General features: G+C 37.1%; 2 protein-coding genes and 1 pseudogene across 2 annotated transcripts; 2 read left to right on the top strand and 1 right to left on the bottom strand.

Moving 5' to 3' along the window:
* The first annotated feature begins 30,533 nt into the window (after positions 1-30,533).
* On the top strand, positions 30,534-37,338 carry LOC120068801 (transcription termination factor MTERF5, chloroplastic-like). Its single transcript, XM_039020434.1, has 2 exons — positions 30,534-31,775; positions 36,791-37,338. The coding sequence occupies exon 1, from the start codon at positions 30,663-30,665 to the stop codon at positions 31,764-31,766; it is 1,104 nt and encodes a 367-aa protein (XP_038876362.1). The 5' UTR covers positions 30,534-30,662; the 3' UTR covers positions 31,767-31,775; positions 36,791-37,338.
* LOC120068802 lies at positions 34,376-35,376 on the top strand. Its single transcript, XM_039020435.1, has 2 exons — positions 34,376-34,574; positions 34,664-35,376. The coding sequence occupies exons 1-2, from the start codon at positions 34,376-34,378 to the stop codon at positions 35,374-35,376; spliced, it is 912 nt and encodes a 303-aa protein (XP_038876363.1).
* Positions 35,569-40,505, bottom strand: LOC120068800 (annotated as a pseudogene).
* Positions 40,506-57,798: the final 17,293 nt, after the last annotated feature.

Here is a 57,798-nt window from a genome sequence, read left to right as displayed (position 1 = left end):
TGGTTAAAGCCTTTTAGGACGGAGCTACATCAAACATTCGTTAACTAACGGTCATTCCATACTATAAGTTCCCGATAGTTGCACTCCCCTCACATAGATATATTTGTTGTCCATTTGATATAACACTGATAGTATCTAATCCTTCACAGGTTGTTCGTTAATCTCCGGCTGGGTCAAAAAAACGTTTTACCCTCAGATACATACTTGTTTCCTTTAAGTTCCACTGATCCTTCTATGAACAATTAGTTTAAGGTCCAACCTATGACATCGATCCCTCTCGAGCCACGCGAGAGGGTGGGGCCCCTTGTTCAAGCCTGGATTCATTATACAAGGGAACAACTTATCTACTATCCCTATAACGGATAGGAGTGAATTCCGTCTTGCACCCTATGTTTTCCAACTTCAACCCGATCTTACCCCTGAAATGGGGCTCTATTTGGGCCAGCGATGATGAGCTGTCTCACCTATGCAGATCTAAGGATAATCCAAAGTGAACGGAAGGTTATCGGGTTAGCTCAAGATTAAGATTAAGTTTACCATAGGTTATCAATATAACGAAAAGTCAGTTTTATACATAATACGACATTTAGAATGTAAACGAAGTGTATTCATTGGTTCAGTCTTATGCAACTCTTGCATGGATGTCCTCACTTATATATCTCTATATGAAATATCAGGAAATTACAGTCGATTTGTACTAACTTAACAAAGTGGATCCGCAATCAATAGTGTCCCAGATAAGGCGCTCCAACCCTTAGTTCATATGACTATAGCCATTTTTTCAGCTAATATATGTTGAACTTGATCCACATTTTTCACTAATATGTAACGTTAACTACATTAAAATAGCTCAGGACCTTAGTTAATCGGATTCAAGATTACAATTTCAATCATACTCTTTATCGAAAACAAAACGAATATAGTTTATTAATTACAAATTACGAGTTTTGGACATTAAAATCAACAAAACTCCCACTTTGGACTAAATCCGAGTTGAAGTCACATTCACCAATTATTGAATTTAGTGAGACAACATTCATGAGTACAATAACATATGAATACAATAAACTAGGGAAATATACGCCAAAAGTTCTCATTGTCCTGTTTACAAACTTTCTGTCAGACCCTAGACTCTGTAGGTGACTTTCAAACACTATTATCGTAAGGGCCTTTTGATAAAGGATCGCATGTTTTGCTCAGAAGTATCTGTTACTACAACATCCCATGATTGTACATCTCCGGATCAGTGGTATTTGCGCTCAAATATTGCTTGCCCGCTTGTGGCTTCTTGGTAGTTCTCTTGAATTCTAATCTCAGATCGTTGGAGCCCATGATCTATAGGTCCATTAGGTTCCCCTACTAGCTCATATGGAATAAACTTAGAACAGTATGATAGAATAATTTGAATTGTTCGAATTAGGTGAAGAGAGAGAAACCGACAAGTATATGTGATATAGTGGTTAGGTTTTTCAGTTTAGAGATACAGCTTTAATATTTAAAAGTGATTTAAATATCAAGAATATGAATACGTTCATATTCGAAAGCTCGGAAATGATGGAAATGGTCAAAGATATAAAAAGTCAAAGAGTTGACTTTTGACTTTGAAAAGTCAAACTTTGACCGACCTTATATTCAAATGTGATTTGAATTTCAAAAAAATGAATGTGGATTCATGCTAGGGAGGTCAAAATTAGTTAACATGGAAAAATCATAAAAAGTCAAAATGTTGACTTTTTGGTCAAAGTTTGACTTTGACCAAATGACTATTTTACTCTTTGACTTAAGTTAGTGGGAAAATCCAAACTTTTGTTGGATAATTCCACTAACAAAATAGTGGGCTAGGTGTTGGCTTATAGTGGAGACATTAAGCCCACTTAGATAATGGATTCTAGGTGTTGGGTTTTTATGGATTTGGTTCATGTAATTGTTGCATGGTTTTTTTTCTATAAAATGTGCTTTTGAATTTAAATTAAAGACTTTTGACAATTTTCCAATTTTGGTTTTCAAAATTGGGCTGGAAAAACAAACCCAAACCCTACCCAAATTCCATCTTATTTTCCATCTCTTTTCTCTCTCTCAGTTTTCTTCATCCACCGGGTCCCACAACTCGGTTCTGAGTCTAGAGGATAGTAGGTCAACTCTAGTGGTTGTCCGAAAGAGTTCGAGTCGAGATTCAACGAGGAAAAACGTTGTTTCCTATCCACTTTTATTTACTATTTTTTCCTTCAATTTGCATGCTTTTTTCCTTTAAATTAAGAGCAATTAGAGTGTAACTAGATCCTAATTCCGCTGCATATGTCTCGTGTTCCATCAGAAACATCATTCTCCACCAAACAAGTTTCAAGCACAAGTAAATCACATTTACCTTTATCCGCCTTGGCCTTAGCCTTGGCTGCTTTCTTCTCCTTCAGATATCGAGGACAGATCCTCTTCCAGTGTCCATCTTAGTTGCAATGGAAACATTTTCCTTTAGCAACTTGTGGACGCCTCCTCGGGGCGACAGGCAGTAGGTTAGCAGGTGCCTTCCCTTTTCCCTTACCACCCTTCTTTTTCTTCCCCTTTGCAGAGTTAGAAGTGGAAGGTGCAGACTTCGTTCCTGAGGTCGAATCTCTATGGAACGTCCTGGAGGATGAAGCAACATTTGCCTCACCCTTCTGCCTCTCCTTACTTTTCAGTAAAGATTGGTATGTCTGCAACTCATTGAGGAGAGTTGTAAGGTTATACTTCACTTTGTTAAGAATCACATTGCTAACAAAGTGTAGGAAGCTCTCCGGCAAAGAATGCAGGATTATGCTAACTTGGCTGCCCTCAGCGATGGTAGACCCATTCAACTCCGCCACATTGAAGTGAACCATCATGTTTAGCATAGGTTCACGAATAGAGGTGCCTTCTTGCATTTTGGAGTTGAATATGTATTTAAGAGCCTCATACATAAGTTGTTTAGACAGTTATCCAAACATCCCCTACAGGGACTGCATGATCTCACGCACTGAGACCATAGGCTCATGTTTCTTGGCCAAGACTTCATAAAGACTTGCCAAGATGTAGGCTCGGGCCTTCTCATTCGCCCTTGCTCATCGCTCGTATGCCTCGCGAACATTTCGAGCGGCATTTGGAGCTGGAATAGGAGGATAAGCCTCTGTAAGAGCAAACATGAGATCCTTGATGATTAGGATCGTCGTGATCATGTGTTTCCATGTTGAAAAATTATCACCAGTTAGTTTTTCGGTGCTTAACAACGATAAGGTAGCTATTTCCATTTGAAAAAGTTGTTGAAAATATGAATAAAACTTTATTAGATTTTTCTAAAGCACTTTTAAACCAATCAGTTTCGCAAAACAGTTTCAAGTACCCTAAGTGATAGACTTCTATTTTGCAATGATGCCCTAGTGAGTCAGGACAAACGCCACCGGTGGGGTGATCAGTTTCCCCTTCGCTGGGAAGAGACATTCTCAACCATTAGGCAGAACCAACTCTTGGAATTGAACCTAACAGCCACCATTTTTCGGTCCAAAATCGTTAACCTTTAACTATTCCGCATAAGTGTAACCCCTCGCTTTCGGTGCCAGAGTCCCACCCTAATGCGCTTACCGTAGGGAAAAGATAGATTAGGACAAGAACTAAGTTACCTTATCCTCTTAAAGGAGATCAAATAAAAAAAACGCCGCAAAACTGCCTCCTTTGGGACACTCCCAGGGTGCCTCGAGGCGATGTGCAGTAACTTTATTCAACCTAACGAGGGAGACCGAGGGATATGCTGTCGCATTTCCCGCTCCCACTTACTATGAACATTCTCTCCATCCACCTTGATATTGACCTACCCAAACACCATCCATTGGGGGACACACCAAAGGTGCCACGAGGTCGAGGATAGATCTCACGGTGTGTACTTTAGGAGAAAAGTGAAAGGTTTAAGTGAAGCATCTTATGCCCCAAGTACCTTCCACTGAATGTTCTACCTAGGGATTCATTAACCTAGACAATCTGGCTACTGATTTTAGTCTAAGTCATCTTTTTAAACTCTGCTCATAAACAACATTTGTCTATGAAATATGAACAAGTTCAAGTAGTCACATTTAAACACTTTAATGGATTGTCCTTAACTTGAATGCATGCATCAAATCTATCTAATTCACCTTTTTAGGTAAGTTTTCAGGTAGGGGTATTACGTTTCCGTCAACTTAAATACCCCAGCCTAGACAGAACCTGCCTTAGACAAAAGGTCCCTTATAGATAGATTTGTTACACTTTAACCTTTTATTACCCAATTTAATCCTATTAAACTGATTAAAAGATCAAAGCCTTAGGGTTGCTAATCATATTAGAACCGTGATCTTAGGTCTATGTGATCCAAGTTTTAAACATTTTAAAACCTTTAATTAAGCCTAAGTGAGCATGCATATCTTTCTTATTTCTTTTAGTTCTAATTTCTCTTTAACTTTTAAAAAGAAACAACTAAAAAAAATTGTGCACAACGAGGCATTTATAACATTTATAAATTAACCTATGTGTTATGCTTCATGCAATGTCCGATCATTACTATATAACTTTTATATAATTCGTAACAACCAAGCAAACATGCTATCATTCACCCTTATACTATAACAATTATAATATAAAGATGATGCATGTCAATGCTTTTTATGCATGCATAAATATAACTCTTATATTATATGATGCATGAGCATGCTCTTACATAATTAAATCATGCATCTCTAAATTATAACAATTACAATAAAGAGATGATGCATGACCATTGCATAACCTAAGGTGGGATTTACTATATGTGCATACCATATGACATATAAAACATACATCGCATGTAATAAACAAAGGATTAATGGACCGGGATGAGCCTTTTAACCAAAAACCGGAATGAAAAGCCCTACCTATTACATTTTTCATCGAGCAAACCGGTTCACAGGTGAACCGGGTCTTGAACTGCCAGGAGGTCTTCATCGTGTAGCAAACTCTAATAGGTAGACGATCGTTCAACGTGCACTAAACGATAGAAACATAAGCAAACGATCGTGTAGACGACGGCGAGGCTGTGAAGCCTGATCGTCCATGCGATCGTGTAGCGCGATGATAGGTAAACGATTTACCTTTAGTTACTAGGTGATCGTTTAGTTAGTTACTAAACGATGAAGCTTGCTGACCTAAACGATCGTCTAGTGCACGCATTAAATGATACACGAGCGTCTCATCGTCTAACCAATGAGTGTAACTTGGTAAACCTTGCAATGCTAAGTGATCGTTTAGTCAGTTACTAAGCAATGAAGCTTGCTGACCTAAACGATCATCTAGCACGGGCTCGCATTAAACGATACTCAGCGATCGCGTACTCGATCGTCAACCCGATGTGACCAACTCTTGATCGCATTCCCCATCATTTAACCGATGCATTCATCTGTGATCACGTACTTCTTTATCTTTATAATGCGATGGACAACGATCGCGTAAAACCTCTTCTGCACGATGCGATCAACCCTAGATCGTCTCCTTCCTCGAAGAGTCGCAACCTTTGCCCAGAACTTCGACGAACGACTCAAACTTCAAATAAATTTTGAATACAGACTCGATAACGATTATTATTGTCGAAAAACGCAGGGGCCTTTACGACAACCGCAAATGTAAAAGAATTTAAACAAACTGAGGCTAATCATCCCAAAAACATCCATTAATCTGGCACATCCACAATAGATTTAACAATTAAAATAGCGTAGAAATGCACCCACCATGAATGTATATGTTATTTCGTTGCAACAGATGAAATTGGAGTATCAGAACCTAGCTCCGATACCAATTGAAGGATCTCATACCGAGAGTTCCATGAGCGTGTTCAGATCGCTCCAATTTCACAGTGACCGAAATACAAAACATATACATTCAACACATACAGTTATGCATATAATTCTAATTATCGGCATGCCCAGAACACAATAAATAACAGGGAAAGGGTTTATACCAGTTCAAGACTCTCTTCGAAGTTCTGAACCCATTGCAACGGAAACCCTCCAACAGATCTACCAACACCCGGCGGGTATGTCGACTGCAACAGCAAGATCAGTACGAACACAAACACTATAGCGAGGACGACACCACCACTAATGAAACCCAGGTATCCTCGAAGTGACATCCCAAAGAGTGGGCTTTGGTGAGTTTGGTAGAGGACGGAGGACAACGCGTTGTGTAGACGATAAGCAAGTGGGAGATAATACTGTGCTATCGTATAGCGGAAGTGCTTATCAGATAGAAGAGCTACACGATCGTGTAAGAAAGGCTGAACGATCATTTAGGAAAAACGTATATGATCGTTTAGAGAACTCGTGAGGTCAACGATCGTTTAGACAGAAGAACTACTATCGTATAGGCTCTCGCGATCGTTTCACGAATTATTTTTGGGCGCTCGAAAATAATGAGTGCATGATTTGAAAAATGAAAACACTTTTCATTTTTATCTCGCCGATTACCATAACCAACGCTGCCCACTACCCATGTCCGAACATGGAAGAATTGGTTAATTATCATATAATTCATCAATTAATTAATAAATAAATATAATCATATTGTATTTATATCATATAGTTTGATATCACATATCTTACTATAGTATTTCTCCTCTACTTGATATAAATCATATTTATTCTAATTTCCTCTAAAATAATGTATCTCTACATTTAAGGCCAATTATATCATAATAATAACCAGTTCAATTATATCATATATAATTGAACTTTCTCTTGTCAATTTAAACATTTCAAATTAACCAACACTAGTTTCGACTTTATCCAAGCTACCCATGGACCTAAATGGATCTTGTGCTCGAAGCTCCAATGGTACGTGAATAGTAAACTAAACTCTTTAGCCATGAGTCCCCAATGATTATCAAAACACCAAACTCAACATTAACTGTCAGTGATTCCACTAAGACCAACAGTTGAACTCTTCTTACCACAGATATTATTTCTGTGTCCATCGGAATATAACCAATCATGAGTATGATGACCCTTTCACAGATGCTCGTAAATACAGCTGGGCCAATTTACCTTTTTTGCCCTATAGTTACATCTCACTCCTTAAGTACCACTAATTCCTCTAATGAACAATTACAACATAGTCCAACTAGTGTGTGAACACTTTTCGGGCCAAAAGAAGGCGTGTGGTGCCACATCGTTCAAGCCCTAGAATCAGCCCTTAAGGGGAGCCATCTATCTTACTTACCCCTGCTCGGGGAAGGAGTGAATTCCATCTTGTGTAGCTGAGTTCCTAGCTCCCAAATCAGATGAATCCCCAAAATGGTAGGTTTGAATCGGCGACCTGGCCACTGGCACCCATACAAGTCAAAGGACTGCTCTCATTGGCAAGAGTTCCCAACTCACTCAGGATTGAGGTCATGTTACCTATGGTCATCCTAATGAAGTGAAGTCTCTGTTATGAACGGTTTTATATAACGAGACGTTAACACTTCGTGGTCAGGTCTTATATAAACTCTTTGTATAGGACGCCCCTGCTTGCATGTCCCCAACACGAATGATCAGGATTAGACCATCTATGACAAGTCACAACACTTGTGACCATTCCACAAGTGGGTCACGTCTGTAGCGTTACCAGGATAAGGTTTCCCTCCTTTATCCATTTATACAGACCATTTTGGTTATCACTCAAGACATGATCCATTTGTATGTCACTGATAATGGGTAGAAATGCACGTTATCATAGTACTGAGTTATTAAACAATGTTGGATTGCGTTGATAAAATATGTTAAAATTGCATCTATTAAGCATAAACTTCACAATATTGTAGTCGCATGCGTCCAACGCATTAGGGCAGTTGATCTCTATATTTTTGTGCAAAATAATGCGTTAACACAATGCAAAGAATGCAATCATAGGAATACACCGGTTGAGCGCAACTTCACCACAAGACTTTGTGTTGATTGTGCTCGCAAATATCCACCCAAGAAGAATCACCGCAACATGGTGGGCGCATCCGGACGAAAGGACAATTAAGATCGATGGGACAAAAAGCTGACAGCAGTCGGATCCAAATTAAGTTGACAACCGATAACTGTCACAAAGTACATCCAGCTTTATCGGTGACAACTATCCGGCGCATCAGTCAAGAATTAAAGTTGTCTCATCTGTACAACTAGGAGAGAGAAGCCGCCTTTCACCTTTGGTGCTCTATAAATACCAAGTGAATTCTTCAGAGAAGGGGTTAAGCAGTCGATTACTTCATCACTTTACAAGTTCACACCTTTGTTCATAGTTTTTTTTCCATTTCATTTCACGGGGGAGCTAGAGAAAAGTGGTGACGCCGGAGATCATCCAAGGCAGCTCGAGAAAGGACCTTGAGGCATAAGAGCAAAGAGCGGGTTGACTCTCGCGAAAGAGAGAATATCTTTAGAGCACGAGTAGAACAGTGTAATACCTGGTGGCAAGAAATTGCTCCAGACTCTTTACTATACTTGCATTGTTATTTTGTACTTCATCTTTTATCTATTCAATGGAAGTTATATTTCTACATCTGCTCACTCTCTTAATACACATGAGTAGCTAAACTAATTGAATGGGTTGAGAGGAACTAAGCTAACATAATCTAGGAAGTTCATTGCTTGTAATTATCTTGTTTTATGTTGTGCGAAACATCCCTTTAGTGTTGCTCGAGAGAGAATCTAAAGAAAGAACCTAATGTCTCAAGAGAGCTAGGTTAGAATCTGACTTGAAAGAGCAAGATTAGGCCTGTATAAATAAGAAATAGGGACTTAGAGATAAGCTCTGTTTGTCAACTTGCATCGTATGCATCCTAGGAATAGGAATGATATTATGTGGTCGTATATTTGTGTGAATGTCATGTTGTCATCGCATAAATAGAAATAGAGGTTTATGTGTAAACTCTGTAGACTTATCGCATATTTGTCGCATGTGTTCTAGCCTTAGAAGCCGTGGCATTCACGTCGAGAGGTGGTTTACTATTGTATGCATGTTGCATGATCGCAAGGCATGAACGCAACCTAAGGAGTGTTAGCCGAAACCCTTCTCAACCCGTTCACCGCATATTCATCGTATTTCCCGTTGCCAACTCTTTTCAAACTCTGCCACATTTATTATTATTTTCATTAACGCAACAACAAACCAACCACCTTATTTATTTTACCAGTTACCGCAAAGTTATCATAAGAAAATTATCAACGCACACTATTTTCACAAGTCCCTGTGATCGACCCTGGACTTACCAGAAAACTCAAAGGAATTTACACTTGGATTCCGCTGAGGAAACTTGAGTGCACAACGCTATCCATCAAACATATCATCCATATTCCACACTTAATAAAATAACGCATCAGTCACCACATACATGCTTGAGTCACATACAGATAACCTGTTTATTGGTTTGTGGTAAAGCAAATAAAACAATTAACCGAGCAAAATACAAGATGTGAAGTAAATATCATATATTAACAACACAAGTGTTTGTACATATTGTTTACAAACTACAGGACACGAGACTTTAAGGCATTAACCCCAATACAATGAGCATGGGCGGGAAGGAGTTAATAAAACTTTCTTTGGGAAGAAATCTCATGAAAATTTTGTTGTTGTCCAAATCTATGTTGATGACATTGTGATGCGTTCTATACATGCGATGAAATAATAATGCTTATAAGATTTAACGCTTAGTTTTCTTTAGTCAAACCCAAGTGCAAATTTGACCAAAGTTACTGGTGAGTCCAGGGTCAAACATAGGGATTTCTTGTAAGTATGCGATGAAACTAAAAATATGATCTTAGCGCGAGTTTAAAGTGTTCAAATGAGTGATTGAATAAGAAAACTTAAACCTAATTATACGATGGGGATTATGTCTAAAATGAAGTAGTGTGAGTTGGATAACAGTTATGCGATAGAAGGGTTGGGAAGAATTTTTACTAATATTTTCTAAACAACTAGATGAAATATGCGATCAAGCTATACACTCAATGTTACGACCAACACTTCTCAGTGTTATTTGCCACATTATCTTATCTCTATGATGCATGCGATAGGTGTAATATGCGGAGAATGTACTTATTTCTAAGGAACATTTTCTCTTGTTTTATGAGGTCTTATTCTAAATTATCTCAAACTTAGATTAGCTTTACTTAGAACAATTTCTTAATTGATTCAAACAAAAAATTTAAGCATGCATAAAACAAGTTGGACGCATGATTCCTCCAGTTATATAGTTAGCTACAATCTTCTTAATCCATGAAGCGATTTAGCTATGCATGATATTGGTGAAAAAGATAGACAAGATGTATAATAAACATGTATTCATACTGCAATTCTGAATTTGTCAATACAAGAAACACATTACAAATATACAAACAAAGAGAAAAGGTCAGAGAGTCAAGTCGTGGTTCGCAATGTCTTGCTTCCTCTGGCTTGTTTTACAGCTGTTTCCTTAGATATTCGAACAATATTATCCTCTACTTTCTCTAGAGTTTTAAGCTCTCACAAGGAGTTTCTATGGAAGAATGATAGGAGTTTCAAGCAGAATCCCATCTCAAGGGTGTTCTTCTTGTCTCCCAGAATGTATCCCCTGATATATGTCACGATGTCTATTAAAAGAACTGCGAACTAAAATACTCTTCTCCGCATGGCATTTGCATGGGTATTTATAGGTGTTTGCGAGCACTTTTTTTTCTTAAGCTCATGACTGCGTTGATGGGGCGCATTAAATTCCATATCATGTCGCTTCGACTACAACGTGTCAGTGGTTCGTTGAATCTTCAAAAAAAGTTTTCCTGTCGACCACCAATGCAACTTGTGATGTGACACCCACCGCCCATTGATAACTTGTAGAAATACAAGTTATTTATACTGCTTTATTTAGATATTGCGGTTAAAAGAGAGGAAAGTTACATCAATTGTATGGAAATTGGCTAAGAAATACAATAATTATAAATTGTCATCAATACACTCACTGACACCATTGCGATGGTAGAAAAGAATATTTCAAGTTTGTTTTGAAGGAAATCCAGTCACCGTATGCATTCATGGCTCAAGAGAAAAAAGATTAACGCATCTACGTCGCATTTGCCCATCATTCAGGAATGAATAGACGATCAACGCAATGGCGGCGCATGCGACAATCGATCCAGAGTTGAACCTCAACCGCATGTGGTAATAAAAACAATACCGCATGCGAGCACACGACCGAAAGATGCAAATGAGCAACGCAATCATGGAGGATTTTGACACGTGTACAACTAACCGTTGTGAATTTTCGACGGATTGATTACATAACAGAAGGAATATTTATTCCACCATTTTCAGAATTTCCATAACAATAAAGTGGGGACCACAAGTTAAAGAGTCAAAGCTTGCATCTATAAATACCCTCATAGAATTCACTAAAAAATATACTTGATACAGGGGATAATTGATACGAGGCTATTGAGAGAGAGGTCGATCTGAGTGCTGATCGAAGAAGATCTGGGAAGAAAAGAGACAAGGCCGAGAGGTGAGTCTTAGGGCAGAATCATTCCAAATCCCCACCGTGAAGCTCTGTACCTAGATCAACTCTACCGGTTGAGCAAGCCTAAGAGGGAAGCTCATCCTTCTGTTCACTCCATCTACGCCAGCAAGCAATCTCTCAATCTAGATCGGTGTCAAGACATTGGCACTCTTCTGTATCTGTTTCTAACCCTTATTCATCAATTGTACTTCATCTTCTTAGTCTAAATCATTCACAACCATGTATCAGACGCTTGATTTTATAATTAATTGTCATGACCATTCTCATTTCCACATTTCTATCTATTTTCGTTCCTCCATTAATCGCTTTCTCCACGATGTTTTTTTATCCCTTGGTGATTAATATGAATTAAACAAGTAACTTAATCTGTGCTAAAGAAATAAAGATGTTTAGCTAAAGCATGTTAGACGGCATCTTCACCTGTGAGAGCAGAAGTGAAGATGCCATTCTGATCTGTCAAGAGAAGGTTAGAAGAATGTGTTAACTAAAGCAAGAAGTACTTCCAGAGATGGAAGCAACCTTGCGTTCACTACGTTCGTCCCTGTTTCACCACAGAGATGTGGGAAACGCGGCCGATCACCAAGAGGTGCACACCAAGGGAAAGCAGAACCGAACTTATATCTTTAACGCAATTAAGGAACTTGCGATGTTTATATTCATTATCCTTTCTATTTCTACTTCGCACATAAGCCTTGCCACCGCATAACACGATTCTTTGTATATTATTCATAGTCAGTCTCAACCTCGGTATCTTGTATCATGTAACCTATATCTTGTATCATCATAGCTTAGATTTATTTTATCGCACTTTACTTTTATCGCAATTTACTTTATTATCGTATTTTTATCGCTTATCTTTACTTTACTGCACAATTTACTTTATCGCATGTACAAACCACAACTTTTATTAAATTGAAAAACCCCTAGTCACATATAACACAATTAACCTAAAACAATCCCTGTGTTCGACCTTCGATCACACCGAGAAACTTGCGGTAGAATTATACTTGGTTCCAACGCAATGAAACTTGTGACAACGCATAGTATACTACAAGATTCTCATAAATAACGCATATCTAGAAGTAATATCGCATAAATAAAGTGTGTCTGAATAAGCATAACACAGCATCCACATTCCATTCCCATTCCAAGTCATTGAGCTTATAGTAACATAAGCTTGTATGACCCATCATTCATCACCATCCATATGCCTATTTAGAATCACCACATCTTAAGCGTTGTATGACATAAGAAGATAAATTTTATTCATTCATATTCGTATTTTTCCACATGCTTAAAGAATCAATTTATATGTCAACACCCATGTCATGTCATGCTTCAACACTTGCAGCTTATGAGATCGTCTTTCATTTTTTCTCAGGCCACTTCTTGCTTTAAACGCATTAATGGGCATGCGATCATGCGATCATCAGACTGCTGGAGGATATACTGCACAAAAGTAGCGAAATTAGTCTGGAATTTAAATATGTTATGCGTTAGAGGTACGTGATTGCATGCTTTAATTTTTGTATAAATTTATTGGTAAAATTATCTAAATTGCATGCCTTTGCCTTATTATTTTAAATGAAAGAGATATAATAACTTGTATTTTTACAAATTATCACATTGTTTTCAAAGGAATGTCACAGGAGATGGTTGAGCACTTTGTGAAACAAATGCAACAAGAATTTGAGATTAGTATGGTAGAGGAACTGTCCTTTTTTCTGGGATTTCAAATTGATGAAATATAAGAAAAGAGAGACCAACACACAGTTTACGTGGAAACCCTAGAATAGGGAGAAAAACCACGATACATATCTTTTTCTTATTATTTTAATTGATACATTGAATACAAGAGAACAGGGTGAATAAATAGACAGTAAAGAGCCCTAGGGTAGAAGACAATTACAATAATACCCCTAGGGAAAAAACCCTACTTTCAACACTCCCCCTCAAGTTGGGGTATAAATATCAATAAGACCCAACTTGTTGATACAGTAGTCAAAGTTTGGTCTAAGTAACCCTTTGGTGAGAACATCTACCACTTGTTGACTTAAGGGAATATAGGGGATGCAAACGCTCCTATTATCTAGTCTTTCTTTAATGAAGTGTCTGTCAATCTCTACATGTTTGGTTTTGTCATGCTGGACTGGATTGTTTGCAATACTTATTGCTACTTATTATCACAAAACAGTTTCATTAGAAGCTCACTATCTTGGTAGATCAGACAGCACATTCTTCAACCAGATTTCTTCACATATCCCTAAGCTCATTGCCCTATATTCAGCTTCAGGGCTACTCCGGGCCACCACTCCCTATTTCTTACTTCGTCAGGTGACAAGGTTACCCCAAACAAAGGTGCAATACCTAGAGGTTGACTTTCTATCAACAACAGAGCTTGCCCAATCAGAATAGGTATAAGCTTCAATAGTCCTTTTTTCAGACTTCCTGAACATCAAACCCTTACCAGGAGTCCCCTTCAAGTACCGAAGAATATGCTCAACCGCAGTCATATGCTTCTCATAGGGAGCTTGCATAAACTGGCTTACCAGACTTATTGTATATGAAATATCTGGTCCCGTATGGGACTAGTAGATCAGCCATCCAACCAACCTCTGATACCTTTCCTTGTTAACAGGAACTTCGTTGTTTATACCACCAAGTTTTACATTATACTCCACGGGTGTGTCAGCAGGTTTACACCCAATCATGCCTGTTTCTTTGAGTAAGTCCAATGTATATTTCCATTGCGATACTGAAATACCTTCTCTTGATCGAGCTACTTCCATTCCAAGAAAGTATCTCAGTTTGCCAAGGTCTTTAATCTCAAATTCTCTGGCCATTCTTGTTTTGAGCTTTGTAATCTCACCCTCATCATCGCCAGACAAAACAATATCATCAACATACACTATGAGGACTGCAATCTTCCTAGAGTCGGACCTTTTCGTAAATAGTGTATGATCTGAGTGCCCTTGTTTACATCCCTGTGCTTTAACAAATGTGGTGAACCTATCAAACCAAGCCCTTGGAGACTGTTTCAGTCCATATAATGACTGTCTCAGTCTGTAACCCTGTGCTTGAATTGACTCTTGAATCCAGAAGGAGGGCTCATATAGACTTCTTCTTCAAGTTCTCCATTCAGGAATGCATTTTTAACATCTAACTGGTGAAGTGGCCAATCTTTGTTTACTGCAATCTACAACAAAACTCGAATAGTGTTGAGTTTGACCACGGGAGAGAAAGTTTCAGAGTAATTAACTCTATAAGTCTGGGTGAAACCTTTAGCAACCAGTCTGGCCTTATATCGGTCAATTGTCCCATCTGATTTGTATTTTACGGTGAACACCCATTTGCATCCAACAGTCTTATGCCCTTCAGGTAAAGGCACCTGTTTCCATGTTCCATTTTTCTCAAGAGCCCTCATTTCTTCCATAACAGTCGTTTTCCATTCAGAACTCTCCATTGCTTCACGAATACTACTTGGAACCATGATAGTGTCTAAGCTGGTAGTGAAGGCACTAAATTCGGGAGACAGATTGCTATATGTTATGTAGTTGTGCATAGAGTACCTCGCGCATGAACGAGTACCTTTCCTCAGTGCTATTGGAAGATCGAGAGAGGCATCATGATTTTCCAACTCTCTAGGTTTCTCAGCATTATCGGTCATCTGTATATCAAGGATTTCAGTAGTATCTTCCACTTCCTTATCAAAAACTGGCATTTTTCCTTTACTATTATCATTCTTAGCTGTCTCCTCATCTGTCACACTTTCAATATTGTCACCTTCTTCATCCTTATCTTCCCTGCACTTATCAGTCTCCATACATATATCAATATCATTAGTTTTAGGGATACACGTACCTAGACCAGATACAGAGTTTGATTCATGGACCAGAGTCGGCTGTTCAATAGGTGGCATCCCTTCCTTTCTAAGATTCTTCCTATAGTAGGTTATCCATGGAATCTGGTTGGTAGGGAGGACATGACATGCTTTTTCAGAACTAGGAGAAAGAATCGGAGTGGATTCCCCTAAAGGGATATCATAGGAGGACCAATTAGGCTCTTCACTCAAGCTCTCCCCCTAAAGATGACTAACGGGGAAGAAGGGCTGATCTTCAATGAAAGTAATGTCCATGGAAACAAGATACTTATGAGAGGATGGATGATAGCATTTATACCCACATTGGTGGAGAGGGTACCCAACAAAAACACATTTCTGAGCATGAGGTGTGAATTTTGTGCAATTTGGGCCATGGGAGTGGACAAACGCGACACAGCCAAAGACACGGAGGGGTACATCAGAAATCAGCCGAGTAGCCGAATAGGATTCTTTGAAAAGGTCCAATGGATTATGAAAGTCAAGGACACGAAAGGGCATGCGATTAATGAGGTGAGCCGCAGTAAGAATGGCATCACCCCATAGATAGGATGGAAGAGTGGCAGACAACATTAAGAACCGGGCAACTTCCACCAGATGACGATTTTTACGCTCTGGTGGACAATCCCCTTAGACACAAGAAAGTCACGAAAAAAGGTGTTAAAGAACTCTCATCCATTATCATTCCTCAAAATTCCAATCTTTCCATGGAATTGTGTTTCAACCCTAGTATAAAACTGTTGAAAGATGAAAGACACCTCCGACTTATCAGCAAGTAAGAACACCCAAGTGAGACGTGTGTGGTCGTCGATGAAGGTGATGAACCAACGTTTACCAGTGGAGGTAATAGTAGGTGAGGATCCCCAGACGTCACTATGGAGAATCCCGATCAGAACTTCTATTGGGTGAGGTGGCTCCCACTGACGGCGGCTCTCCGTCGACTACAACTGGGTGGCAGAAAGTTATCACATTGTTTTCAAAGGAATGTCATAGGAGATGGTCGAGCACTTTGTGAAACAAATGCAACAAGAATTTGAGATTAGTATGGTAGAGGAACTGTCCTACTTTCTGAGATTTCAAATTGATGAAATATAAGAAAAAAGAGACCAACACACAGTTTACGTGGAAACCCTAGAACAGGGAGAAAAACCACGATATAGATCTTTTTCTTATTATTTTCATTGATACACTGAATACAAGAGAACAGGGTGAATAAATAGACAGTAGCGAGCCCTAGGGTAGAAGACAATTACAATAATACTCCTAGGAAAAAAACTTACTTTCAACAAATATAATTGTTATTTTGTAATATTATATCTGTCTCTTATACACATCTAGATGTGTATAAGAGACAGAGGTTGACGAGAGCCTTTACAAAAGCATCATAGGGAGCTTATTTTATCTAACAATCAGTAAACTAGACATTGCTTTTGTTGTTGGTGTTTGTGCCAGATATCAATCTTGTCCTAAAAACAGTCATTTTCTTAGCGCAACTACATAAATGACACAAGAAAATATGGTTTATTATACTCATTTGACACTAGTAGCTATCTGGTTGACTACTGTGATACTGGTTGGGTTGGAAGCTCAGAGGACAGAAAGACTTCTTTTCACAAAAGAATTAATTCATGTTTACATATCTCATATGCAACAATGAATCAAATAATGCATAAAGACTCTATTATCGAAACTAGTTAGAAAATTGACTCACAGACTATTTTCACCCACTAGTTCCAGTGTTGATTTTCACTTTCTTCCAAGAGTCTTACTTTGAGGATCTCTATCTCCAAGTTCTACACTTTCAAGCCTCCTTTTTGTAGGTTCTTTCATATCCTTTGGGTCTGACCTCGTCAAGAAAATCTACGAAAACATAATGAGATTAAGTACACTGCTTTATCTCAAGTTTTATGACTTTGACATAATTTCTTTTTATCAACCTCCTTCAATTCTTGTCATCCATTATGACAATTTTAACTTCAAATAAGTCTAACATTGAATCATCTCATAACTCTCCCATTACTTTTAGGTTTATAAGTTTTCATCTTGTCATCTAATATAACAATATAGATTTCAAGTAAGCCTTTGTAAAGGCTGAGTTATCTCATAACTCTTCCACTACAATGAAGACTTAACTGGTTGGCAATTAGAATTTGACGTTCAAATGAAAATAAATAGTTAGTAACACTTGTTAACTATTAAATGGATTTACTTAGAACTAGTTCATCAACCCAACTTAACCTTTTTACTGGTCCACAACCTTTTGTTTTTACATTCTTAATAAAATCAGTATTTGTCACAAAACACATTATTTCATTTTTGGAGTGTACAAAAAGTCATTTTATAAACTCCTCAAAGACTACCTACATTTAGGTGTACTTTTCAACATTTAATTCGCCAAGGGCTTGTTTTGATACAAATGTCTCAACTTACCTAAATACTGAAATATCGTAAACTAGTTTTACAACACTTTCATAATCTAAATTTTTTTCTCAAACATTTTTGGAGGAAATAATATTCAAAATTGCAATCTCTATTCCACATCCTTAGTGAGTCTGGCATTAGTGTAACTTTAAAAAATTAGGATTTGTTTAACAAAGTACTTAACATGTACTCAGTTTAACAAGTTCATATTTCTCTTATTGCAGCACAATTTCATTTAAATTGTACCTAATGCTTGAAGTTGAGATCTAGTCTCATCTCTATCAATTAGGCATAGTACAATAAATTTTTTGTACTAATCATTATGATCTGACCATAATATCACAATAGCCTTGCCCAATTGACTCGAGCTTTATTCTAGTTTCTTTTGAATATTTCAATGAAAATAAGACTTAAGTTGCAATACATTAAAATTGTGACATCCCAAGTTTTTTTTATGAAATTTAAATTTAGTTATTTCGTAATATTTGAGAATTATTTGAATTTCAGATGATTCGATTATTTTGTAAAGATTTTAAGGAGAATTTGGGATATACTTCAATTTTAATTTAATTTAAAAAATTGAATTAAATTGGGTGATTTAGATTTTGGAAAAGATAGTTGATTTAAATTAATTTTATATGGATAATTGATTTAAATTAATTTTTTTCAAAAGATTTGAGAATTTGGAATTTGATGAGGAAAAGGGAAAATCTGTACGGATGACCCAAAAATTGGGCCTAAAATGTCAAATGACCCATTTTTAAAAAATAATGTCAATTGACCCTCTGCTAACATCATCACCATACCAAATTACATAAATTGCCCTTATTCTTCGTCTTCTTACCTTTTTCCTAAGAACCACCAAAACTAAACTATTCTTCATTCAAATTTTCCAAGGCTAACGGCTTCATATCGCTCATAAATGAAAAAACTATTTTCAGCTTGCAAACGATTCTACTGCCACCGACAAATCGAATCTGATCGGTAAATCTTTCAATATGTGCCTGAAAATGTCTTACACTAATCGGTAATGGGGCTTTGTGGGTCGTTCTGGGTTTAGAAATACACTTATATGGTTTTTTTTGTTTGTATTTTTGGTCTTCGATGTGTTCTGTGGTTGAAGACGAGTAGAAAGAGTTTGTGAGCGAGATAAGTGAGAGTGAAATCAGTAGAGCGACACCGGAGAGAGCGAATGTGAGCGAGATAAGTGAACCTATGGTTTTTTTGTTTGTTTTTCTGGTTTTCGATGTATTATGTGGTTGAAGACGAGTAAAAAGAGAGAATGTGAAGGAGATAAGTGAGAGTGACACCGGAGAGAGCGACACCGAAGAGAGCGATACTGGAGAGAGCGATACTGGAGAGAGTGATACTGGAGAGAGCGACATCGGAGAGAGCGATACTGGAGAGAGTGAAACAGAATGTTGTTTTACATTTTTTTTTCTGAAGGAGTTTACTGATTGAATTTTTATTTCATACAGGAGTGATTTAAGATGGCTACACATTTCAGAATAGTCGAAGCTAACCGATTTCCAGGTCAAGTAACCAGCTTGGCCCACATTGCTAATGCAAACAAGATTGTCAAAGAGAAACTCACGCCAACGTAGTTGGACATGTTCAAGAGAACAGCTTGTGGACAATTTGTAGACGTTGACATGGTGTTTAACAACTCAATTGTCCTTCACATGTTGCTTAGAGAAGTGAAGAGGACAAGATCAGACTCAATGTCATTCTCTGTCTGTGGGAAGGTTGTCACTTTTTCGAAGGATGACTTTTTGTTGATGACTGGTTTGTGGCAATCCCCAACATGAGTTGATCGGAACCAGCAATCCTCATATGAACTTGCTATCAAGTATTTTGGTAATCGAGTGACGAAAGACACTTTACACCTCCGCCAACTTGAAGAAAAATACAAGGACTTAGAGTTTGAAAATGATGATGATGCTGTGAAGATCAGCGACCTCAAATGTTTGAAGGACGTTCAAAACTTGGAGTACTAAAATAGTCTTGATTAGGGTACCATTATTTGGGAGAGGACATTGGATGCTCTAAAGATGGTGTTGAATGATAAGAGCAGTCTATACAAGACGAGGGTGAAAGCAAATAAAAACTACGTTGTGAAGTACTCCTTACATGGATTTCTACAAACGTTCCAGGTAAATTTGATTAACATAATAATCGTGTTTTTTGATCTAACATTACTATTGTTCTTAATATATTTTAAATTTTATTTAGGTATGGACGTACGAGATTCTAGCTTCATCGATAGCTGGGAAATTGTGGAGCGAACGAGCAAGGTGGCTTTGCCCCGCATATTACGATGGTCATGCTCCCACTCAGTGTCCTTCAAAGTACTCGAGAGAGAGATATTCAAGTCTAACAATGTACGTTTACTCTATGCATAATATGTTTATCTGGTTGTTAAATTGACACTAACCAGTTTACTGGGTTGTTAATGCAGATAAAGGTTAAAGAAGGCACTGTCATGTCAGATGCTGAAAGGGAGTTTCGAGATACCCAGTGGAACGACGACCTATATTTGAGCTAGGTGTGGATGATGATAGTTCTGAAAGTGGCAATAGGTCGACGAGTGAGGGGGGTAGTCCTAAGTGAAAGTGACGGTGATGATCGTCGTAGAGATGACAATGATAAGGTTGTCAAGGTGGAGGAAGAGGATGAACCCGAGCATTCTGAGCATGAGGAAACTGAATATGAAAGGGTGGAAGGAGGGACATACACATCTAGTGATGATATGTTCCATGATATGATAGGGGACGTATGCGAGGAGGATGAGTTGAACCAAGTTGATGTCTATCTTGTGGACTCCGATACAGAGCGACCTGTGGATGAGGAGTGTCCTGAGTGTGTTGCCCGCCGCAAGGAGGGAGCCAATCCCGACGAGTCTATTTATTCATACCTGCAGTTCATTGACAGTTCACTATCGAGGTTGGATGGTCGTATATCGGGTTTAGATAGTCATGTATCCAGTATGGAGGAAAACATGACTGACATGAAAAGGCAATTGTCAGCCATCCTGTCATTGTTGCAGTCTATGTGCAAGGTTTGCATCATTTTATGTCTTTGTGTGTTTAGTTTTTACGTGTTCGTGAAAATACACTAAAAAATACATGTTCTATACATATAAAAAATATGGAGTGTTTGCCCATACTTGACATGATAATTGCATTCTATATTCACTCATCTTCTCCTGAGTGAATATAGATGGATCAACACCAGTCACTAGGTGTTCTAGTAGTTTGATTGCGAAGATGCCATAATCAAGCGACCCGTGTTGTATGTCGACGTTCATAGGTCGTGAGATTTTCCAACGGGCTGTGGATAGGTTCGGCTTCGATCGATCCACGTCACAATAGTGAAGTAAGGATGGTACTATGACCGTCAATGGCTCTATATCTGAAATGTTTACTAGGTTCACGAATATTGTTAATGCTTTGAAGGGATTAGGAAAATCTTATACCACCTCAGAAAATGTGAGAAAAATTCTTAGATCATTGCCTAAGAGTTGGGAAGCTAAGGTGACGGCGATCCAAGAAGCAAAAGACCTCTCAAAACTTCCACTAGAGGAGCTCGTTGGATCTCTCATGACACATGAGATAATCATGAAGGCCAATGTGGAAGAAGATGTCAAAAAGAAGAAGAGCCTAGCATTAAAGTCCACTTAAGTTCAAGAGGACTCTGAAACTGAAGCTGAACTAAATGATGAGGAGTTTGCTTACTTGACCAAGAAGTTCAAAAAGCATTTTAGGAAAAGGAACTTCTCAAAGAATGTCAACAATCAAAAAGGAAAAGAAGAAAAGAGCAACAGAGATACAATCATCTATTATGAATGCAAAAAGCCAGACACGTGAAGTGGGACTGTCCTCAAAGAAAAGCCATTTCAAAGAAGAGAAAGAAGGCCATGAAAGCTACTTGGGACGAAAGCGATGAAAGCGAATCTGAAAGCGAGGAAGAAGTAACAAATCTGTGCGTTATGGCTTTTGGAGACGACGACGACGACGATGATAAGGTAAGTCCTGAAAACCTTACTTTTGATGAGCTCATTGATGCATATAATGAAGTTAAAATTGAATTTGAAAAACTAGGTTGCAAATATATGTCTCTTAGGAAGAAAAATGCTAAATTAGCTCTTGAAAATAATAATTTATTAATTGAGCTAGATAATCTAAAAGAGAAAAATGAGACATTAGGAAAAGATCTAGATTTATTTAAATCAAATTTGCATGCTTTAAAAGAAGAGTATAAATTATTAGAAAATAAAAAAGAAGATATTTCAGCTACTCTTTTAAAGTTTACAAATGGGAAAAAGAATTTAGATATCATGATGGGTAAGCAACAATGCATATTGGATAAAAGTGGCTTAGGTTATAAACCTCACCAAAAGAAATTTACAAACTACTTTGTTAAAGAAGGATCTATTATTTTTCATGCATGTGGAAAACATGGTCATAAAGCTTATGCATGCAATTTAAGAAAAATCAATATTATGAATGAAAAGAGATGGATTCCTAAATTTTTGTTAGCTAACCCCCAAGGACCCAAACAAATTTGGGTACCTAAGGTTACATCTTGAGAATTAATTCTCTCACGTATGTTTGGAATCCATAAAGAATAAGTGGTACTTGGACAGTGGATGTTCAAAACAGATTATCGGGTTCTCCGATACTGCATTTTAAGTTTGACATAAACCATTTCCGTAATCGATCGGTTTTATTGTCCACTATTGCATATGCTAGTGGGTATAATTGATTGTTCCCATCCATAGAAACCGCAACCAACATGGTGCCTTTGTATTTTCCTTTCAAGTGTAACCCATCAACAATAATACAAGGCCGAAAGCTTGCAAAACCTCTAATACAAGGCCTTAATGCCATAAACATATACTGGAAATGCATCTCATCTTCAAGTTCGGTCTCAAAGATTGTACCCGGATTCTCTATTTTTAACGCTTCTCCATAAGCATGTAGTATGGAGTATGAGTATTCTAGAGTACCTCTAGTGAGATCATACGCGGCTTCCCTTACACGCCACGCTTTATCATAACTTATGTTCACGTCATAATCTCTCCTCATATCCTCAACGATATGACAAGGTTTATAAATACGCCTATGCCCGTGAACTTATCTTTGATGAGTTGACCAACAACCGTAGCAGTTGCTTGTCTATGGTCATGATTCAAAATTCCTATGGAACATGTGTGCGAACTGCAGTACTTTGTGATCTTGAATATATCAGACCCTTTCATTTTGACTGCACGAAGGCTCCACTTACATGTCTCCCCAATGCATTTGACAGTGAACAGAGATTTGGTTGATTTTCTAACCTTAAATTCAAAATTTTTGTTGATGGATAGAATAGATAATCTCATTTTCAAGTCCTTTTTGCTAAAAAAAAGTTGACCAACTTCAACGTCCTCTGTCCCAGATGAAGAGGTGCCAGGCATAATCAACTTTTTCCTATGACTTGAAGACACAGATGGTGGAACCACTGAAGCTGTTGTAGAACGACGCACATCTCCATGATCACGATCCATTTCATTCAATCCTGTTGGTTGCTCATTCACATCCACATCCACTGAAGGACCACAATCCATATAATCTAATGTTGACGGTACAGTATTGGTAGACAATGGAATTTCATCCTCTTCCCGACGAAACTAATATGATTCCTTATATTGTCTGTCCACAGTCGTATCATCATAACTCACATTTCCAAACCCCATTCCAACCCTTTCATCTTGTTTAGACTTCAACGTTACAGCTATCGGAAGTCTACTAAGCTCTTCTCGCAAAAGAAGGAAGTGAACATCATCATCATCCATTATGCATTGTGGAGAGGCTTCAAATTCAAGAATATATTTAACTTTCAGGATAAGATCAAACTCTGAAGAACTGACTTTTGTAGTCCTATAAATGCGAGATTTAAGTTCTTCATAATTCACTGTAGGGGGCACAACGATTCCTTTCAACTGTCCCCCAATATACGAACTTTCATTCTCATCCCAATCACCTCCAAATCGAATAAATAGACATTTTTCTGTCATCCTACAAAGCAAGAAAACATTTGTCATTAAGCTGTACAAGCAATTGAAGTGTACTCTCGCTCTCTCTCAAAATCTCGCTTTCTCAATCTTGCTCTCTCTCAAAATCTCGCTCTCGCTCTCTCAATCTCGCTCTCGCTCTCTAAATCTCACTTTCGCTCAAAATCTCACTCTCTCAATCTCGCTCTCTCTCAAAATCTCGCTCTCTCTCGTAATCCCACTCTCTCTCATAATTTCGCTCTCTCTCTTTTACTCTTCCTCTTTCTTACTCTCTCCCAATATAAAATTTCGTAATGCTACCTTTCCAAAAATAACACATAAAAAATAATTAAACAGACTCAAAATAATTCACCTTTCTGAAAAAGTTGTTCCTTTCTGAGAAAGCCTTGTCTTGGAAATCTCTGTTCAACAAAACACCGTAAAAAACCAGAGAAGTAATCACCTTTGAAATGGAGTTTAGAGTTTAAAGAAAGCACAATTGTATTGTGTTTAGGTATTATTGATTTGATTTGAGGCTTCCGTCGTGACATTTTGTCAAATCAACTGACAAGCAATCACATCAAACCAAGGAATTTCAAGCGAGAGCGAGATTTATCTCATGAGGCCGGTGTAAGGGCAATTTACGTAATTTTTATGACGATGATGTCAGCAGAGGTCAATTGACATTATTTTTTAAAAATGAGTCCTTTGACATTTTGGGCCCAATTTTTGGGTCATCCGTACAAATTTTGCTGAGGAAAAGTGAAAATTACGCCCAGCGGCTTGTTGTTAAGGGTTTAAGTAAGACTGGATTGGATGAAAATATTGATAAAATAAGAATTCTCTTCTCTCTCGTTCATGGAGTACCTCTGTTTTCTTTTTCACGTGTGGGAGTAGGTCCCAAACCCTAGCGCCGCCATTCTTTCTTCTGCCGTCGCGACTCACGCTATCCATCATCTTTCAACTGCACATCTCAGGAGTCGCCGCTTGTCTCAGTCGCGCGTCCACCGGACGTTCGTCGAGGAGCCAAGCCGTGCGCGTCACTCATCCCAGCACGTGCCGCCCTCGTTCTAGCCATCGATTTGGGCCTAGCCTCGACGCCAGCTTCGTGTCCCGCCGTAGCCGATCGTTGCCGTCTTTCCTCCGGTCTTGCCACTCCTCTCCAGATGTAGCTGATGTTGATCTGATGAGGTCGTCGTCTTCAAGCCTAGCCAACGTCGTCGTTTCTCCCTTCCAGACGCCGCCGGTCACCGCTTATCGCCGACCAGCTCCGTTCAGTGCCAGCTGTCTAGCCGTCGCCGCCCAGCCTGTTCATCGTCAGAATCCGCCGTGAATCGTGGGAAATTCTTATTTTGGGGTTAAGATTGGAGTCTTTTAGGATTTTTTTTTTTTTTGTCTTGATTACCCATTTGATTTTGGGTTGAAATTTTTGATACCCATTATAGATTCGAGCATTGGAAGAATTTTAAGGTCGAATTGTGTTGTCCGACATTATAAAGGATGGATTTTGGCACAATTTTTGGGTGAGTAGTTGGTTTGGTCTTTTTTTGGATTGAGGGTAATTATTGAAAATTAAGTTATGATTAAGTTGGAGACCTTTTGAATAAATTGGTTAATTGGAGTTAGACTCAAAAGATTAATTTAAATATTGGATTTATTATTTTAAGTGTTGCTTCAAGGTTTTGCTTGGCAAGAAGAAGCTAAACTTGCTTGAGTTGATTTGAATTTAATTTTGAGGTAAGTAATTTTACTACTCGAATCGCTTTCATGTTTGACGATAAAATTAAAGATATTTTTGTTGGTTCTGAGACTTAGGTGAGCATGCGATAGATATGTTGAAACCATGTTATATGTATGAGCATGATTTAGAATTTTGTGTTATATATTTAAGAGGACAATTGAGCATAGACTTGAATTCTGAAGCAAGTGACACTACGATATACATGTTTACCTATGATTTATTGTGTAAGTATGAAAGTATGCCATGTAAATTATTATGAAATTATGACTAATTTGTTATGTATATGATCTAGTGCATGACAGTGATGTATTAGGGTAGATTCATTAAAACTAGATTAATCATGTGTGTTGAGGCTAATTAGGATGACATTGATTATGAGTTTTTATGGGACTCGTGAACATGTGGATGTTATATATAATATGAATTTATATGCAAATTTCTCTTTTTCTTTCCATACTATTTGACTGCAACAATGTGGTCCATGTCCAAGGGCACTAGTGCATGAAAGAGATGTATTAGGGCTGATATGTATGAAAGATGCATACTTAGAGGGGACTGCGGTGTATGAAAGAAGTGCACGCTTCATGGGTTATGTGTATACATAACCATGTGTACGACAGAGGTGCACATCCTGACACAACCAAAGAGGCTTGATGTATACGAAAGAGGCGTATGCTCAGAGGGTTATGTGTATATGAAAGAAGTGTATACATAACTATGTGTACGAAAGAGGTGCACATCTCTATATTCGTAGAGAAGACTTAGGGTGTGTGAAAGTGTTTCATTCCCGGAGGGTTCAATGTATATGAAAGAGATATACATCGAACCTAATATGTGTGAAAGTGGTGCACGTCTAGGGGAAAGGTAAAAGAGTGAGTCAAGTAAGAGAAATCTTCAGGTCTCACTAGTACAGAGTTACAGTTCATATTACATTTATTTGACATAAATGTTTAACCTGACCCTAGTAGTGAGCTACTTACTGAGTATTTTATACTCATTCTTTCTCATATTTCTTTTTTCAGGAAAAGGTAAAAGTACACTGGCGAATGAGAGGCGGAATTCGTGATCAAGCCACTAGAACCAGTCATATGCTTCCGCTCATGTTTTCAGGATTTTATGTTTTAAAATTTCTAGTCATGATGTTTGAACTTGAAATTTTGGTATTTGTGCTTTTAAACTTTTCATGAGAATTTTGTAGTTTTATTTTATAGTTTTAAGGGTACGCTACTAAATAAAATTAAGTTATTTACTTTTAATAAAGTTATTTATTTCATAATATTTAGTTGGTTTTTACCAAATCATGAAAATGTGTCGATTTGAAATGTATGCATGCATGTGGTAACGACCTAGTATAAGTCTTAGGGAGTCAGGTCGTTACAAAGATAATTTCTTTCATAAATACTCATCAATCATAATAATATCATATTTACAATGTCAAACTTACTCTTTCAGTTTCTAACCCACTTGAGTCAAAATACATAAGCCCAATGGATTCTTTGGCCAAATAGCTTTATCTAGTAAGGTTAAATGACACTCTTGCATGAAAGACGAGAATTTTGATAGATAATAGTAATTTAACTTTAACTCTTAAAGAAATAGCCGTAAATGTCATTCAAATGCTAAAGACAAGTATGCTTCTTAGGAGAAAAGAATTTATCTTTCTTTCTGATGACTTGAAAACCTACGCCTGTTTGATCTGCCATATCCGACGCCCGTTGTTGGATGGATGAGGGATTTCACTTACCAAATCTTTGTTGGGAATGTCCTAGAACTCGCAGTTCGTGTTAAACATTCTATTTATAAATAATAATAAGTTATTGATTTTGCATTCTATTATGAAAATCCAATAAACATATCCATGGCTATAGTCTGAATACTTTAACTTTATGTGGTGATATAAACAGGATCCAGTTAACGGTATATAGCCTAAATGGTCTAATAAGTATATTGATGACACTAGTAGATGCGACTCACTCTGTAGTTGTTACAAAAAATCGTAAAGTGCTACAAACGATGTGATCCACAGATTGTTCATGTTGAGACATGTGAGTAGAGGTATCCTATACTAGTTTGCATATAGACTGGACCACAAAAATAGTCACTTTTCTTTATAATTACCGCTTACTATTAAAATTGACTATTTCATTATTAAGTAACTTAGGTTAACTCGATCTTAATCCTGAGCTAGCTATAAATTCCAGTTTGTTCGGGATTATCTTTTGATCTGCATGGGTGAGAGTAGTCCAATAACACTGCTCAATAAGCCTCCCATTTTGGGATAAGATTGGATGAATAGCTGGGGACATAGCCCTGCAAGATGGAATTCACTCTTACTCGATTTAGGGTTAGCAGATGGGTTGTTCTCTTAAGTACTGATTCCAGGTCTTGAACAATCGGGGCCCCGCCTTCTCATGATAGAGAAAAGATTTGATTCGTAGGTATTATGAATCAAAATTGTTCATTAGAGGGTTAGTAAGAACTTAAAGAACAAGATGTATTCATAGGGGTAAAACAGTAATCTTGACCCCGACAACCTGTGAAGGATCGACTTACTGATTATGGTTATATCAAATGGACATAATATATCTACAGTGGGGAGTTCAACTATGGGCTATAGGGGAGTGACCCATTAGTTAATGAATGAGGATTAATTCGGTATAATGAGTTTAGCCAATTAATCTCGGATCGTTAGAGCTCATGATATGTAGGTCCGCGAGGTCCCTCTACTAGTTCACAAATGGATAAGCTTTAGAGTAGCATGATAAGTTAATTTGAAACGTTCAAATTAGAATGAAACAGAATAGGAGAATTTATATTTAAATATGATTTAAATATGTGAATATGAATTTGTGTAAAAATTAATTTAATATTTGATATTAAATTAATTAGAATTATTTAAATAATTAAAATTAATAATATTTTCATTTTTAAAATCAAGTGGATTTTGAAATCAATTTTTGATGAAAATAGAAAAATTGGAAAATTGCACAATGGAAAAATGGGTTTTTCCATTACCATCTTCAACTTGCTCACACAAAAACCAATTACCTTGGTTTCAATAACTCCAAGCATGAGCTACATCTCATGCAACCATCTTCTTTGCATGTTCACCTGCAATAAATAAAGAAGATTTGAGTGAATTTGAGGCATGCATTCAAAAGATTTGTACTGAAAAATCGGGCAGAAGAAAAGTTCTTCAAGTGGTTTTGTAACAGTGAGCTTCTTCCTAATTTTCGTTCATTCAAGCTATTCTTGAGTCCCACAACTCTTTCTAAAGCTCCAAGAGGATAGTGAAGAAGATCTTGAGGTGGTTCACAGTGAGTTTTGGACAAGACAACTGCTGAAGATCAAGATCTTGAAGAGTTCTACAAAGGTAAGACTACAAACCCTCTTATATTAGATGAACATGCTTTAGTTTCTGCAAAAATTAATGAATTATAATGCTTATTGATCCTTGTTGCTTTCGCTGCATGATGATATGCTCTTTCATGCGGCTATTGATGGATTCTTAGGCACAATTTCCTTTCGGAAGGCAGGTTTCATTCGACTTATAGCAGTGAAATTGATGGGATCAGGATTGTTGTCAAGCAACATATACTTGTGAGTTCTCAAGGGGAAAAAGAATTTAGATCTGAGCTTAATGTTCTTAGCAAAGTAAGCCATGGGAATTTGGTGATGCTTTTAGGTACGTGTAGAGAAGCAACTCGTAGGCTGCTACTTGTTTATGAGTATGTCTGCAATGGTTCCTTGGAGAAACATTAGTCAAGTAAGGATTTCTACTTGGAGATTGTAGTTATTATTGATCTTTTTAAAACTGAAATCGTTAATACACTTTGTTTTTCTGAAATGTTTTAAAAATCGTATGTGGATCATGGAAAAATATTTTAGAAATTTTATCTCAAATGACTACAAATCTACTTCACATTAAAGTAAGGATGTTTATGAATTAGACTTGTATTTGTTTGTATAAAGTTTTGCATGCACGACCTGATTGTTTTAATAGTAAATTTGCTTACCTATTTATGGAATCAATTTAGGGGGGACTTGGGTTTAACAATGTGTGAGTGTGAAAATATGAATTTATCTTTGAGCTGAATGGTAAATTATGATAGTAAGTATGTTGGATAATGTTTACGTTTGACAAGTTATAACAAAAAGAATATAAGAATGAAAATGTAATAAATCTAAAGTAATGATATACATATAAGAATTGGCGTTAGATAAAACTTTTTGATTGTTGAACTCTGGAAAACAAAGTAGTATAATAGATACAGTTCATGTTAAACTTTAAAAAAAGAGTTTCTAACAACTTCATTATTATTAATCGAGTTTTTTTTTTACAACTTAATTATTATTAATTGAGTTAAAAAATGATGTGTCATGAAGCTACTATTGAAACAAAAATAAATTAATTATCCAATAATACACTTCACACCAAAATCTATTCATCTTTTGGTTAAACTTCCCTAATTTTCAAGTTTTGTGGCCATTTTAGAAAAATGCCTTCTTAAGTTTAAATTTTGTATCTGGTTAAATTATTGAACTTTTAAAAATATATTTTAAATATATTTTTTTATATCAACAATTATGAGGATAGATGTTCGAATCTTCGACCTTTAAAGAAGGAGGGTAAATTATCTACTATTAAGCAAATATTTTTCTTTTAAAAAAAATAAATCTGATAGACATATTAAAAATTTAAAATTAATTGTTCTATTATATAAATGTCGCACTCGTGACTCTTAATTGTGTGAAATGATAATATTTTTAAAAGGAAAATTATCGAACATATCACAGACCTCAAGAATTCACAAGAAAAAAAATCATTAAACTCAAAGAAAAAAAAATCATAAGGGGAAGTTGGACAAATCATAATAAACCATATATTTTATATTTTCAAATTACAATAATATAAATATAATATAAATAATAGGGACGACCAAATTTGAGAGCTGTATACTCCGAAATCAGACATGAAATGGGTTTCCGATTTCCGCACTGCGGATGTTCGTGGAGCTTAAAACCCTAACTAAAACCCTTACTTGAAATTTTTCAATCCAATCTCAAAATGTCTAAAATTTCCTCCACATTTCTTCTATATTTCATCCAAAAACGTTTCCTCAATACGGTTTCTAGTTCTACTTTGCCTTTACCATCTGTGTCTACCATCGAATTCCTCAAAAATTCTTGTGGGCTTGCCTGTCAAACACTCCAAATCGATGAAAAAAACTCCCACAAGTACGAAGCCATTATCGGTTTCTTCAAATCACATGGATTCGATAATTCGCAGATAGCCAAGTTGGTCTCGACGCGACCTTGGGTCCTTCGATCGAGAGTATCCAACAATCTGAAGCCTAAATTTGAGTTCCTCGAGGAAATCGGGATCGTCGGTCCTTTACTTCCTAAGGTAATTCTATCGAACCCCCGGATTCTGCAAACGAGCTTAGATTCTCAGTTGAAACCATCATTTTGTTTCATAAAGGGAATTCTTGAATCGGATGAACAAGTAACTTTTGCTATTTGTCGTTCTTCGTGGCTTTTAACTGCTGATTTCAAAGGTACTATGCAATCTAATATTAATGTTCTGGTCCGTGAAGGAGTATCTTCTAGGAATATAGCGAAATTGATTGTACTGCAGCCTAGAGCTATTATGCAAAAGGTTGATAGAATGGTTTATGCAGTGAAAACCGTTAAGGAATTGGGCATTGAACCAAACGCTCATATGTTTGTTCATGCAGTTAGAGTAATGGTTTCAATGAATGATTCAACTTGGAAGAAGAAAATAAATGTTTTGAAGAGTTTGGGATGGTCTGAGAAGGAGATTTTTGCAGCATTTAAGAGAGACCCACTTTGTTTAGTTTGTTCAGAGGAGAAAATGAGGGATGTTGCAGATTTCTGTTTCAACACTGCAAAGTTGGATCCAGGAACTGTAATTTCCTACCCTAAGTTCTTCATGTGTGCACTCGACAAGCGGCTCCGGCCGAGGTACAAAGTTGTTGAGGTTTTGAAGGCTAAAAATCTTCTTAAGAAGAACAAAAAGATTGCTTGGGTACTTTTACAAGGGGAGAGAAATTTTGTGGAGAATTATGTTCTTAAGCATTTGGATGATATCCCATATCTTATGGACATGTACCGGGGCAATGTGGCAGCCGAAACCAGATCTGTTCTATAGGATTGGAAGGTTGTAAGTTAAAAATCTTCTTCTAGTCTAAATTTCAGCATCATGATGTTCAAATGGGAGAGCATTTTTCTTGTTATTGAGCCCACTGTTTCAAATAACACTGCTTCTTGAGCTTTTCAAGATCTCTCTCTTTTCAAGTGAAGTGGGAGAGATTTGTTGTTTTCCCTTCCAATTTGAGGCTGTTAGCTAAATCTTTTTCTATATATTTCTTAGAGCAACCAGCGGTAGATTGTAGTTTGAACCATCTTATCTTTATTGTACTAAAAAAATTGAAAGTAATTAATGATTGTATTCTCTATCTTGTCGAAAGATGCCATTTGTGATAAGAAAACGAATCCCCTATTATATTATTTGTTTAGCTTCAATTTAATCTAGTGGTTTTGTTAATCTCTTATGATATTATGGGGTTGTTTGGGGCGTTGAGTTGAGATAAAATGTCGGGAATTCATGTCTTGGTCTGAGTTCATATGTCTGTGTTTGGGGTGCAGAATTGAGATCATATGCCTGTGATGCAGTTTTTTGAACTCTAAATAATATACTTTTATGATTACTATTTTTATTTTGAAACCTTTTTATTCAATAATTCTATCCATCTTTGTTTGAATGAAATATGAATTACAATTTTTTCTTTTAATTTTTAAAACTTTTCTTTCTTTCTTTTTTAGGCTAATTAACCCATTACATTTTTTTATTTATAGAAATATGATTAAATAAAACGAGAAACTAAAGTGAAATCAAAACTTTTGATTCTAGCTAATTTTTCTTCATGAATTTCATTATCATCATCTTCTTTTTCTTCTTCTTCCTATTGTTGCTCTATATTTTTACTATGTAATGAATTTTTTTAATTAAATCTCTTCCATCATCATAATAACCAATAGAATGTCACCATATTTCTTCAACAATTTCACTTTCATTTCCTCTAAATTTGCAGTATCATTAGAGAATAAATATCTACTTTTCACTAATTTTTGCTAGAAAATGTTCCAGGAATTTTTTTTTTCATTTTATGGTATTTTTTTGTTATATGTTATATACTTTTCAACTACATACATACTTTTCATTTAAATATTCTTCACATTCGTTTTATATATGAATTCATCACGTATAAATATTGCATTTAATGTAGACAAAATAATATATTTTTTTATATAATCAACAGCTCTATAACATACTTTAACGGTCATCAGTCTTATAGTAGTCGGAAGTAGTTGTTGAAGTTGATTATCGGAGATGATTTTTGCTGGAGTTTGTACTCGGAGATGGTTGTCGGAGCCTGAAGTTGTCACATGAAAGTATATTATAGTTGGTTGTCGAAATTTGTCATCGGAGGTGGTTTCCGAATCCCCAAGTTGGTCGACGAAAGTGGTCGTCGAAGTTGATCATCAAATATGATTTTTACTGGAGATTGTAGTCAGAGGAGACCGTTCGAGTCCGAAGTCAGCCGCATGAAAGTGGTATTAGAGTTGGCTGTTGGAGTTTGTCGTCGAAGGTGGTTAACGAAGTCTTGAGTTGGGCATTGGAGTTGCTCGCTCAAAGGTGATCATCGAAGGTAATTTTCGTCGAAGTTTGTAGTCGGAGGTGGTTGTCGGAGCCTATGAAGGTAGTTGTCAGAGTTGGTCCCTGGAGTTTGTTGTCGGAGCTAATTGGTCGTCGGAGTTGGTAGTGCGAAGGTGGTCGTCGGAGTTGGGTCACTGGAGGTGGTTGTTAGAGGCCAGACTTTATTGTCAGAGTTGATCTCGCGAAGGTTGTTGGAGTTCGGAGTTGGTCGTCGAAGCTGTCATCGAAGGTGGTTGTCGGAGTCCGGATTTTTGTTGTCAGAATTGTCATCGAAGGTGGTTATCGGAGTCCGAAGTTAGTCGCCGGAGTTGTCATCGGAGGTGGGTGTCGGAGCCTGGGGTTGGTGGTCGGAGTTGTCATCAAAGGTAGTTGTTGGAGCCCGGAGTTAGTTCTCAGAAGTCATTGAAAACATGGGAAAAAGGAAGAGTTGGGGTGAGTTGTTAAAATATATCTATTCAACTCTACTAACATTTAAAGTTGGTGGGCCAAACAATGAGTTGGTATATTCTACCAACTCAACTCATGTTGGTGAGCCAAACACCTATAAATTCTTGATGAGTTGACATCTAAGAAAAGGTAAGAAATTATAATACCTAATTATTAATGACCCATTTGGTAATTATTTAGATTTAGATTTTTTATTTTTTAAAATTAAGTCTATAGACACTCTTTCACCTTCAAATTTTTCCTTGTTTTCTACTTTTTACTAATGGTCTAAAGTATCAAGCCAAATTTTGAAAACTAAAAAAAATAGCTTTTAAAAACTTTTTGTTTTTGGAATTTGGTCAAATATATCCTTGACACCTAATTTGATCTCAATTTTATTACATTGTAAATAAAAAAAATCAATTCATTTATTAAAAAAATCATTGCCACATGACAAATTCTAATTGTATTTTTTCATAAAAAATTCAACCATATATTTTCTATTTTCAAATCTCCCTATACCACCATATATATATAATTATATTATAGAAACGCCCAAATTCGAGAGCTGTAAACTTCAAAATCAGACATGAAATGGGTTTCCGGTTTCCACAATGCGGATGTTCGTGGAGCTTAAAACCCTAACCAAAACCCTTGAAGTTTTTCAATCCAATCCCAAAATGTCTAAAATTTCCTCCACATTTCTTCCATATTTCATCCAAAAACGTTTCCTCAGTACGGTTTCTAGTTCTACATTGCCTTTACCATCTGTCTCTACTATCGAATTCCTCAAAAATTCTTGTGGGCTTGCCTGTCAAACACTCCAACTCGATGAAAAAAACTCCCACAAGTACGAAGCCATTATCGGTTTCTTCAAATCACATGGATTCGATAATTCGCAGATCGCCAATTTGGTCTCGAGGCGACCTCGATCCTTCAATCGAGAGTATCCAACAATCTGAAGCCTAAATTTGAGTTCCTCGAGGAAATCGGGATCGTCGGTCCTTTACTTCCTAAGGTAATTCTATTGAACCCTACGATTTTGTTGAGGAGCTTAGATTCTCAGTTGAAACCATCATTTTGTTTCACAAAGGGAATGCTTGAATCGGATGAACAAGTAACTGTTGCTATTCGTCGTTCTTCGTGGCTTTTAACTTCTGATTTCAAGGGTATTATGCAATCTAACATTAATGTTCTAGTCAATGAAGGAGTACCTTCTAGGAATATAGCGAAATTGATTGCACTGCAGCCTAGAGCTATTATGCAAAAGGTTGATAGAGGGATTTATGTTGTGAAAACGGAAGAATTGGGCACTGAACCAAAGGCTCGCATGTTTATTTATGCAGTTAGAGTAATGGTTTCAATGAATGAATCAACTTGGATGAAGAAAATAAATGTTTTGAAGAGTTTGGGATGGTCTGAGAAGGAGATTTTTACAGCATTCAAGAGAGACCCACTTTGTTTAGCTTGTTCAGATGAGAAAATGAGGGATGTTGCAGATTTCTGTTTCAACACTGCAATGTTGGATCCAGGAACTGTAATTTCTTACCCTAAGTTCTTCATGTGTGGACTCAACAAGCGGAGAACAATATACCAGATTGAAGGTGAAAAATGAGGTTTTGAAGGTGACAAATCTTCTTAAGAAGAACAAAAAGATTGCTTGGTTGCTTTTACATGGGAGAGAAGTTTTGTGGAGAATTATGTTCTTAAGCATTTGGATAAGATCCCAGATCTTATGGACATATACTGGGGCAATGTCGCAGCCGAAACCAGATCTGTTTTATAGGATTGGATGGTTGTAAGTTAAAAATCTTCTTATAGTCTAAATTTCAGCATATCATGGTCTTCAAATGGGAGAGCATTTTTTTTTTTTTTTGTTATTGAGCCTACTGTTTCAAAGAACACTGCTTCTTTTCTAGACCTCTCGCAAGTGTGAGAGTTCTGTTGTTTTCCCTTCCAACTTTCGGCTGTTAGCTAAATCTTTTGCTATACATTTCTTAGGCTTGTTAAGTATGTAGCCTAATTTCTGGTTCCAATGATCTTGAAATGGGAGGCCTTTGGTTTTTCCCTTCCTAATCTTTTACTCTTTCTTGAACTTTTTTAAGTTTGTAGACTAATTTTGAATCTAATGATTTTGAAATAGGGGAGGCTTTTTTCCTTCCAACTGTGAGATGAGAGCCATGAGACTCTAGACAATTATTTTGCTAGGTTTTTAGTAGGTTGAGGAGATTTGAACATTCCAGATATAATACATGTCAATTTGACCATAATTATTCAATTGTCCCGTGAAATTGGTCGAATTGCGTGTAAGTTTTGTTCTAAACACTCACGGATATAAAAAGTTAATAATAATAGAATAATAGCAAGGTTAACATATGAGCCTTCCTTTTTTTTCTTTTTTCTAAATTAAAAAAGGTACTTGTAGAAAGGAGAGAATGAAATCATTTAGTTAATTTCATCGAATGAAGATGGACTTTACGTGATACAAAATCAACAATAAAAGGGTGAAAACTTATATCAATTCGTTTACAAAAGCTAAGCTTTGGTTTATAGATGTGTTTGTGGCTAAAACATTTGTGGTTCAAATCTCCTATCATTATTGTACTAAAAAAATAAAAATAATTTTATTCTCTATCTTATTGAAAGATAGCCATTTATTGACTTTGTCTTAGATAGTTGCTAATCCTTTATCGTGTTATTTGTTTAGTTTCAATTTAATCCAATGGATTTGTTAATTCTCCTATGATATTATGAGTTCTTGATGAGTTGACATCTGAGAAAAAAAAAAAGAAAAGAAAATGGTAATACCTAAGAATTCTTTTCAACCGTTTTTTACCTTTTTGTTGGTATAATTATAAGTACAACAAAATTCTTGCTTTATGTTATGAATGGTGGGTGTTACTACAGCTAACAGAGATGAAGAATTATAGACTTAAGAGTGCACCAATAATCACCACAAGAACGAGTTTCATTTTTGAAATGATGAAATCTCAGCATATCTCTTACTATGATCTCCCTTCTAATCACAGGTGACATATACATGGTTGCATTGTGGCATTCTCCACATACTCGTTGGTTCTTTTGGACATGTATCGTAATATCAGTACTAGTATTTAAAAGACCAAAAGCAATGGTGATATTCTCACTATGGCTATTGAGAAGTTGCTTCTGCACGTCGTCTTCCATGTCATGAATGGAGTTAGTGTCTGGTGCATAGCCAGTTGCCTTGATTTCATCCTCAAGTTCCTCAAGAAAGGCATATATTCTCTTGGATTGTGGATGAATTGTGCTCCCTGAGTAGAAGGAATGGACCCCATTTTTCAATTCTACCAAGCTGCAACCAGGTGTTTTCTGAAGCCCTTTCTTGTCCATTGTTTTTCTTGCTTCATCTACCTTGCCCTATTTTGAAGCAGATGCACAAATATTAGCTCGTAAGACATGGCTGTTTGTTAACTGCTTTCTCTCCCAATTCAACATTTTTGTGAATTTTACGAGCACCCAACATGGCACCATACACAATAACCCCTGGACTAATAGACATGTTTTAATAAAATCCCATTCTTCTTTGATCCTGTCAGCTCGACCAAGAAGGTCGACCATAGCACCATAGTGATTCATGAAGGCTTTAATCCATAGTCTTGTTTCATGCTCTTGAAATAATGGAGTCCTTCGTCCACCAGACCTGAGTGACTATAAGTAGAGATAAATAAATACGTAACATCATTTGGTTTAACAGTTCCCTTTTGCATTTTATCAAAGAGAACTAAAGCAGCTCTTCTGAGTCCATGTGTTCTATACCCATTTATCATCGCATTCCATGTTATGACATGTTGGTCATCTATCATGTTGAAAAGCTTCCTTGCCATATGAATCACTCCACATTTTGCATACATGTCGACAAGAGCGGTTGTCACACAAATATTTTTGTCCAAACAATATCTATTAACTAGTTCATGAATCTATTTTGCTTGACGAGTAACTGATAATTCTGCAAGCATAGGCATCACACTTACCATTGTAAATGAATCAGGTTTCATACCTAGAGACTGCATTTAAGAAAAACAATTCAAAGCATCACTCTCTCTTCCATTTTGAGTATAACCCAATATTTTTGCATTCTATGAGACGTGCCCTTCCATTTAAGTTGTTGAAAATGTCAGAAGCAATGTCAACTCTCTTACACTTGGAATACATAGAAATCAACGAGTTCATAATAGAGATGTCAAAACCAAGATTTGACTGATCCACGAACTTATGAACAAACTTACCCTTCTCAAGATTACCCTAACCAGCATAGGCATGCAATGCTTCCATAATGGTTACATTAGTTAGCTCTATCCCTTCCTCCAACATCTAAAAAACTGCAATAGCCATCACTGGTTCACCACCTTACACATATCCATCCATCACGAAGTTCCATGACACAACAGTCTTTTGATGCATTCTACCAAAAATCAATCTGACTGTCTCCACTGACCCACATTTTGAGTACATATCAACCAGAGAAGTTGAAATATTAACAAACTTTGCAAACCCAGCTCTGATGGCATACCCATGAATAGACTTCCCCACCATTACCGATCCAACATCAGCAGCAGCAGGGAAAATAGTAATCAATGTAAACGAATCAGGCCTTTGGCCTTCATCTTGCATTCTCGAAACCAACTCCAATGCCTTTTTTTGCAAACCCATTTTGGATATGGTTTGTTTTCCCTTATATTTGAAGTCTTTACGAATTTTGAAAATAACAATTTTATGTTTTTAATATATTTAAAATTTGAATTTTAAACCTTAAGATGCATAGTTATATTAAAAAAAATTATCTACATTTAGAAATACAACATTTCAGATTATCACATATAGTCATCTTTTAGATTAAAATATGTATTATGTAATCAATTACAAATTATAGGTTACATTACACAAAATACCCTAAACTTTGTATTTTGTGTGAATAATACCCATGAACTTTTAAAAGTTTCTAAATATTCTTAAACTTCCAAAAGAAGAGTCCAAAAATATCTTATCGTTAATTTTGGATGAAAATTATCAAAAATGCCCCTAAGTTGTCAAATTTTTTAAAAAATACTCTTAAATTTTAAAAAACAAAAGGTTAAAAATACTCTTAAGGTTAGTATATTAACATAAACCGTTAGTACCCTAGTACTTCTCTATTTTCTCTTTTTTTTTTCCTCTCTCTTCTTCATTACTCTTACTCCCCTTATAATACACATGCATACTATATACATTATAACATTTATAATATACTTGCAATGCTTACTACATGCTTATCATATGGTGGGATTTTAAATCTACATGGCATACAATATGCACACAATAGATAAAATATTTAATTCATACATTCACAATGCATAATTAAATAAACACAATAGAATGGACCGGGTTTGGCATCCTAAGCTAGCTAAAAGCTACACTTATTACAATAATAAGCGGAAATCAGTCTCAAACCGTCTTCGAATACTTCGAACTAGCCCGAACTGCTTGAAAAATGCTTGAACCGGCCTTCAAAACTGCAAAATGCCCAAAAACAGCCCAAAACCGGTTAAAACTGATCAAACAGTCGAATTGGACCGGTCCAGACCATCTGGACCGGTCGAGCCACCACCACCAGGCGCACGGGGGTCGGACGGAGGGCAGGCGCGGCTGGGCTGAATTGCGCACGGACTTGGGTCAGCTGAGCGCGCTGGGCTTTCAACCGGATGGATCGGGTCGGGTCTGGGAACCAACACGCAATCCTTCGCTCGGGTCAAGCGCCAACCGGGTCGGGTCGAGGGTAAAAAATCGGGTCTGGAAGCTTAATTCGGGCCTGGAAGCTAAAATTCACCAAATTACAGTTGTCCTCCTAGCTGGAACCGAGCAATTACACCCTAATTTCGACTCTAATAACTCTAGAAAATTTACAAATCCTTCACGACAGTTTAAAGCCCATAAAACATCGGGTAATTACAATAATTATTACAATCCAAGAGGAAAAACGGATGCCAAAACCGAAATTATCCATTTTATCACACATAACATTCATCACATGAATCAATACTCACCATATGCATAAATTAACCAAAAATTGAGTACTTTAAGCATATGCTCTGATACAAATTGATGGAATGAACACATGCGCAGTGGAAGAAAAATGGATCTAAAGTACTCTAATTAGGTTAATTACAAAAATAAGCATGCAAATAAAACAATAAAAGGGGAAAAAGAATACAACCTTGTAGACTTTGAATCTTCTCCAAATTAGCTCCAATCTCCTCACAAACAATTCGTAGACCACCACGAGAGTTTTCCAGACTATTCTCCGGCCTTAGAATGGGATGGTGGGATCTAGTGAGTGACTAATTTGGAGAGGAAAAAGGCTAAAACTTTGAGAGAAAAAAAGTTATGAAATTATCATATAATCTCATCAAATTCCACTATGGCTAAGAATTTTAAAATTCATTAAACACCCTCTTTTAAAGACCATTACATGCAAAACATGCAACTTTGAGTTTGAGGAGAATTTGACACTAAAAAATCCACGAACTCAAAGTGAGATTTAGTGGGACAAGTGTCTTAAAAAAGAAGACAACACTTAGTCATGCAAAAGTTGACATTTTCTACTTACAAATGTTGAATCTTTCCACTAACTTGGTCAAAGTTTGACTCTCAAAGTCCAAAGTCAACAAATTTGACTTTTTGACTTTCAAAAGTCAAAAGTCAACAATTTGACTTCTATTGTATTTTTAACCTAATCAACAATTTGACTTTAAATGCAATTTTGACAAATTCCATTTAATTTCAAAATTAATTCTAATAATCAATTTTAAAATTAAATTAATATTAAATAATTAATTAAACAATTTAATTAATTTAATTTGATATTAAATCCATCAATAATCCTAATGAATATGAATCCCTATTCATAATCTTGATAATTAAATCTTATTTAAATATCTCCTATTTTCTCTTTCTTTATGTTTAATTCACAATTAAACAATAGGTTAAATATATCGTATATATTTACCGCTTTGCTCCAAAAATTGAATTTGAACACTTCAAATTCGTTCGTCACACTATTCCAAGATTTAGGTCGATATGAGCTAGTAGGGGGACCTCATGGACCTACAGATCATGGGCTCCAACGATCCGTGATTAACCGGTTAAACTCTTGAACCTAATTAACCACCATTCATTAATTACCGGGTCACTCCACTAAAGCCCAGTAGTTGCACTCCCCTCACTGTAGATATATTATGTCCACTCGATATAACTATGATTAGTAAGTTAACCCTTCACAGGTTGTTTGTAATAACCGTTGGGCCAAAAGTTGTTTTACCCCTGAGATTACATCTTGCTTCTTAAGTCCCACTGATCCTCTAATGAACAATTGATTTGTGATTTAATCACTAAGCCAAGTCCCTCTCGAGCCAATGAGTGGGTGGGGCCCCTTATTCAAGACCCGGAGTTAGCACTTAAGGGAACAACCTCTCTACTATCTCTAAAAGCGGGTAGGAGTGAATTATATCTTGCACCCTATGTCCTCAACTATCTACCCGATCTTATCCCTAAAATGGGAAGCTTATTGAGCCAGTTTCTCTTCTTCATTACACTCTTACTCCCCTTTTTGTAAGCATTTGAAATTTTTTATCTAAAAAAATAAATTGATAAAATTTCCAACCTAGTTAAGGTATATAGACTGTAACAAGATGAAAAAGAATAACTGAAGTACCAATAGATCTTTAGAATTAAATGTTTTAACAAGAGGTCATGTTAGTATTTGAGTATGTGTTAATAGTCAAATACATATATTTTTTTGTATTTGGTTAGTTATCATTTTGGTATGTTTTAAGAAAAATTTTGATTTTGTAATCATGTAAGGTTTTGTGGAATTTTATGTTTTAACTTAAAGTTTTAGTTTTTATTTTGTCTGTTGAGAAAATTGATATAAGAATTGGACATACAAGAGAAGAAATGGGAGTATTGAGACAAAAAAAAAATGAGGATATTTATATAATTTGTTTTAAAATTTGATTCTTTTCAAACTCAAGAAAACTTCAAACAAATTGATCATTGTGATATCGATAGGAGAACTTCAAATCTTTTTTCTTTCACAAGAAGGATGGTGAGAAGATAGTGAGGTACAAAGCCAGATTAGTGGTTAAGGAATGCAACCAGAAAAAGGGCATTGACTTTGATGAGATCTTCTCTCCGTTAGTTAAAATGACATTTATCAGAACAATGTTGGGTTTAGTAGCAAGTCTTGGTCTTGAGATAGAGTGACTTGATGTAACAACTACTTTTTTATATGGGGACTTGCATGAAGACATCTACATGAAACAACTTGAAGGATTTGGAGAAAAAGGGAAAGATGAACTTGTTTGTAAGTTGAAGAATAGACTTTATGGGCTTAGATAGGCACCAAGGAAATGGTACTAGAAATTTGATTCATTTATGATAAGTAACGGTTATAAACAAACTATACCTGATTCTAGTGTATATTTTAGAAAGTTCCCTATAGGTAACTTTATCATTCTTCTTTTATATGTAGATGATATGTTGATAGTTGGACAAGATGCAGATACGATTCAAAATATGAAGAAAGATTTGTCCAAGACATGAAAGATTTGGGTCTTGCAAATCAAATCTTAGGTATGGAGATTGCTCGTATAGGAAAGATAGGAAATTGGGTTATCCCAATAGAAGTATATTGAATGGGTGTTGGAAAGGTTCAATATGAAACATGCTAAGCCTGTTAGTACACCGCTAGCAACTCACTTCAAGCTAAGTAAGAGAGCTTGTCCTACACCAGAGAAAGAGAAAGAGAAAGAAGTTATGTCATCCATTCCTTACTTTTCTGCTATTGGTTTTTTGATGTATGTTATGGTATGTACTAAACCTGCTATTATACATGTCATTAGTCTAGTGAGTCATTTTCTATCCAATCCAGGTAAGACACACAAGGAAGGAGTGATGTGGATTTTCAGATACTTACGAGCAAACCTATACTTGAAGGCTGTAATGATGCGGACATGACAGGTGATCTTGATAACAGAAAGTCTACCTCAGGTTATGTGTTTACATTTTCAGGGGGAGCCATCTCATGGAAATCTAAGCTACAAAAATGCGTAGGATTGTCCACAACTGAGGTAGAGTATATTGTAGCAGTAGAAGCAAGCAAGGAGATGTTATGGCTTAAAAGATTCCTTCAAGAGTTGAGTTTGAAGCAATGTGAGTATGTAATATTCTGTGATAGTTAGAGTGCTATGGATTTGATAAGAATTTAATTTATCATGCTCGCACCAAACACATTACATTAGATATCATTGGCTATGTGATGTAAATGAAGAGAAGAGATTGAATCTAAAGAAAGTTTACACCAACAAGAAACAATGCAAATATGTTGACTAAGATAGTTCCTAGAAGTAAGATTGAGCTTTGTAGTAAGCTTGCCAGGATGAAGTTCAAGTGATCATGGATGTGATTATGTCTTCCTTGTGTTGGTCTGGAGGGAGAGATGATTGTTGGTGTCCAACTCACTTGTTGCACAAGCAAAACTTTATTTTTTAACTTGTGTTTTGTGAGCCTAAAATGTTGGGTAATATGTTTGACCCAATTGGGGCTAATTTTTTGGATTGGCCCATCTTGAAAGCCATAAATTTTATTTATATGTTATAGGTGTGACCTAAGAAGAAAGTGAGATGCACACAAAATGTACATTATTTGCCTTAGATTTAGGATTGTTTTTAATATGTTTTTATCAGATCTAACGTATGTGCTAGTGATTTCCATGATTTATGATCGAGAAGTTAATCATACTCAAAATAAGCCAAAAAGGACTAAGTTAGGCTTAATGGAGTCAAAATCGAACAATAGATCAAAGGGAGTGAAGAAAAGAGACAAAAAATGAAGTAAAAAGATAGGGGAGCATTGTAACGTTGGCCGTAGCATTGCAACGCTACGACGTGAAGCGGTGATTAATGAGAGAAGGCAATAGCTGCATTAGAAGATGTAGCGTTGAAATGCTGTGTTTAAGCGTTGCAATGCTACAGCAAAATCAGACCAGCGCCGCAACGTTGTATCAAAGTGTCGCGGCGCTGGCTTTCCTTATTTGAAAATTTTGGCAAGGATTTTGTTCCAAATTTCTGACCCTCTATTTAATTTGACGACTCTAAACACTAAGGGGATGATTCTGACCTAATTGGAAGACTATAAACCTAATGGAGAAAAGAGAGGCAATTTTCACTTTCCAACGTGCTAATGGAGAGAAGAGTGATGATTTCCACTCGAGGAGGAGCATTCCGGACGAGGTTTTCTCCAATTATTTGTTTTTCTCTATTTGAATGCTCTAGTTTTGTATGCGAATATGATTTTGAGAACCATGAGTGACAAGACTCTTTGTTTCAGGATGTTGCTAGATTTATATATGGATTTGAATTAATACTTGTGAATTTTATGGAATTGTATAACTCTTTATCTTTTAATTTTACCGTTTTCATTTATATTGATTGGCCATCAATAAATGCTAGATTGAATGTTGAATTCGGTAGATTGCATGTTTAATCAGACTTGTAACATTAAATTACTTTTAACCTATCACATGCGTAATTAGGAGAGTAGTAAAAGTTGATGATGGCAATGTTTAATGCCATGGGTTTTAATTTGATATCACGACGTTAGTTATCATTTAGGATCACATGAGAAAGAATTATTTTCGAAAAACGATGATTCAGATGTTAGTTTCTAAACTTAGATAAATGGAATTACTTAATTCCATGATTAACCTAAGTATCGTTCAATGATATATGTACTGAAAACCGACACCCTAGAACACTCTTTAATTCTGAAATTACATTTGTTTGTTTTGTTTTATTGCAATTAAATTAAAATCACTCAAATGACTTTCTAATTTCCTAGATAAAATCGATACAGTTCTAAATAGATAAGTAATTATTGTTTGTTTGATCCCTGAGGACGATAGTCAACTTCTTAACCCATTTTAATATATTATAACTTGTCCGCATTCACTTGCTCATAAACATTTCACGTCAAGTTTTGGCGCCGTTTTCGAGGATCAAAATAATGGTTATTTTCTTATTATTCAATAATTGGAGAAATTTTAGACTACAACTTATTTTTGTGCTAACTTTGTTGGAGTTTTCTTTTGTGCATGCCCTATGATAAGGACACACCTATTTTGTCTCTTGACCCCGAGATTGAACCTATGTTTAGGAGAAATCTTAGAGACAAGCAAGAAGTGGAAGAAGTGATGGTCGAAGAAGCGGAGAATGCCATTAGGGATTATTTCCAACCATCCTTTCCTATAGCTCAATCTGGGATCTTGAATGCACATATAAATAAAAACAACTTTGAGTTGAAACCGGCATTGATTCAAATGGCGAAGGATATTGCTTTTAAAGGACACCCTATTGATGATCCTCATAAGCATTTGAGATCATTCCTTGAAATGTGTAGGACGGTAAAAATTAATGGGATTTCTAATGATGCCATAAGACTGAGATTATTTCCTTTCTCTTCGCAAGACTGTTGGGATTTAAAATCTTGTTGTGCTGAACTTGTTGTGATTATGTGATCTGGTGTAAACTTAAGCTCAATGGACTATGTGCTAAACTAAATATGCGCTAATGTATGCAAGTTTTCTTGTGACTTGTCAAGTATAACAAGGTCACAAGTTTCTCAGAATGATCCAAGGTCGAACACAGAGAATTTATAACTAAAAGGTTTGCAAGATAATATATTATACGGCAAAAACTAAAAATGTACAATAAGGGGATAAATCACGCAATAAAGACTACGTTATAACTATCTAAACAAACTAAGAGCAAATAGAAACTAGATATGAGTTATTAAAGATCGAGCTAAGGATTGAATTGAATCAATTCCATCGGAGTGTAGGGTTTTATGCCCTAAAACTTGTAGATAGTAAATGTTATTAATTGGCGTCATCAACAAAAAGTTATAGATGTTAAATCAATAAATGTTATTATTTGTATTATTGTCTATTTTTTCTTAATAATCTTAAATCCAATAAACTAATATCCAATATTGTCTTATGAGTCTTGAACTGTATATAGAGACATACATGGATCAATGTTCAAAAAACAGTCTAAAGGGTCTATAGTATAGGGATAAGGTTAGGTACCTTATCCTGGTAACACTATGGATATAACCCACTTTGTATTTGATACAAATGCAATGATCCAACGCGTTCGTGTAGGTGACACACGAGTGGGTGTATCCTATGCAATGGGTTTGCATAAGACTGGACCAAAAATATAACCACTAGATGTAACACCGTTCACTAGTTGTGTTTCTATCTCAATAGGATGACCTAGGCAAAAAAGTGGATAAAATAGGGCCTATGTGAATAAAAAAAAAAAAGAAAAAAGAAAAAGGAAATCTATTTAAAAAATGCATAAAAAATGAGGCATAAGCCGGTGTGACTGCAAAAAATAATAATAATAATAATAATAATAATAATGTGTGTGTGCATGGATAGAGGTGAAAAAAGCTACCTCCGCCATGTCTAGTTACGGCCCCACGAGAAAAGAGTGGTTAGGTTCCCAGTAGTTGGGTGTAAAAGCTAGCCCTCTAGGTAAAATAGATGCCCTTTATGTTTTCTGTGTGTGTATTTAGGCACCCTTGTCTTAGTATTTGCCCTCTCTTTGCAAGTTTGCTTTAATCATATTGATCACTTGATTGGAGTTATTAAGTAGTTAAACTATTCGAGAGAGTAGGTTAACTAAAGAACGCATCGAGTCAGAGCGCATAGTATGTTTGGAGATAAAAATACTTGCATTTTTACCATTCTCTGTCACCAACGTATGTACCATAGAGATAGGAACACATGTGGCATTCGCATTGAGAAATGTTGAGCAACACGATCTAATTGGAGCAAAGACCTAACGCATATACATACACATGGTTTGTAAACAAGAATCTATATAATCTTCATTCCACTCTCACACATTCACACACACTTGTTCATCTTTCTTAGAATCAATGCATATCCCCAAACACTTAGCACCATTCACTCATAAATTCTCATTTTTCCCTTGAACTCCTACGTTTTCTTGTATGCGTGCATTGAGATTAGTGTAAATAATCTTAACTCATTAATCTGGAAACCCTCTACAATTGAAGCAATGCAAGAACCGTGTTAGACTATCTTAAAATCCTTGTGTTCGACCCTGGACTTACTAGAAAGCCTGAATTAGATTTATACTTGGGTCTGATTTAATAAAGCTTGTTATGCATTACACAAGTGTGCTACAGTCACTTCAACGCATCGCCTACTCTTCTCACATAGAGAAGCAATTCTTCATTCATCTCCATTAATCTAGTTATCATCTTTCACCCTCATTCATAAGCACTTTTAGAAACAAATCACAAGGCGAACAACAGGGGACATGTTACGTCGAGCAATCAACGTTAAAAGTTTTCCCTTCTTGCAGGGAGCCAGGTGATAAAAATTATCTGGTTTCTTTATTTGTTTTCTAGATTAGGTTTTTTTTCTTTTTTTCTTTTTCTTTCTTTTTTGTTTTATAGGGACAACCTAGAAGAGAAAAGCATCTTTTTGACAGGCGAGCCCTACTACCACCACCATCCCGTGCACGACTATGTTTTCAAGGGAGGTTTTATGTTCCCTTGTTCTTTTCTTTTGAGCTATATTTGAGATACATCGGGGTCAATGTATTATTTTAAGTTGAGGGTGGGGTACCCATTGGGTAGTATATTTTAGCTTGGGGTCCTTGAGTGTTATGCTTGGATTATGTTTTGTGTGCTTTGATTATCTTGTTTACTCTGTTGCTCTGTTGTTATTATGATGATTTATGACGCACTCTTCTTGTAATAAAATTTTCATGAAAGAATGTTAGGAAAGCATGATCATGATTTTAGCCTAATTTTAAAATTTTTTCTTGTCTCTCATGCATCTTTAAGTCATTGTTTTGCGAAATTAAAGTCTTGCATGCTTAGAATTGGGTTATCTGGTTTGTATTTCTATTGTCACCCCGAAAGGTCCATCTTTGACTTAGGAGTAATCTTACTTGTTTTAAAGAAAAACTAGACAAAGTGGATAAAATTGGGCCTATGTGAATAAAAAAAAAAGAAAAAAGAAAAAAGAAAAAAAAAGAAAATCTATTTCTTTTTTAAAAAAAATGCATAGAAAATGAGGCATAAGCCAGTGTAACTGCAAAAAAAGAAAAAAAAAAAAGTGTGTGTGTGCATGGATAGAGGTAAAAAGAGCTACCTTTGCCGTGTCTAGTTAGGGTCTCACGAGAAAAGAGAGGTTAGGTTCCCGGTAATTGGGTGTGAAAGCAAGTCCTCTAGGTAAAATAAATGCCCTTTTATTGGGGTTGATGCCCTAAATCTCGTAGGGTCCTATAGTTTGTAAACACCTATATAAACAAACGCTTGTGATGTAATAATATGAGATATTTTCTTCACTGTTTTCTATGAAATATGAGATATTTTAGTTTCATTTACCACAAACCAATAAACTAAGATCTCTGGTTATCGTTGTAACTTAAGCATGTATGTGGAGACATACAAGTGGATCATGTCTTAAGTGATAATCTAAATGGTCTGTAGCATATGGCTAAAGGAAAGAAACCTTATCCTGGTGACACTACAAATACGACCCACTTTGAGATGTTACAAGTGTTGTAAAGTGCTACAGATGGTCTGATCCTGATCATTCATGTGGAGACATGCGAGCATGGGTGTCATATACAAAGGAGTTTGTATAAGACTGGACCACAAAGTGTTTAGTCTCGTTATATAACGTCGTTCATGACAAAGACTTTCATTTCACTAGGATGACCATAGGTAATATGACCTTAATCCTGAGTGAGTTGGGAACTTCTGCCTATGAGGAAGATCCTTTGATTTTCATGGGTGCGAGTGGTCCGATTGCCGACTCAAACCTACCACTTTGGGGATTCATCTGATTGGGAGCTGGGAACTCAGCTACACAAGATGGAATTCACTCCTTCCCCGAAGCAGGGGTAAATAGATAGATTGCTCCCTTAAGGGCTGATTCTGGGGCTTGAACGATGTGACGCCACACACTTTCTCATGGCCCAAGAGGTGTTCACCCATAGTAGGACTATGACGTATTGTTCATAGAGGAATCGGTGGTACTTAAGGAGTTAGATGTAACTATAGGGGCAAAACGGTGCCCAGTTGTACTTACGAGTGATCTGTGAAGAGTTATCATACTGTTGACTGGTTATATCCAATGGACACAGAAATATATCTGTAGTGAGAAGAGTGCAGCTGTCGATCTTTAGTTGAGTGTCCGACAGTTAACGGATGATGGATCTCGTGATTAAAGAGTTTAGTCAGTTATTCATGTACTGTTGGAGCTTCAAGCTACAGGTCCATAAGGTCCCCTTGGTAGCTCAATGGATTCAAATTGAGAATTAGTTTTTGGGTTAGTTTGAAGTGTGTTGACAAAAATTAGCCGTCAAAGACTTGATGACTAAAATTATGTGGGACACAATATGCGATGCATGTCTTAAGCTATGCGTTGATACTCATGCGTTGAAATGAAACTATGTGTTAACGAATGTATGCGATGACCATGCGTTCCTCTCACAAGTTCTCTTGCGTTCACGCCAAGTATAACGCGAACGCAAGTTTCTCGGGTGATCCGAGGTCAAACTCAGGGATTTGTAACTAAATGCTATGCGGTAATGTGTTTGTGGCGGTTGAATAAAAGAATGATGGGGGGTTTTATGCTACAACTACTCCTACTCCTAATTAACAGACAACGTAATGAGAAGTATGCACGAGAGGTAGTTACACGACAACTGTTGACGTGAAGTAAATGTATGGAAAATAGATAAAATGTGAGGATGTCTTCATCGCAACCCTTAAGATTGACCGCAAGGGCAACCTCAGCCAACGCAAATTATGCGATCATGCTACACACATTTGTGCCTAAATCTAGGACGTATGCAATGTGTATGTGATAACTTGCGGTCATGCTACACACATAAGTTATTTATACTGTTTTATTTAGATAATGTGGCTAAATGAAAGAAAAGTTGCGTCGATAGTATAGAAATTGGCTAAGAAATACGAAAATTATGAAATGTCATCAATACACCCACTAACACCATAGCGATGGTAGAATAGAATGTTTCAGTTTCTATTTTGCAGGAAATCAGTCACCGCATGCGTTCATGGCTCAAAGATGAAATGAACAACGTATCTATGTCGAATTGCGCACATCAATAAAAAACGAAAAGATGATCAACGCAATGACGGCGCATGCGACAATCGATCAAGAGCTTTAGCGATCAACGAAATTTCAACCGCATGCGAAAATAAAAAACAACACCGCATGCGGCGATAGATCGAAGATGTGCAGAGCAACGCATTTGCGGAAGATTTTGAAAAGTGTACAACTTTCAGTTGTGCATTTCTGATGGATTGATTGCGTAATAGAAGGAATTTTCCATACCGCCATTTCAGGAACTACCATAACTATACAGTGGGGACCACAAATTCAAAGAGCCAAGCCTCACCTATAAATAGCTTCTTCAAATTTACTGAAAAATATACATGTATACATAGAGACGTGCATATACTGATTCTGAGAGAGAGGCTGGTCTGAAGCAACTGTCCAGAGCAAATCCGGGAGAACAACGAGGCAAGGCCGAGAGGTGAGTCTCCGAGTAGAGAATCCTTCCAATTCCCATAGCTGAAGCTCTGTGCGAAGGTAAATTCTATTGAGAAAGCAAGCCTGAGAGGGAAGCTTTCCTCTCCACCACTTCTACACGTCGGCAAGCACAATCTCCGATCGGGATCTGTGTCAAGGCGTTGACACTCTTTCCGTATTTGTTTCTAATCTCTATTTCATCTTCTGTATTCATCTTCTTTAATCTCTCATTCACAACATGTATCAAACGCTTAATTTTAGAATTAAATGTCATGATCATCACCATTGTCATCTCTCTGTCTCTTTCCATACATCCATAATCCATTTTCTCCATGAAGTGTTCTTAATCCCCTGGGTAAATAGCAAGAATTAAGCGAGTGAGTTAATTTTTGTTAAGGAAATAATTAAGTTTAGTTAAAGCATGCTCGATGGCATCTTCACCTGTGAGAGAAGAAGTGAAAATGTTATTCCGCCTATCGAGAGAAGGTTAGAAGAATGCATTAACTAAAGTGAGAAGTATTTCCAGAGATGGAAACAACCTTGCGTTCATCACGTTCATCCCTGTTTCACGATAGAGATATGGGAACGTGGCCGATCACTGAGAGGTGTACGCCAAGGGAAAGCGAAATCTTAGTTGCGTCCTTAACATGATTGACAAACTTGCGATGTTTTTACTCTTTACTCTTTCTTTTTCTACTTCATGCATAAGACTTACCATCGCATACATCGATTCTTTGTACAACTTCACAGTCAGTTCTCGACCTCAGTATCATGTATCATGTATCATAGTAGCTTAGGAATTTCTTTTATCAACGCATTTTTACTTTACTTTATTAATGCATTTTTACTTTCATCGCAATTTATATTTCTGTATAAACCACCATTCTTTATTCATTGTTAAAAACTGGTCGCATGTATCACATAAGTATCGCAATAACGAAAAAAATTCCTGTGTTCGACCTCGAATCATTCTGAGAAACTTGCGTTGGAATTATACTTGGTTTCAGCGCAAGGAAACTTGTGACACACACTACTTCATCGCATACTACGAGCATAGCACTATCAACACATATATTTAGACGTAGTATCACATAAAAATGTCTTTATCGCAAGCACTTGAACACATATATAGCACTTCATTCATTTCATTCACAAAACATGCGTTAGAGCTAGATAAAGAAAAAGAGATTAAATTATAGTCAACAAGTGTATGGCAACATGAACTTGAATCATTTTCATCATCAGTAGTGTGTATAAGCGATACATAACATACACATCACAATATACATCTCGTATCCTTATAGTATGCGAAATGTCGAGAGGCCTTATTCCTAAGTCTCTATTCTTGCTCATGTACTTTCACACACAAACAAGATGACCGCATACTGCCACCGTATCCTACTTCTTGGACGCATGTAATATCCTCTCCGTAGGGTGCATACGCTGTGTAATAGCAAACAGAGCTTATTCCTAAGTTTCTCATTCTTGCTTATGCGTTCCAATCCACTCTCCCAAGGCTTAGATTTGGATTTTAGACTACTCTTCCAAGTATGCCTAAATGATGAATAATGCACTCATAAGACAAGGTAATCACATAAACCTGGCTGATGCAAGATTATTCCTATCTCTAGTGAACACTGGCTTACATTGCTTAATGCGACCAACCACTTACCCTCCCGGGCAGTTAGTTGTTGCTGACTTTACTCATAGACAAGTGTTGCGTCCGCTTATAGACAGGCGTTACTACAGTTTCACACTAAGCAAATAAGGTTTTCTCACACACTCGCATAACGCACACCTTCCGGTGGTTTACTACATGCTTCATCTCTCTAATCCGCATGATTAAGTATGCGATACTCTAATAGTCTCACTAAGTGATGCAATGAAAGTTAAGGATGCTAAGTAAAGAAAGATGGAGCTGGAATCGAAGGAAGCATAGAAATGCATTGAACACACAATGTATTAATTTCTTAATCCAAAATGTAATACAATACAATATAAGAAAAGAAGAAAAAATGAAAGGACCAGCTGGAAGCAATGTCTTACTTCCAGCAGATGTGTGTCAAGGCTGTCGGTGGTGCCATGGATGGACGGTGGAGCTGACTCTCTCGAGATCTAACTCCCACGAAGGCTCCGATTATCACTTGAAATGGATGAAGGAGATGAAGAACTCTCAAGCTTCTTTCTCACGCGTTAGTCTGGATCACAAGGATCCACTCAAAGGTAGGAAACATTGTATGAGTTGAAATTCTGCTCAACGGCTTCTATTTATAGAGCTTGATCACCGACAATATTAATGGACCTGCTCTGATTTTGACATTAGCGGCGCGTTGGTCCTTTTTTGAATTTCGGCTGCTAACGACTTGGTAGGTAATCCTGATTTTTTCGAGATATGCATTGATGCTTGATGCTTCCATTCCACCAACCTTGCGGTAATCCTGCCATTATGGTTATCATCATGTAGCCGCAATCTTGAAATGACCGCAATCGCTTGGTTACCGCAACTTCTACATGATGACCACAATCGTTTGACGATCGCAACTCCTATGCGATGGACGCATGCGGTTGATTATCGCAACACCCATGCGTTGATCGTATGCATTCGCGTTTGCGATTGAGAAGTTCTCTGCATGCGATCGTCTATGCGATAGCCCGGGTTCTGCGTCTACGTTTGATTCCTCTGTTAGCTACAAAGATAGACAATTCAACGCATAATAACGCATAATAGTAGGTTAGTCGAGATTCTTAATGTTGAATGACGCGCACTCATTTTCTCATGAATTCCTAACATAATTGCCGAATATTCTACTTAACAGCCCTCATAATTCTAAATAAAAGGCCTAAGATGACGTGCATTTCTGTATGTCATCACACCCCCAAACTTAGAATCATGCTTGTCCTCAAGCATGCATTATACTCAAGAAATTCTAACTTACCATTAGGCTTTCCTTTGCGATGACTAGCCTTTCAGAGTATAATTTACTCATACCTCTAACCATCGCCGCAATGCCCTCCTTCACTTCAGCTGCTTCTTCAAAAAGATCTTTTCTAAGTTTAGATCCGACAAGCCTTTGCTCAAAAACTTTTTATTCATTCACCGCAACTTTGTGTTTATATTTTGAGAATGCGTTCGCTCAAAACGCTTCAAAATAAATTTCGCGATTACTTATTCGAATACGACGTTGAATCTGGTTACGCTCTTCGTTTTGGCTTACCCCCACGTGTGTCATGCGGGCATCCAACTTCGGTTGCATTCCATATTCAACTCAACTCTTATCAACATGGGTTTCCCCATTGCATTGACATTGGAGTTGTTATTCTCAATTTTTTTTTAAATGACTGCAATGTAATGAACGTAATTCTCGCTGAGAGTTCATTCATTCTCCTTCATCCATTCCGAGTGACGATCGGGAGCCTTCGACCAGAGTTAGATCTCGAGAGAGTTAGCTCCACCTCCATCCATTGGCACCACCGGCAGCCTTGGCACACATTTGCTGGAAGCAAGGAATTGCTTCCAGCGGTCCTTTTTCATGTATTTCTTCTTTTCTTATATTATATTGTTATTACATCTGGATAAGAATTAATACATCGTGTCTTCAATGATTTCTATGCTTCCTCTCGATTCTTAGCTCCCATCTTTCTTTACTAGCATCCTTAACTTTCTGCATCACTTTAGTAAGACTGTTAGAGTATTCGCATTTATTTAATCATGCGGATTAGAGATATGAAGCATGTTAGCAAACCACCGGAAGGTGTGCGTTGTGCGAGTGTGTGAGAAAAACCTTTAATTTGCTTAGTGTTGAAGCTGTAGAACACCTGTCTTAGGCGGACGCAATGCTTGTCCTATGAGTAAAGGTCAGCAACAAAACTAACTGCCCGGGAAGGGTAAAGTGGTTGGTCGCATTTAGCAATGTAGCAGTGTTCAACTAGAGATAGGAATAATCTTAGCGTCAGCCAGTTTATGTGATTACCTTGTCTATGAGGCATCATTCATTCATTTAAGGCATACTTTGAAGGTAGTCTTAAAATCCAAATCTTAAGTCTTCGGAGAGCAGATTGGAACACATTTAAGCGAAGAAATTGGGGAATATTTAAGGAATAAGCTCCGTTTGCTATACACAGTGTATGCACGCTACGGAGGATATTGCATGCATCGAAGAGTAGGATACGGTGCGATATGCGGTCCATCTCTGTTTATGTGTGAGAGCACATGGCATGAATAGAGACTAAGGAATAAGGCCTCTCGACATTTTCACATACACATCACATATGTCCTAGATTTAGGCACAAGCTGTGCTGTAGATGATCGCATAGCTTGCGTTGGGCTGAGGTTGCCCTTTGCGGTCAATTCCTTAAGGGTTGCGATGAAGACATCCTCACATTTTATCTATTTTTCCATCCATTTACTTCACGTCAACAGTTGTGTTGTCTCTACCTCTTCGTGCATTACTTTCTCTTCCGTGTATAAATCGTTAGTAGGAGTAGAGTAGTTGTAGCAATAAAAGCCCATATCACTTCTTTTATATCAAACCGCCGCAAAACACATTATCGCAGTAGCATTTAGTTTACAAAGTCCCTGAGTTTGCCCTCGGATCACCCAAGGAAACTTTACGTTCGTGTTATTACTTTGCGTGAGTGCAAGAAAATGTGAACAAGGGACGCATGGTCATCGACATATATTCGTTTTAAACGCAGGGGTCCCACTGTGTTGTGTTACATGTAAAGTATTTTATTCTAAGATTTAATAGGGTTATCAGGTTCAACGATTCAACAGGGTCAACATGGTATCGTTAGGAGGAGGGGGAAAAGAACGATGTCTGTTTGGCTTCACCGCCATCTTCCCATGACTTAAGGTTAGCAGGTGGTTTTGGGAGGGGGTGTTGACAACTTGGTATCAAGTGGTTAGCTCATGGATGAGACCAGGAATTAGTGCTTAGAAGAATCTAGAAGTAAACTAGTTAGACGTTGAGTCAGTTCAGATAGAACTAGCATAGTATGGCCCAAGTATGGATTAAGAGTGAGTCCAGTCAGGGACTAGAATTGTTTGGGTAGAAGTTTAGTATCATGCATCTGAGTTAAGTATTCTATAGCTGTCTGATGTTGTTGATTGTTATAGGAGTCATTGACCACGTACTAGCAAACGAACGCAGGCAGAAATTAGGACCGGGCGAGGATCACCCAAGGTCAATCCTGAAAGGGGAACCAGTACACCGAGGTGCATTACTGGGGGCAGGAAACGGAGCAAGTTTTTTAAATCTGATAGAAGGTAGGTAGGCCAAGAAAGAGCAAAGCCTAGTGATCCGAAAAGATTTCACTCGAGAATAGACGGCATGAAGAAATTAGGAGCCACAATGTTATTGAGGGTTCTACAGATCCAGCGACGCTGAGGTTTGGTTAAAATATGCTTGAGAAAATGCTTCGATTGTGAATGAGCTGGTCCTGAGGAGCGAAAAGTCAGATTGGCCTACATTTCTTGCAGAAGAAGGCAGAGGGATGGTGGAAATCATATTAGCCAGATTAGTTGATGACGTACGTTAGACTGGCAGACTTTCAGAGGCATATTCAAGACAAGCTTTATTTATCACAAACACATACTAGTGGACAGATTTTTCCCAGTTTAGTTAGAGACTGCCTATTGTGGAGTAGAGTATAACAGAGGAGAAGTCAGATAGTGGAGCTTAGTCCGTGGGGCTTCAACAGCTAGTGGTTTTCCGATGTCTCTCGAGAGCGAAGGTTCCACACCTGGAGTGAATGTTTTCAGGTTGTCAAACTTTAAGCGTCGGTCTGGTGGCCAGTCTCGAGGCAGATGAGTTTAGGTAGTGCCTATCAGAGGCAGAGCAAAGAGCACCCAGTCAGTCTGCTGTTCGCAGTAAGACCGGCAGATGGCGTCAGGGAGTTCGTTGTTAGTAAAACCAGTTAGAACCCATGTGCAAGTTGGGAGGAATTCATTCGGGGTCAGTGTCTTGTTGGTGTGTTACCAGTGTGGACAGCCAGGGCATTTTCAAGAAGAGACTGCCATGCTGAGAGCAGCAGTTCAGAGGACCAGGGCATTTGAGTCCCAACACAGTTGAGCAGTCGAGAGTCTTAGCAACTGTAGAAGAGGGGCACAGCGGTGCAAAGCAGAAGGGAGTTGTGGGAAACCTAGGCAGCAGGGGAAAAGTCTATGCTATGGACTCAGCAGGAAGGGAGTATGTATCAAGACGTGTTATGGTACGGTTTTTATTTGTAATGTACCTCACATGTTTTATTAGATCCAGGTGTTACGCATTCCTTTTTTCTAGTATGTGTTCTAACTAAGCGGAATAGATGCTAAGCCTTTATCTGAGGGGTTAGTTATATACACATCCAGTTTGGTGACGTTTTTACTAGTCAATTGAAGTGCTGCGTGTTTGTGGAGGTTTTAGTAGAAGGTCTCAATATGCTAGTGGATCTTCTTCCACTAGAGTATGCAGCATTGGATGTAATTTTTGTAATGGATTTTTCTCATTCACTCACTATGCTTTCTATGGGATTGCATTAGGAGGAAGTTGACTTTAGGAAACCAGGTTTGCGCTGAAATGGGTTTTCAGGGGTGAGAGAAAATTATTCCACGGAGTTTGATCAGCTCTGAAGCTTAGAGTTTGTATGAGAAGGGTTGCACATCGTTTCTGAACAACGTAGTAGAGGTGCAAGAAGAAAAGCTGAAAACCAGAAGATTGTCCTGTTAGTGAACGAATTTCTGATGTTTTCCAACTGATCTATCAGGTTTTCCACTTGATAGGAGGGTGAAGTTCACTATTGAATTGTTACCAGGAACAACACTTATTTCATAGGCACCGCACAGAATGGCTCGAGTGAGCTTAAAGAGCTGAAGGTGAGTTACCAAACTAAGTTGACAAGGATACATCAGCTAAGTGTATCGCCTTGGAGAGCTCCAGTGTTTATTCGTGAAGAAGGAAAAGGATGGTACCCTAGATTATGCATTGATTACAGGCAGTCTAAACAGGTCACAGATACAGTAAACAAGTTCTCTACCATGCATTGATGACTTGTTTGACAGCTAAGGGGAGTTTGCAGTGTTCTCTAAGATTTGATTTTGAGGTCAGGAATACCACTAATTAAAGGCTTTAGGGAATCAGGAATTCCTAAGACAGCATCAGAACAAGGTATGGGCACTATGGGAGTTTTTAGTGATGCCATTCGGTTTAACGAATGCTGCCAACAGTTTTCATGGACCTCAATGAACAGGATCTTCCATCAGTACTTGTATCAGTTTGTGATAGTGTTCATGCGATGGGACATACTAGTTTACTCAAATGATAGGAAAGCCCATGAGGAACTCTAACAAATTATTATGAAGGATGTTCACAG

The sequence above is a fragment of the Benincasa hispida genome, unplaced genomic scaffold (genome assembly GCF_009727055.1).
Source record: "Benincasa hispida cultivar B227 unplaced genomic scaffold, ASM972705v1 Contig1027, whole genome shotgun sequence".
Lineage (NCBI taxonomy): Eukaryota > Viridiplantae > Streptophyta > Magnoliopsida > Cucurbitales > Cucurbitaceae > Benincasa > Benincasa hispida.
This window is presented reverse-complemented; position numbering and strand designations above follow the sequence as displayed.

Bases quoted from the DNA above. Each gene is read 5' to 3' on its own strand.
- LOC120068801 (XM_039020434.1), top strand. From the start codon at position 30,663: ATGTCTAAAATTTCCTCCACATTTCTTCTATATTTCATCCAAAAACGT.
- LOC120068802 (XM_039020435.1), top strand. From the start codon at position 34,376: ATGCGGATGTTCGTGGAGCTTAAAACCCTAACCAAAACCCTTGAAGTT. The intron at 34,575-34,663 runs GTCAAACACTCC...GATAATTCGCAG, and splicing joins AAATTCTTGTGGGCTTGCCT to ATCGCCAATTTGGTCTCGAG.